This window comes from Lissotriton helveticus, chromosome 4_1 (genome assembly GCF_964261635.1).
Source record: "Lissotriton helveticus chromosome 4_1, aLisHel1.1, whole genome shotgun sequence".
Lineage (NCBI taxonomy): Eukaryota > Metazoa > Chordata > Amphibia > Caudata > Salamandridae > Lissotriton > Lissotriton helveticus.
Window position 1 is genome coordinate 1630971262 of NC_136063.1, and position 72089 is coordinate 1631043350.

The 72089-nt window shown below is 44.4% G+C and overlaps 1 pseudogene; it reads right to left on the reverse strand.

Annotated features, from left to right (window-relative positions):
* Positions 1-3827: 3827 nt before the first annotated feature.
* LOC144828191 (thioredoxin domain-containing protein 5-like) lies at positions 3828-55758 on the reverse strand (annotated as a pseudogene).
* Positions 55759-72089: the final 16331 nt, after the last annotated feature.

Below are 72089 nucleotides of genomic sequence, written 5' to 3' on the forward strand. Positions count from 1 at the left end.
ACACATATTTGGAAGCTAGTTCCTCAGTTTTACAAATATCTGAAATATTAGACAACAAAAATGTGATGTATATTTGTGTACAAAGAGGAACGGTGGAAGGGATCACCCTCATTTTAAATACGGATTTAGAATGAGAGGTCTTGTCGTACATATGGTAAAACATTTAGATGAAATCCAGCAAAATAAATGCATTACTTCCCTAATGATAAACTGGCAGATTTTTTGTGGCAGAAAATCCACCTGAAATTGAATTATGATATCCGGGTGCATTCCTTCAAATTTTCAAGTAGTGTAGATTTCCAAGACCTACTACTGAAAAACAAAATAAGCTTTGTGAATCAATCAAACATTAGAGATATGAAGCAAGAGTAAACTGCTTTCTACTCTCCATATAATAATGAATTGAACCCCTCTTGCCTACCTCACAAGAACATGTTTTAGCTGGTTATTATTAGTATATCAGCACCTATAGAATACATCAAGTCACCTTGTTATCAGACACAATACTTGCATGTAGACAGCAAAAGTGGAAAATGGCCCTTAGTAAATCCTGTGCTCATAGATACTTCAGATGTCTCAATTGGAAGCATTTACACACCTTTCATATAAAAATATAAATATGTCTCTTTCAACCCGACCTGAAAATGAAGGTGCATATCTTATTGTATACCTAATATATATGAATTACAATATGAAGACTGCATTTTTTGAATAGCAATAACTATTTACTATAAGTGAAGTCTTTAACTTGTTGCCTTGCTTATTACCATTACAAAGAATAGAGAACAAAATGTGACCACCCAAAACGTATTGGGAGTCGTAAACAGCCACAGGCTTTGTATCTCTACCACCACAATATCAGCATATAATAATAATAATAATAATACTTTAGTGTGCATGGTTATTTAAAACCTTTACAATATTGAAGAAAGGCGATTCAATTTATAAAACGTAGATCAGATTTAAACGTGTTAAAACAAAAGTTCCGTCCATAAAAAACAGGAAACAAGAATACGTGGTGAAATAGCAGCAACACAATTAAAGGAGGCTTAACATCTTGTTGAACGGTCTAATTATCTTAAAAACAATTTAAGAACTAGATTCTTCTTCACTGCCAGCCAAGGGGGGATAAAAAAGGCTAAAGTACAGAGAAAAATAGTTAAATTATAATAACAATACGTGATGTCCCTATTGTGTACTCAATACTAGTCAGTGTAAGGGAAAGTCAAAGGTGTCACTCTAGAGGTTGGTCTTCTGGGGTACCGTTGAACTCATCCATCGGACCGTTTATGGTACTACTCGATTTGTTTGGTTCTTTCAACGTTTTGAAGCGGGCCTCAGCTGTTTCAAGAAATTTTACCATGCGGCAGCTCAGTTGGATGTCATCCCCTTTGAAGCAAGCTAATACTGCTTGCCTGCAGGTCCGTATCTTGCAGAAATTAAAAAGTGGACGCAGGAAGACGCGTCGATCTTGGGTGAGCTCCGTACAGGTAGTGATCAAATGGGCTATGTTTTCCTTGCCATTCCCGCAAAGTCGGCATGTTGTTGGTGAGTGTGGCCGTAGCCATGGAGGTAGATGGGCCGCTGATGGCAGTTGCCCTAGGTGAAATTTCAGGAATTTCTCTTTTATTTTTTTACTAAAACCTGTCTGCAGATAGGTTTGAGGCGAGGGCATGATGTGGGATTGAACTGTAAGCCAGCCATGAGCCCGCTCTGTTAGGGTGGCTTTGTTCTGCAGCAATGATTCCTTCCGAACTGTCTTGTTGACCACCTTTTTAAAGGCTACTGTGGAGACTGGGAGTACCCAGAGTTGCTGTAAGCCAAGGTCCTCAATGGCTGCCTCCAAATACCTCCTTGCCGGGCATGTTTCTTTATTTTGAAGTTCCTTCCACAGGAGGGCATTTAGGGTATTCAGGTCTCCCCTGCTTAGTTTGTGCCAGGTTTTTATATAGGCTCCCTTGTGTGCCAGCTCTTCTTTTTGTAGCCAGAACTCTAGTCTCATTTGAGCAGGCGATGAATACCTTGGAAGGCCGAAGATCATGCGTAGTGCTTTTGCCACTGTTCTGTCTAATAGAAGAGCATCGCTCCCTCTCATAGCTTCACTGCCATAAGTGATGGCTGGGATTCGCTTTGCCTGTATTACCTTTATAAGTGGAGGTAAATTTGGGCCAGAAACTGTGTTTTTTAAGTTTCTGAGTGCCGCCGCAGCGGTTAATCCTCTCCTTTTTATGGCTTTGCGTTGCGGCAAGAAATTGCCCTTGCGGTCTATGATGACCCCCAAATATCGATATTCGCAAACCTTTTCTAGCTTTCTGGATGACAAGAGCCCGTTTCGTGAAGCTTTCTTTTTAGAAAGATTGATACACATAACTTTTGATTTTTCACGGTTGATGGTAAGTCTATTAGCAGCGGAATATCTTGAGGTAATATCCAACAGCCGCTGGAGGCCGACCAGGGTCCGGCTGATGAGTAACAAGTCATCTGCATAGAATAAGTTTGACATCTGTGAGCCCCCTAGCTTTGGAGCGTGCGAATTGCAATCATTCAACAGTGTGGATAGGTCTCCCATAAAGAGATTAAAAAGTATTGGGGCAAGTACACAGCCCTGTTTTACTCCTGTGTAAGTTGGAATCTTTCTTGAAAGATGATTGCCGGAGCCCAGCCTAACTTGCACCCATGTCTCGCTATGTAGGAGAATTAATTGATTTAAAAGCAGCGGGGGAATGTACAGCTTATGTAACTTTTCCCACAGAAGGTTTCTGTCGACATGGTCGAAAGCCGAGCTATAATCAATATAGCACAGGTAGAGTGGATGATTCGCTTCTTGGGCTGCATCAATTAGTAAAGAAAGTGCTAAGATATTAGAAGTTGTGCCCATACCTTTGCAGAAACCTGTTTGGTTGTATGGGATTGCTGAGACATCAGCTGCCCAGGATGACAGTTCCTCTAGAAGCAGACCCGCAAAGTATTTTGCCTTGTTATCGAGCAGAGTCACTAGCCGATAATTTTTTGGGTCGCTTTGGTCTCCCTTTTTGAAGATGGGCGAAATAATGGCTCCCCTCCATGATGATGGGATTAATGATGTCTGCAGAATCTTGACAAATATTGCTTTGAGGGCAGCTGCCCAAAACTCGGGATCTTGCTTGAACAGTATGGGTGGGATCCCATTTGGTCCCGGAGCCCCCTCGCGTCTTCCCTTTGAAATTGTGTTGCAGATCAGTGCACACTTAATTACAATTGTCTGGTCTTGCTGCCGGGGCTCATGGCAGTCACGGTTGAGTATTAAGTGGTCCTCGGTGCTGTTTGTGAGTTTGGAAATTCCTTGGATGTTAGTATCAGTGCCCTTGAAGTGCATGCTAAGGAAGGTTATCCAGGCATCTTCTGGGAAAAAGGAGTTAATGCCTTGACTCCTCTCCATGGACAAATTATTGATCTTTCTCCAAAATTGGGCTCTGTTGTTTGATTTGGCGTCATATAAGAGTTTGGCCCACAGGGACTCTTCTGATTCTCGCCTAAGTCACCAGACCAGCCTCCTGCGATCCCACTTTAACAACCTCAGTTCGTCCTTGGCGTCAGGGTCAGTCATTGCCCTTCGTAGCTTTTGGCCGATGAGAATTTTTTGATTTTTTAGGTGAACATTGTTTGTAAAAGCGTGATTATTATACCGCGTTTGATTGGCAGCATTGCCCCCTCCTTCATGCTGGTTTTTTCTGTGTTTTTCCCATATTTTTGCATAATATTTCTGTAAATTTCTCCCAGCTGGCGATTAGGTCCATTGTTTCATTTTGGGCTTCGCCAAGTACTTGCTTGGCATAGAGCAGGAGGCCCTAAGGATCATCTGTTCTGCACTTTAAACGCCTATCATTTGCTGTATGGACTAGTTCATGCCCAATGACGCGTACTGGTCTTAGTATTGTAAAGGCCTGTAGTGTCACTTCTTGTGGTAAGTGATCGCTGTAGTCGAGTAAACCGATGTGGAAATCAGTTATCGCTTGAAACAAATTACCCGAGAGGAAGGTAAAGTCAATTGTTGAGCTGGTCGTTGTACTATGAAATGTTGCTGCTTGGGGACGATCCCCTGGGAATCTCCCATTGAGCGCTCGAAGACCAAGTTCTTCAAGTGTTACTAAAAGTCGCTGTGCTACTTTTGTACCTCTTCCCCCTGAAGAATTGTCCTGAGAATATTGCTCCAATGCAAATGGGTCCTCAATAGTGCTGACTTCCGTTGCCGATTTATTGAGCATGTTCTGATTGAAGTCGCCGCTAACGATCAGGCTGTTTGTATTCTCTGTAGTTAATAGCTTTATGAGCTCTTCTTTCAATTGCAGGGCTCCTTGCTTCTTACCTCGAGATGTAGGTAAAGGTTTCTTAGAATTATCTCCTCCTTCTTTCCCTGGTCTTGAATGGAAATTCGTAATACTTGCATTGCATTCAGAGAGTCTAGATTGTATGGTAGCGGCACTACTGCACGCATGCTTTTTAATGAACAGTATGTGACAAGGCCTCCTTTTTTGTGGCCATATCTTGCAGACTGGGTTGGGGGAGTAACGTTCAGGGTAAAGCCTGCAAGTAGTGGAGGAGAGTCTGACCAAGTTTCTTGCAGGGCTATAATGTCGAAGCTATGCATGTAAAGTTTTAGTTTCGAGTCCGTAAGCTTATCCCCAATGCCGTTAATGTTCCGGGAGCAGATTTTAAAGCTTTTGAAAGGTTTCCCAGTTACGGGCTTGTCATGTCAATGTTTTTCCGGCTTGTTATTTATAGTCCTGCACAACCATGTCCAGTCTAAATTAGTTCGCTCTTTCACAGGGTTTTGCCTTCTAACGCCTAGTTCTTGTTGTTCTAAACTGACCGGGGTGGTGCTGCAAGCCCCTCGCAGTACAGAGAGCGAATGAGGGTCCTGGTTGGCCTGATTTTGTGCGTTCCGATGAAAGAAGTCGCATGCCAAGGGATCTGGATATCTAGGTTTTACAAAAGGGCGGAGTATTATGCCCCAGCTATTGAGCTTCGCTTGTTCATTGAGCACGCTCTCAGCCAACTCTGTTGTGGCCCATACTGTTTTGGTAACTTCCACCCCTGGATGTTCCGGTGATACTGTGAATTCCACTGAGTCCAGATCCTTGGTGGATATGTTTGTTAAGCTATCAATGGAGTTTAGCAAGCGTAGAATGTTGCCCCTGCTCAGGATATCAAAGGTGCCCCTTGATGTGTATTCCGGGATTAATAAAATTGTGGGATTGCCTGAATGCACCTTTATCCTGTTAGGACTGCTATGCGGGGTTGTGGGGGTGGTCTCAACCCTGATGGAATCCTCTGCTGGCGTTCTCTGGTCAGGGGCCTTTGGTTCATCAGCTCCTATTAAAGCCTGATTTGGAGGACATCCTGTTGATGTGGCTTCTGGGGGATGGTCTAATTGCGCCCCGTTGCCTACATTGGGGGATGTTTTTTTGCTTCTTGTGGCGCTCAGGTTAACAATGGCTTTTTCCTCACATTCGTTCGGACCCTCGCCGGTATTAGATTTTATAGCTTTTACGCTGCTCCTCAGGGCGGGGCCGTCAACTCTTTTTGGAGTTGTCGAGTTACAAGTCTTTATTTTCCAATTCTTTTTCCTTCGGATCGTGTGCCTCTGATCCTGATTGGGGAAGAGGCATGAGTCCAGTTCCATGTCTGTCTCAGGGCTCGTTAGAGCCGACTTGTCAAGCGTTAGGTCTGGAAGCAGAATTCTGACTTGGTTGTTCTTAACTTTGCCTTCCACCAGAGTGCCTAGCTTTAACTTGCGGCCCTTCCTCCTTTGTTTTCTACCCCGCTTTGGGGGGCACCCATGATCCGGCGGGCCTCCTTTTGGTTGGGTCCCCGAGTGGGAGCTGGGTCACTGTTTGCTGATAATAGGGTTTCTCCTTCCCTGGTATGTCCTTGTGCTCTTGATAGCGTTGCATTTTCCTTTTCCCTTGCCAACTTTTCTTTTTGAATTTGGGGGAAGAGCTCCTCAGATGGTGTCAGAGTTTCCCTGCTGTTTGTTTGCCATGCACTGTTTTTCCTCTCAAGTTGGCCCGTTGGTGAACTGTTTTTGACAGCCTCCCTGATACCTGTAAGGAGGTTATCCATTGCTCCAGGGAGTGTAGCCAACTTATCCACTATTGCTATGCCAGGACAGTTTGATTGTATGAATGCTGTCTCCTCTTGTGCTCTTTTAGCCAGATTATTCAGTTCAGCTAGCTTATTATCAATGTTGGAGACAAAGAGTGATAGTGAGTGTAGAACTGTTAACTTGAGGTCTATTTTATCCAATTGGTATTGGATGGCATTACCAGACAGTTGCATTGTATGCAAGAGCGATTCCCATATGTTTGCCTTAGCTTGCGGTGTTGGGATCATGGTGCTGAGGTGCGGGGCATTGCATTTTGGCTTATTGCAGCTTCTTTTCGGACCACATGAGGCGGTGAGGTGTAAAAGGCGACTAATTCTTCCCACTCTTCTTGCGTGGGATAGGAGGCCTCTGGATCCGAAGCTTTTGGTGGAATGGAGACTGAGCTGACCGGCACTGGAGGGTGACCTCGAGGAGGGGTTAGGGATTGCTCAAGCTGTGCCGGATGGTGGGCTTGTGCCTGAAGCTAGTGCGGCTCCGTTGCCGTGGAGAGGTTCCCGGCTAAACACTGCCCCTTTGTTTTATCATCTTGGTCTGCAATCGACCTTGTGCACTTGCTGAGTTCTGGTTGCACTTGCCTGAGATCTTGTGTTGAGGGTGTGTTTTTCCCTGACATAAGGTCCTGTGGTAGACCGGGGAAGCCTTGCCCTGCCTTTATTACAGGACCTCAGATTGCTTAATGTGCTGGGTACTGATGTCAGAGTAACTGGGGCTTCTGATATGTCAGGTATGCTAGGCACCTTAGGAGCCATTTGCATCCCTGAGTTTTCCTCAGAGTATCTGGCGATGTTGAGCCAGTCTTCTGGAGAGCGATTTCCTCCCGGTGGTTTGATGGTGTCCTTCTGGGTCCAGTTTAATGTAGAACCTATGCTCAGGGCACTCTGGGTAGGGTCTTGCTGTTTGCTCATGGATGCCTTTGTTTTTAATTCATGCACCTGGGCCGGGATTGAGCCCGGGTCTGAGTGGGGGTCCCGCTTCCTGATGGTCGTCATAAGAGTCACCCCTCTGTGGGGCTCGTTGTAGTTTCTGCTATGGTTTTCAGTCTGTGGAGTGTCTGGGCAATCCCTGTCATCGCTGTCTTCTTCTTCTTCTCCTCCTCCCCCCCTCCTTCTCCATCTTCGTCGTCCATCGCCTCTGGAGGGGGCTTTCTCTTCAACCCTCTCATTGGCTCTTTCATTTGCTCTGTCTGAATCCCTTGTTCCGATGCATAGGAAACCGGTAGTATCGGTAGTATCGGAGTTGGCAGGTTGTTGGGTTGCCGGGTGTTCAAACAAAGGACCAAACCAGCATCCTTTATGAATGAGAATTTTGTATACATTTTAGGTTGGAAGCTTGGCCCTTTTAAGTTTTCGTGAAAGGTCAGGGCTGAGATGACCTGGGAGAAAGGGGATCAGGGGGATGAGCCGCTCATTTCCTCCTCCTTCCTTTTCGCCTTCCACCGCCCCTTTCTTCAGTTCTTCTTTGCCAGCACTAATAGAGTCTGTGTTGGATTTCTTATTGCCCTTGTTTTCTCTCCTAGATCATTTGGTAGGGTTCAGGGGTACGTAAGGATCCCTAGATCTCCCGGATCTCATAGTGATCTTTTTTTTTTCTAATGGAGTCTTGCTGTGGAAGAGGCATAAGTCAGTTACCGTTGATTGATGGAGCTAGATCCTATACTAATTACTATGGTATTTGTGTGATTATGTTGATTATGTTGCTGCTTCCGTCTGTCACCGGGCATAAACCACTGGTGCGTGCCTCCGGTGTGTGTCTGTATATGCCTCTCGTGGTGCCTCCTCCTCTTGCTCTTGCTCTTGCTGCTTGCTTCTGTGGGTTGAGCCTCAGTCTTTGCCTCAGCCTTGGAGGTTGGCAAAAAACTCCTTCTTCCGGCTCTCTCCTGAATCAGCCGCTCCAACCCAACCAACCTCGCCAGGTAAAGGAGCAATCTCACTCCATTTTGCAGAAGGTCAGAATGGAGGGGGGAAGATGGGGGGAGATGCAGACTACTCTCACCCACTCCCCCACTCTCTACCCGCCGTGCACTGCTCACCGCACACCAAAGGTGGGAAAAATGCTTGCAGGGCCGCTTGCGGGGCCGCCCGCTGACAACGGCACCGCCGCTGCTCACTCGGCACCCTTTTTTTTTCCGCCGTAACACGGCTGCGGCTCACCTGCTTCTGGCTGCCGTCTGCTGCAGGGGCCTGAGTTGCAGAACTCTTTTCCGGGTGCGACACGAGGGGTTCTCCTCACCCCAGCTCCTGGATGTCTCCTCGGTGTCAGCTGCTATGGGGGGGGGGCCCTAGTGGTTGAGGAGCGGCATCCTCCTTGCTCACTCGCACAGAATCAATGTGCGAGTAATCCCGGCAAAAAAGGTAGCAGGGGAAGCAATGAGGGGTGAATGCTGCGGGTCAAGGCAGCCCTGCAAGGGCCTCCGCGTTTTTCTTCTCCTCCCTTTCCCCCTCTTCAGCTCGTCAGCCCAGCTCCTCGATGTCACGAAGCGAGTAGCGGAGGGGCCGTGAGACAGGGGCTGGAGGCTGTGAATCGGGGGCCAGAAGCAAAAGCAGCCCGGAAAGCAACCCGGGAGACTCGAGTCGCGCGTCCCTCTTCCTCCGTTTCTCTCTCCACGGCTGCTCAGGGATACAATATATCAGCATATAAGGCACTAATATGGCTTCAATACCGCGTTTTAGGCCGTGTGACAGCTCAACTGGCTACAGAGAGTAAAATCAAATCCAAAAATATGCAGGGCACTTTTTTATTGTCAATTTCTTCCATTTGTATGGATAGATTCATTTGTCTGTAAAAAAAACAGAAAAAAAGCTGGAATTCACTCCTTCTTATTTTGATGTGATTGAGTTCAAAACTATTGGCCGACAACGAGGCACCAATTTGTATTTATTTCTTTTTGTTAAACGTTTCTAATGCACAGACAGGCTGGAGGGCATTGTACAATAGTATGAAACGCAATACATCAAATAAAATATGTACATAATAATCCATGAAATATACAGCATTTTTCTTTTTTAAAAGAAGCCGTTACATCTAATGACAGTATAATAATACTAATAATATGGTGCTATCTGGTCAGTGTCCTGCTACTATCTGAAGTATGTATGTATGTATGTATTGCGACTTATATAGCGCACGTATCACCCGAAGGTATCAAGGCGCTTGCTTAGGGAACCCGTCCTGGTATTCCCCTGTGAGATACCCCGGCAGGGTATCCACAGGGTGAAATCCAGGCATCCCGCCGCGAGGGGCCAGAGTGGAGATTAAGCAAGCTATTGCCCAGAGTCGCAGAGTGTGACCCCGTGAGTCGAGTAGGCACCGGAGCGAGAATTGTCAAGTCCGTGGAATTTTTGAGCCCGAGACCCGCCCAGGTGGGGAATCGAACCCTGGTCCACGGCCGATCTCAGCTTCCGGGTCTGCCGCCTCTAACCACTGAGCCACGCTTCTCCAAGTACAAAGCAAAACCAAAGGGGATGATGGACGGAGTGTTGAACATTGTAAGCACTCACCCCCAGTCAACAGATCTGGGTTTAATCCATCATCATTCTTAAGCTCACTCGCTATCTGAAGAACCACTTCTTTGTGTCATTTATTCCCAGAAAACTATTGAGATCTGTTGACAATGGCCTGTTCATTGTTTCTAAATTTAAAATATATTAAAGCATTTTAGAATGCTTTTTGCATAAATCTTGGGTATGAAACCAATTTACACATATTTAGAAATAATATGGACATTTTCCTTTTTACAGAGCATTGTATTGTAGTAGGTTTCTTAAGAAACTGAGTGCTTGGATACCAGTCATAGGTTTAAGTAATATAGAAGATTAACTTGTAAACATAGTGTCAAGGAGTTAGAAATTGCCCTCAGCAGTGTTCCGTTCCATTTTGTGAGCTGCAGCTTCCCTATGCCGAAGATTGCTGTGAACCCAGCACCAGGAGGTGGTAAGAAGGCATACTTTGTGCTGTCTCTTTCCTGAAATTTAAAAGTGATTTCCTCTACCCGTGACAGCATCATTTTCCCATGTTTTGTTTAAAAATTGAAGTTTTTACCTGTCCTTCACTGTCTAATTTTTCCTGTTGCATTGTGGGTTTTGTGGTCTAAAATCTGTTGTTTTGCAATTGGATGTGACTACCTGAATTTCCCTCCTAATTCTCCCTTAGTCTGTGCTCTGACCTGTGTGTTAAGCAATCCACCCCGCTCCCTTTTTAGGTCTCAGCCTGGCGAAAGCAGCGCATGCGCTGCTCTTGTCATACAAGATGATTCAGAAAAGGGGGTGGTGATGAACAGAGTGCCTGAATTAAGCAGACCACTCTTACCCAGTCCAAAGATCAGGGCTTGATCCATCACCGTTTTTCAGCTCACTGCACCATCCCAGCTCAGAACTTGGCTATATGCAAATTAATCTGTTCCTGTCCCAGTGCATGATGGGAATAGGGCAAACCAAACTACCAAGCCAATTCTTATACTGGGAAGGAAACAAGCTTCCGGGGACCGGTTTCTGCCATTTCCGGCGTCGTCGGCCCGGCTTGCTTGAATCTTGATGGTGCAATGAGCAAGGGACTCACATCTGAGTATACCCTTCCACGCTTATGGTGGACAAAATGATTCAGAAAAGGGGGTGGTGATGAACAGAGTGCCTGAATTAAGCAGACCACTCTTACCCAGTCCAAAGATCAGGGCTTGATCCATCACCGTTTTTTAGCTCACTGCACCATCCCAGCTCAGAACTTGGCTATATGCAAATTAGTCTGTTCCTGTCCCAGTGCATGATGGGAACAGGGCAAACCAAACTACCAAGCCAATTCTTATACTGGGAAGGAAACAAGCTTCCGGGGACCGGTTTCTGCCATTTCAGGCGTCGTCGGCCCGGCTTGCTTGAATCCTGATGGTGCAATGAGCAAGGGACTCACATCTGAGTATACCCTTCCACGCTTATGGTGGACAAAATGATTCAGAAAAGGGGGTGGTGATGAACAGAGTGCCTGAATTAAGCAGACCACTCTTACCCAGTCCAAAGATCAGGGCTTGATCATGTCATACAAGGGCTTCTTGGAATCAATACAGATTCCGAAGCTCTCGGAGGTGGAGTTGAGGCCCCGCCCATCTTTCTCATTCGCTGGCGTCATCTTCCATGCAAAACGCTGGCTTCTGATTGTAAATGAGGCTTCTTAGTCCTTCCTTGTTGCCGCCTTATCTCGTTTTGGCCCCACCCACCAGTATTGGATTGTTTACTGGCGGCGTGCTACTATCTCCTTTAATTACAGGGTGAGGACGTTTTTTGTAATTCCGGCTGGAGCGAGGCGCACGGTGTGTACTTATTGTCATTCCAGCTTGTTTTTTTATGTTTCCGTCGCGCCGGTCCGGAGGTGCACTCGCTGTTCCCGTTGCACACAGTGCAAAGAGGCTCACTTACTTTGTTATAAAGCGTAACTAGCCCGAGAGCCCTAGCGTCTGGAGGTGCACTCGCTGTTCCCGTTGTTTACCAAAGTTGGCCGTCCTAGCCGTTAAGCCACTGTTCATCTTTTAAATGGGGTTTGAGTAACACCTCCGCCCCACCCACCTCACACACACTAGACCGGTGAGCAGTGTTATCAGCTGTTCCAACTGAAGTTGTCTCTTCGCTCATGTTATCTCTTGTCGTGTGAGCCACGAGTCTTCCGGCACAAGTGCCTCATAGTGGTACCAAGTGGCCAAAGGCACTGCCAGGGGCCACTTCTTGGCTCATCTCTTTCTCCTCACAGGCAGTAGGAGGTGACCCCCGGTGGTGAATGAGGGCAGAGTTCATTGGTCCCTGATCCTCATCCTGCCCTTGTATCCCTCTCTAGCTCCCGTCCTCCACAGCTGCGCCTGATCCACCCTTCGGGGTGAGAGCTGCAAGTTCAGTCTGAGGCGGAAGCAGAGCTGCCCTCAATGCTGGCAGCTGGCCAGGTGTGTCAGGAGAGCTGCTCCTCTGAAGTGAGGTGGAGTTGTGTGGCTCACTGGTTAGAGGCGGCAGACCCGGAAAGCAGAGAACGGCCCGGGACCAGGGTTCAATTCCCGACGCGGCAGGGTCGTGGACCAGGGTCAGCGGACTCGACAATTCTCGCCTCGGTACCTACTCTAACCAGGGATCACACTCGGCAACTCTGGGCATTAAGCTTGCCTCATCTCTACAACGGCCCCCCACAGACGCCGGGGATGCCTGGTTTCACCTTGGAGATACCTAGAAGGGACCATCTCACAGGGAAAGCCAGGACGGGTTCCCCAGCGGTCTCCAGCGCCGGGACGCTTACGGGCAGCTGTACGCTTTACAAGTCCAATACAAGTCCAACACATTTACATTTACGCAGCGAGCCACTGGGTGATGAGAGAGAGAGTGTGTCAGGGGACAAGAGAGCGACTTGCTGAGTTACTAGGAGAGTGGTCGGGATACTCTTCAGTGGGCAGGAAAGTGACAACTAGTGAGTAACTAGTGAGTGAGTGAACGCTGGGTACCTGATGCTGCTGAATGTGCAAGTCAGACAGTGGACTCTAGTGTGAATGTGTCTTCGGGTCCCGGAAATGACAGGGCATGGCTTGAACAGAGCTTTATAAACTTTAAGGAAGATTTCACAAACATACTTTATCGGGCACCAAGGTCATGTGTGTAATGACCTGGGGCCTCACAAATCATGAGGATTTTAGCAATATTCTATAGTGTCTGCTTCAAGGTGGCTTTAGTTTAAACCACATATTGTTGTCATAGTAGGCGCATATCTCAACACATTTCTCTCGGAGACGGATGTGAAAAAAAGGAAAAGCAAAAATGTTTCCAAACAATTAAAAAGTAAAGTCGCGTGGGTGTCTCCTTCTCTCTCCGTGCTGGGGGCACACCTCTGGAAGGTGGGTTTTGAGGCAGCCCTGTGTAACAGTAGATAACAGGAGAAAAAACATTGAAATATTCCGGGTTGTAAATCGAAAGTTTGATTCCGACGTGTCAGTATTTGGTGTGAGGAAGGATGGGGCGATGGGCCTGAATAAAGTCACATGTGCCAAAACTGAAGGGAAAATCATATACATCTTGAAAATCACATTATATTCATTGCCCCAATCTGGGAAGATATGCAATGCAGATTTGTGTAGTATGAAAATATGTGCGAGTTAAAAAAAATAAAAAATAAATACGGCCTAAGGTACTATTAAAATCTATAGACACGTCCCGTGAGCACTGCAGGGGTCTCAGCAAAGAAAGGCCCCCCCCAGGTCAAGCTCCAGGAGGCATTTGTTGAGTATTACCTGTACAAGGGAGAGGATGTGGAGCTAACTTTGATACTGGGGAACCTGGTGCTAGTCATGGCGTTTGCTCAACAGCCTGTAATTCTGTGCCCAAAAAATAGAAAAATAGAAAAATAAAGAAATGTGACCTTGTGTAATGCAACTGTTATGTAAAGCATTACAAATGCAATAGGTCTTGCCTTTGAGTAATTTAAAGCCATTTGCTTTGCTATACAATAAAATTAGCAGAGCAAATGGCCTTAACTTAATCAAAGGCAAGACCTATTGCATTTTCAATGCTTGTTGTCCTAGCAAGTGAGTGAAACCAGATTAAACACCCCACCCCCCAAAGAAACAGAGCTATTATACCTAAGAGACAGAGCAGAGGGTGCTTTGAGACTGCAGTAGTCTGCTGTTAGTTGTTTAAGCTATGTTTGTAAAGGGATTGTAACACCCGATTTTTAGCTAGCAGATTGAGTTGTTTAAGTGTTGGAAAAGCAGTACTGTTGAAGGGCAAAGTTTAGGGCCTTATCTGCAGAACTCTATAGTGTGGATTGAGCCTGTCTGTCTCTTAGGAGAATCTGAGTTGAGGGGCAGCTTCCAGCCCCCTACCCACTCTTCCCCCTCCACCTCCCGTTTACTCATCCAAACCCCCCGCCCCTACTGCTATGAATTCCCAAAACCAAAAAACGTTCTAGACCCTTTTCTATCCCTCCACTATTCCTTTTCAATCCAATTAACAGAATAACATGTCACCACTCAAATTAATTTCAGATTTCCCTACACTAATTTTCCACTAATCCTGTTTGTGTTCCGAAGTAACATGATACCCACCAAAAATTGCTTCAACGCCTCCTTAGGGATAGCAAGCACTATTTAAATGAAAACCCTTCCCTCACCCATGCCTCCACTATCCTTTTCAATCCAAATAACAGACTAGCATGTCCACCGCTCAAATTAATTTCATATTTCCTCAGACTAATTCACCACTAATCGTTTTTTAGCTCCGAAGTAGCGTGCTACTCACTAAAAAGCGCTTCAACACCTCAACAGGGGTAGCAAGGGCTGTATAAATGCTAACCTTTTCCCTCTTCTATCCCTACACTATCCTTCACTATCCAAATAACAGACTAACAAATCCACCACTGAAATTAATTTTATATTTTACTATGCTAATTCACCACTAATGCTTTATGGTTCCGGAGTAGCATGCTACTCACTGAAAAAGCACTTTGACGCCTCATCGGGGGTACTAAGCGCTATATAAATGCAACTACAATACAAAAGGGAAAATCCCATCAGCCCCATGGTACTCACAAGAACTAAAAGCCTTCCAACTGAAATGGAGGCGCCTAGATCGCAGGTGGAGAAATTAATATTGCCCGGGAGAAACAATTAAGTATAAAAAATTACTTGTGAAGTTCAAGCAACTAATTAAAACAGCTAAGTCTAAATGCTTCGCTGAAAAGATAAGCGTGGCCGAAAATACAACCTGAGAGCTATTCAAAACAATTAAGTCTTTGTCAAACTGGAGCAACAGCAGTACATTTATACTTTCAAGACCAAATTTAATTATATCTTTCAAGATTTCAATCTTACCTAGAACACTTTGGGTATAGGAGGGGCTCCAATCCTTGTAGAGGAGCTGGATTCACAACAATTCCACAGGGACACAGACACCACGGAAAAAGTGATTAGCCTTAGTAATTCCAACAAAACAGGGGCTCCTTCAGTCCCCTCCCCCTCCCCCCCCCCCAACTTTAATCTGATCTCCAGCTCGGTTGCTGGCCCACTTATGGAATTACTAAATGAAATACTGACCACAGGGTAGTTCCCAGCCAAATGGATAAAGGCCTCCATTCTCCCTCTGGTGAAAAAACTCTCTCTGGACCCAAAAGATGTGAAAAGCTGTTGGCCTATATCTCGCCTTCCCTTTTCAGCCAAGATATTAGAGAAGGTAATGAATGAGGAAATATTATCATTCGCAGTTGGCAACCAGCTTCTTAACTCCTCACAGTACGGTTTCAGAGCAAACCACTGTACCGAATCAGCTCTGGTAGCAGCCTCTGAGGAACTGAAAATGGTGAGCGACAAGGGCGGCAAAGTCGCATTGATTTTATTAGCCCGATCTTCCGCTTTTTTTACGGTCCACCATTCACTCCTCATAAAACCGGCTCCAATCACTGGATTTTAGTAACTCTGCAGTGGCTCTGCTGTGCTCATCCTAAAGTAATAGGCAACAGAAAGTGGAGATGGGAGATTCCAGTTCCTCTTCCTTCTCCCTCCTTTGTGGGGTGCCTCAGGGGTCCTCCCTCAGCCCCACTGTTTTTAATATCCATGTTACCCCCTTGATGATACACAAATTGTGGTGTCCATATTATCAGACGTTAAAGAAGAGGCAAAACAATTCTGTACCTGCATGTCTCAAATTGCAAACTGGATGCAAAGAAATTGTCTGCAGTTAAATTCTGAAAAAATTGAGGTCCAGCTTTTTGGAAATAAGACCACTTTTGGAACTTGTCATGGTGGATTTAGGCCCCCCTACCCTTGCTGGCTCAAAAAGGAAAAAGCCTGGGTGTCATCTTTGACACCAAATGTTGCTTCTCTGAACAAATAAATCAGACCAACTCATCTCACTTTTTTGTGCTCAGGGTCCTTAAGAAGATTTTCCTGTTCATTCCCCTGGAACTGCAAAAGACAGTGATGATGGCACTTATCTTCTTGAAGATGGACTGTATTTGGGCACTCCTAAGCATCTGATGAAAACACTTCAAACTCTACAGAATGCAGCTGCCGGATTGCTATTAAAAATTCCCAAGAGTGCCTCTATATCCCAATCATAGCATGGTTTGCACTGGCTCCCAGTCAGAAAGGGGATCTTTTTCAGGGCACTATGCCTGGTCCATGAAGCCATTCATGGGACCGGTCTAGTATACTTTCAGGAACTGCTCTTTTGGTACACTCCCAGTAGGCATCTTAGATCCACCTCAGCTCAAATGGTAACTATCCCCAGAATAAACAAAGCAAGATGGTGTGGAAGAACATTTTCCTTCTGTGCGGGAAAACTCTGGAATTCACTGCCACTAACTCTACATTCCCAACCCATCCTGCTGCAATTTAGGAAGCAGTTGATGACCTGGATCTTTACTGAATCCTTCAGTCAAGTTTAGTGCCCCTTTCCAGTTTTGCATTTTTTTTTGCGTCTAATCACTGGCGCTAAGACACCCCTGTGTTTTTGCGCACTATATAAAACAATTTTACATTACATTACAACAACCAGTGATTAAACAAGAAGTACGCAGCACCTTAATGGACATATTTGGCTAAGATTGAACTAGAGTAAGTAGACATTAACTTGAACAAAACCAAGAGAAATTCCCCTATGACCTTATACTTGCATATCCGACATAGTTCAAAGTATATTTCACAGTAAAATAATTATTCTAATCACCACAGATAACATAGATTTATATCAATTTCATTATTTTTTTTTTTTTTTACATTAACTTGAACGACTAACAGTTTATTTTGAAGAACCTCCGTGAATCTGTTGTGAATAGAAGAAAATCTAAATTTTATAATTTTTGATGGCAGGCTGAAATTGTAAGTTACAATTTTTGAATTTTTAAAGTGCTTATTTTGTATTTCTTAGCCAGAGTCTGATTCCTTGCATCTAAAGAAGATAATATTTTGTAGCTTAGCTATGCAGTCAAATATAGCAGGTTTCTCACTTAAACTGAAACATATTAACTTTTGAAGACTGTGAATTTTGGATTTTTTTGTACTATAATAGTTCAGATTTAGTTTGAAAGGGTTTTTCTAGAAGGAGTATGGTCATAATTGAACATCTTTATCTAGCATTAAGAATATTTTTTTACAAATTTCCTCTTAATTTTAGTGAGCCTTCACACCTCAGTCGGATATGATTCTCTAAAATGTGAAATTGAGTTCCATAACATCAACAAGGTGCAGAGGGATAAAAGGTTTGATCATAGAGATAGTTGTAAAATGATTACATTACATGAACTTGTTTGTTAAATGAGTACTTTGTCATAGTGAATGTGACAAATAGTCAAGTCAAGTCAGGGCTACTTGTATAGCGCGCAAATCACATCCTAGGGAGTCTCATGGCGCTTGTAGTTATGTGTATACAAACCTGCCAACTTCTGTTTCAGAGGGGGCAACCTACAGTCAACTTTCCCTCTTCTACGGCTAGTTGTGTAGTATTTTCATGTTGATTCTCTATGGTCAAGATTTCTTAGAGATAAATGATGTAAATATTGATCTTCCTTTGGAGAATCCACTTATAAATTGAGAAATTTAGTTGTAATACAGAGCATATTAGACCAATTAGATAAACTAACTAGTGAATATAGATTGACTGATGTAGAACAGCACTTTATTGGAGAATTTACTGAGAGAAGAGTAAAATTTAGTAGAAGTAGGGTGAAGCAAAAGTGATTGAGTTGCAAGAGAAGCTGAATTAAAATTCAGGAATTTGATAATACATCCTAGACTTGGAATTGAACAAGTGAAGAAAGAACCTCTGTGTATGATGTGTGAGAAATCTGAAAATTCAGAAACATTTGAAAGGATTTTATAAAGTGAATGTAGTGTAGTAGTGTAGTGTAGTTTTATGATTGATGATCAAAATATGAAGGGTGAAGAGGATATTTATAGAGAAATTTATAATATCTGTTTTCTGTTGTATTATTGTATCTTCTGACATATTATTGTTTCACACCTTGCTGACAGTGTGGTTCCTCTGGATGAAAAACGTATATAACGTGCTATATTTGGGAAGTGAGCAAGACTCTTTTTACTTTCCCTAGAGAGCAGACTCCTTGTTAGTCTGTCTTTTGACTCAATACTTGGAGATTTTCAGGATTTGCCCTTGACTTTAAACTGAACAGACTTTGTTTGTCTTCTTCCTAATGCATTATTTTGCCTGTTATAAACCATATTTGGTCTGGCTGTTTAATTACAATAGAGCCTCTGCAAATTTCTATTTATTTGCATTTTAAAAAGTATTTGCGTTTTGAATTGAACTAACTACTGCTTTTGCTTCTGTAATGATTCTAAATTTTAACTAAACCTCCAAGTTTTTGAAAGTTGTGTAGTGTAAGATTAATTTGACTTGGTTTATTTCTATTCCGGGGTCAACATCCTTTGGGGTCTAGACAAGACCCCTGATCAGCTCTTAAAATAATAATTTAGGATCAACAATTTTTAGGAAATGAATGTTGAGGTTATCACTCTAGCAAAAATTGCTGGACGCTGCATCCCTTACACAGTTGGTAACACAATATAGTTAATAGAAAATAGGGAACAAGGCGGGGAAGATACTGTATTGGTTAGCAAACAAGGAGCTGGAGACCCATATCATCCATAGCATAGCCATATCAGCTGGCGACTTGCTAACAGATTCAGTCCACATTGCCCGCGAGTTTGCAACCTATTACACTCGCCTCTACATGGAGCTGCTCCAGACTGAACGCACACATTGTCAATGACCTCATAATACCAGCGCTGTCCGATACAGACAGAAAGGGGCTGGAGGGCCTACTGATTGAAGATGAGCTCAGAACAGCAATTCATTCCCTCCGGGCATGAAAGACCCCCGGTCCGAATGGGTACCCGCTTGAATTTTTTAAGAAGTGCATGTCCCATCTGACACCGATGCTGATGGGCATGTACACCGAGGCCCTCCACTCAGGTGAACTGCCATACAACATACAAAGTAATCCTAAGCCCAGGAAACCAGCACCCAATGCTTGTCTTACCGACGCATCTTCCTGATTAACCTGGAGACAAAACTCCTTGCAAAAATCTTGGCAAATAGGCTATTGAGGATCAGCAGGACCCTGGTACACCTGGACCAGAATGGAGTAATGCCACATTGTGGTACCCATCACTGCCTGCGACACCTTCATACTATGATAGCCGGGGAGCAGGACCGTAGAGCCCTGGTATCTATAGACTTTGAGAAAGCGTTCAATTCATTCAGATGGGACTTTATGTTCCGGGTACTGGAAAGCAGGAATGTTGGCCTGCGCTTTTGATACTACGTAGCGATACTCCATGCTAAACCATAGGCGAGAGTCAAGGTTAAAAGCGAATTAGCCCCTGTGTGTGCTATTGCATTCAAGCACTCTTCCACTTCTGTTGCCGCTGATTGTAAGAAACCCCTGGCCGAGTATATCAGATGCGGTGCCTACCTCAGCGGCGTTCAGTGGCCTGGGGGTGTGGAAGATGGGATCTCGCTTTACGCAGATGACACCCTAGTATGTATGAGCAATCCTGAGACGACCTTGCCCCAGCTGATGCAAATGCTCCCTCTATGCCCACACATCTGGCCTCACTGTGAACTGGTCCAAGTCTATATACATACCTCTGACTGGCACACAATGTGACATCAGACTAACCACCACCCTTCAGTGGGAAGACCAACATTTCACATATCTTGGCATACTCTTCACTCACACTAGGTAGAGGGCATGGGAAAAGAATATTGTGCCCCTGATCGCCTGAGTGAAGCAGGATATAGATAAACGGTAAACCCTCCTCCTCAATGTAGCAGGTAGGGAGCCCTATTTAAGATGGTCTCCTTTCCCCGATTACTCTACACTCTCCAAAGTCATCCCCATACTTTGCCTTCCCAGTTCTTCTCATTTCTGCAAACAGCAATAGTGAAATTTCTATGGAAGGGAGGGCAACCGAGGATGCTTTTTGCAAATGTTTACTGAGACCATTTGATGGGGGACTGGGGATCGGAGACATACAACTATGCTATTGGGCCAGCCACATCAGTCCAATTAATGATTGGCTATTCGCAGACCGCACAGACCCTGCGATAGGTATGGAACTTCAGAACCCTGAGCAATACAAAGTATTGGATCTCTTATATAGGTACACTTGATACTCTTCCCCCAGCAACTGTGACATCAATAATTAGGTGGCATCACACGCTGATACCAACTCGGGAAGCACCCCTGTATTTGGGAACATGGCTACATCACACAGCAACTCTAAAAGGCTCCCAAATCTATAGGTATTTCCAAGCTAGGGGACATTTAGGAAGGCAATACAATACGCTCCTTTCAGTACCTTTAAAGACACATGACATGAACAGCTGACATTTTTCGTTACCTTCAGTTGCGGCATGCCCTAAAGCAGCACTGTGATGCCCTGCTGCCCATCCCGGATCATAACACCATTATTTGAGACCCATGCTACAATGGACCCCCTGGGGAACAAAGGGATTTTGAAGATGTATAGAACATCTCCTGACCCCATGATAGCTCTCTAGGAATGATGGGAGGATGATGTGGGTACTTAAGAAGAGGAGAGGTGGACGAAGGTGAGAATGGCCCCAGGGTTATCGCGGTGTCCATGTAATGGAGGCTGATTCAACTCAAATACCTACACTGGGTGTACTACAGCCCTTCACGATTGAGCAAAATGAACAGTAAACTTGAACCAGGATGCCTGCGATGTGGGGTCGCACTGGGGTCTTTCTTTCATATGATCTGCGAATGCCCAGTGATACAAAGATATTGGTGTAAGATATGTAATATATTGTCCGAGGTAGCGGAAAGGCTGGTGATACCTGAGCCCAAAATGATTCTACTGGGACTGATGGATAAGTGGGGGAGGGGTAGATGTAAGAGACCTTTGCTTGCTACGCAAGAGTTTGGAAAAAAACTTTCTTTTTTTTTAAAAGCAAAATAGAACCAATGGTACCAAACGATATTGTATCAATCATGCTCTTTTTACATACTGAGGGTAATCCAATCTGTAGTATTTGTCAGTTATTCTCTTGGGCGATCACAACAACAGTAGCCCTTGGGCTTGCCTTGTCCTTTGCCCCATCCCCTGCCTAACTGCTGGTCTAAAAGAAGGGGCCTTGACTGGCCTCCTATATATAGCATTTCCTGCTCCAGGCCCCCCTAGGGTCTAATTCCTCCTTTGAGCTAGCAGAGGTTCCTGAAATGTTATGATTTTCCCTCAGTCATCTTTTGGAAACAATGGGCCTTATTTATGAAGGCCTTGCGCCGCCGGTGCGCCACTTTTAAAATGGGAAAAAGTGACGCACCGGCGGCGCAAGGCCTTCATAAATAAGGCCCAATGCTTCTTCAGGTTAAACTAGCAGACTCTCCATTTATAGCACACCGCTGAAAGTAATGGATGGTGCAAGCACAATTACTTGTGCATTTGGCTTCTATCTGGTAAGTGCTGGGGTAGGCTAGGTACGATTGCCTGTATATTTAATGCAAAGAGATGCATGAAAGGTCCTTTTATAGTGCCAAAGCTAATCACTTTGACTTTTTTTTTAATCGTGAAACGTTGTTCACCAAACTTCAGTGACCTACAACACAGGACCAACAGGAGAAGCGCAGAGTACGGTTCCCTAAGAACAGTCACGGAACCGCTGGCAGCGGTGTGAGCTTCCACGTAGACACAGAAAAAACGCAACACACTCCATGTGTGAGAAATAAGACTGCACGACTACCTCGTGTGTCACGTCTTCACCTTGTTTATACCGAAAGGACAGCAGATAAGCGTTGCTAACGCTTCTCTCCTCTTAGTTGAATGTGGCACGTCTCCTGAATACATTATTGTGGAGGCATCCAGCCCTGGTCAGCATGGTGTTAAAAAATCTTTCAAACACGTGCATGCAACGATCTATCAGCAAACTGGGCTCTGCTGAATTGGGGGGGTCTCCCTCCGGAAAATCCTTTCGACTGGGACCACCCAGTGTGGCTGTCAATGAAAGGCACTATTAGTGTCACCTTGGCTCGAACTTTTGTCTGGCCGTAAAATACCACCAGAAAAAAACATGTCTATAATTCGTTAAGCAGCAATGACGTTTTTTGCGCCAGGTTCCTTCCTTCAAAACTACGTTGGAAAACTCCCTTAATTCTTGAATATTGGTGCGGGTGCATAGAAAAACAGAGAGGGATAGGGAGCTCTCAGTACCTTGCTAACAAAAACGTTTGGTTAGTACTTTTTACAAGCTAAATATTTTTTCATTCATATATTAACAATAATATAAGGTAAGTTGGAGAGCATGGCCTTAAGATAAGTGTTTGCCTAATGCTAGACTTTTTCCAGTTTGAATTTGTTTCTTGATATTTTCAGGCTCCAATGTCCATGCAAACTCCCAAAATTTTTACTGGCAGAATTTATTTGACCAATTAACGCCAGGCTCGCGCTCTGCATCGCCTGCACTGCACAACACACAAGAAAGGCAAGGGTCCAATTGGATATATTGCACGAGTGCCGGTGAAATCTTTATATATATATATTTTTTTTCACCAGGCATTGGATCGAGATGCCAATGCAAAATTTCACCCAAAGCACAGCAACTTTGCCTGGTAACTCATTTGTATTTTCATTGCGTGTGTTCAGGTTTGAAGCTTACATATGTCATTTGTTAAGACTTTTAAAATAGACTAGTACTATTATAAAATGTTGTTTTCTCTTTTTGACTAAATGGTTGTGAAGTTGTCTTCTGTGTAAAACGTAATATAATAATACAACTTTTACCTGAAGAACATCAAATTCAACCAAAAACATATTTTTGTTACGTTGTTTCAGCTCTAGAAAAATCAATATTTTGTTACGTATCCGCTGGAAAAAAAGCATTTTGGGAATACTAGGAAATAATCTGAGCAATATTAATTTGCATAATTGGATCATTAAAGGAATTGAAAGTTAAGTGGCAAATTCATATTTTTGATTATTTTATTCAAAAGTTTTCACATTAAGGATCCGATTATGATGTCGTGTGGAAAGGCTCCGACTGACAGTCGGATTCTCCCAGACCGTGTCGGAACCCATCCGCCCGACTCGTTTGGAACCAATTACGATGCTCGCGGTCGGAAGGGGAACAGTTTGGTCATTCCAAATTTGTTCCAACCGGCAATCAGAGAACCCGAGTCGGTCAGAGGCAATTCGTACAGCTCTACGGACAGCGTTTCCGCCCGACTGATTACGATGTCGGATTCTGACAGCCTTTCCGACTCTGTTTGTCTGACATGAAAAGGCTATCTGAAAACTGACTTTGGGGGGGTCCCTAGCTGGCCCCCTTCATCCTGAGGCCTCCGGTTGTGACCGGTTGGGATACCAAAGGGAACCACGTGTAAGACCATGCACTGTGTGGCAGGCACCATGTGGTGCCCACCACACGTTGCAAGGTTTTCCGCAGACACCCCTTTTCCCCATAGGAGCCTGCCTTGCAGGTAGGAACACAGGCTCCCATAGAACTCAATGGGAGTTCTTCCAAACGGTGGTTGGAAACATTTCAATCAGTCGGGAGGAACTGCCGATCGCGAGTAGGTCGGAACCAAATGCTTAGGGCCTCATTACGATGTCGGGCGAAAAACATTCTGCCCGACTCCTTGCCGGATTCGATTCCAACTGACTCGCAATCAGCGGTTCCTCCCGACCTATTTTGATGCTTCCGAACACCGTTTGGAAGGACTCCCCTTAACTTCTATCTGAGCCTGTGTTCTGACCAACAACACAGGCTTCTATGTGGAAAAGGGGTGTCTATGGAAAACTTTGCACCCTGTGGCAGGCACCCCATGGTTCCCTCCACACAAGCATGGTCTTACAGAGGTGTCCCTTGGGTACCCCCACAATCCCCAACCGGAGGCCTCAGAAAGAAGGAGGGCCTGCAAGGGGCTCCCAAAGTCAGTTTCCAACAGCCTTTTTGTGTCAGACAGACCGAGTTGGAATGGCTGTCAGAATCCGCCATCATAATCAGTCGGTTGGAAACGCTGTCAGTAGAGCTGTACAAATGGCCTCCGACTGACTCGAATTCTCCGATTGCCGGTCGGAACCTCCCAAACATTCCCCAAACTGAAAATCCGTGCTTATTTGTTCTGTATTTTTGATGTCGTGGAAGATGTCATTCTTGATTCCATATAGTTTATAGCACCAATTTCTGACTTTTAAAAAATAAAATCCCCAATCTCAGAACATGCATCTGAACCACCGCCCACCCCCAGACATTACACCATGCTTAAAATCTTTTATGAACGGGTCACAAGTTTGATTGTCTCCCACTTAACATAAGACAAATGTGCAGAATCTGCCTTGGTTAAGCTTTTGAGATCGGTTCCTATACTGGCACGAAGAAGTTGGCACTCTTGTACTTGTATATTTCTCAACAATGGTTAACACTGCTAACCAATGGTCCAGGCTAGATTATGCTGCATTTGGCAGCAGTGGGCAGCTTTCTATTCTTTCATATATGCTAATGGAACCTTATGTACCAGACCTCCACCTTGGAGCTCCTTTGAAGATAACTTGTGGAGTCCCACTGGGGTCGGTCCTTTTGCCAGTTATTTTAATGGGTACTGCTCACTGCTGCACTGATTCAGTCAAAACACATGATTTTTTTTAAATTAAGCTGGCAACAGCACACAAATGACCTTGCCACTTATAACCCTTGAACCCAAGGTGACAGCACAAATGCAAGCTTCACAGTCGCTTCTGAAATCCAGTTAAATAGACTTTTCTTCCACTCAGGCCAAACGAGACAGAGGTCTTGCTGGTTAGGAATATTTGTAGATCAATTAGATATCTATAGCCTCCAAGCTTAGGCACCAATCTTACAGCTGCAACATTCATCATTCATTAGGAATTTAAGGGGCATGTTTAAGATGGGCCTCAGACTGGTATCTCAAGTGGTCCCGACTGTAAAGACTGCTTTCTATAATCTACCTCTGCATAAGAAAATATTTGTCTACCTGTATTATACGCACTGGATTCAGGCAGTAATCATGCAGGTGTTGGCCAAATTACACTACACTGAAAGGCTTCCACTTGGAGATTACATCCTATTTATGGAGCAAACCTGCAGGGATTGAAAAATGCTGCAACTGGTTTATTAATTAGAACAAAAGTACTCACACACTTTTTCCCCGAGGGTGAAAAATATGGCCTGTCGTGTCACAGAGGGCTGCATTAATGATAGCAAGGTGGGGGTTGTGTGGTGGGGGTAAGTGATGTAAGGTGGGCATAGTTCGAGCAAAGCTTGTACATTGTGGACTGTGAGTCATGGTGCTATATCTAGAACTTCCTTCTATACTGCCCTCTACATTAAGTCCCTAATCTCTAGAAGAGTTACAGATTTGACAACACTGTAATATGTGGTATCAGAGTTGCTGTCCCTCTACCGCACCCTAAAGTAATCCTTCTTTGCTTGCTATAACTACCTTTGGTGAGTAAACATTAAGAGTACCTACAAGCAGGTTCTGTTAAAGTGCTGAGAGCCCTAAAAAAATCTGTGTCAAGGCCCCCTAACAAGGGCCCTCATTTCGATGTCAGGCGGTCGGACCACCGACAGACATCACTCTGGTCAGCAGACCGCCCAATTATGTTAGGACCACTATGGTGACAGTCATAATAGTGCTATTTTTCATTGCAGCTTGTGCTGCGGCCCAGGAAAATGGCCGCAGCACAAGCTGCAGTGTGAAAAAGCACTATGTGCACATTCATGCACTGTGTGCCAGCCACCATGTGGTGCTTGGCACACGGTGCATGAATGTGCCTAGGGGCACTACATGTGGCCCATGTAGGACAGGGCCCTGCTTGGGATCCCCAAAAGTCAGTTTCCAACAGCCTTTTCATGGCAGTCAGACTGCCATGAAAAGGCTGTCGGAAAGAGACATAGTAATCCCTACAGTGGTGCCTGTGCAGGCATCGCCTCCATGTTGAGGGATACGATTCCGACTGTCGCCCCAATGGGATCCGAGACCCTGACGGAGGCGGCGGTCTTTCACCCCGACCTCTGCGGTTCAACCGCCTGCATCCTAATGCAGTGGTCAGACTGAAAGCCTGTCTGTCGCTGGGTCCACCACTAACAGCCTTGCGGTGGCAGTCCCAATGACATCGTAATTAGACCCAAGGCATGGTTCACTAAGGTGGGCAGACAGTAGAAGCCGAGATCGGGGGCGATTGAGGCTGAGATGAGAGGGAAAAAAGTGAGGCAGAGATGAGAGGGAGAATGAGATAGAGGTATGAGGCACTTATGCGCTATGTGATTGAGGAAGAAGAAAGTGAATCTACATAAAAGAGAAGTGAGGCAGCAGCATACGCTTTGTGAATGTGAAGGGTGGTGCAGTGGAGAGGGGTAGGAAGGGATGAGACAAAGGTACGATGGGGTGAGGTGTGTAACACAGAGCCGTCAGCGAAGATCTGTTTCATTCTTTCATGTAGCAGTAGCACTATGGGGTGGGCTGGGGTAGGGGGGTCAGTTTGCCAGTATATTCTTGTTTTAAAAGTAGCTGGTGCCGAGTTCCGGGGCTCCAGTAATATTCAGGCAAAAAGTAAAATGTCAAGATTACTCTGGTGATTAATCGTCTACCTGGAGAGAGCCAGCCAGGAGCTTTGTCTAGGGGAAGCTGTGACTGCTTGAAAGGTAGTACAGGCCAGGGAGGGTTATATACCAGGCTGCTCAAAAAGTGATCAAAAAGTGGATATAATGTAAAATAGATCATTGTGTTACTGCTTCTGTCGGAGAGATCCTTTTGTTACTTGCAGTTTGTAAGTTAAAATGCTATCATAGAACAGCAAGCTATTAACTAGTCTGTCCGTCATCAAAGAGCTGCATGCAAACGGCAAGTTATATATTACAGCTATATGTTTTTTGGGCTAATCTTTCATTATCCTAATCTTGCAAAAAGGGTCTAATGTGGGAACTCAATTCTTATTGAAGAGAACCCCTAACAATGCTGGTATGTTTTGAATTCTGCATTTGCGCTTTTTCAGACTTTGAACTCCTAAACTATATTGCCTACAATGACAATCATGGATGACATGTGACTCCTATACCTTGTAGTCCTGTCTGATGTAACATTCCCTCTATACTGAGTTACACACATAGGATCAGCCAGATATATATTACCTCTGACTTTTAGCAGTGCCAGTTGAAAATGTGGGTGGAGCTAATATAGTAAGTGGGTGGAGCCAGTGGATGAAGTGGGTGGAGCCAGATAAAAGTAGGTGTGGCCTCCGACAAACATTTGAGCACCTGCACTTCATATTTTACAAATTAAGCACTGGCAGACACAAACACCCAACCTCCGCCGCTAGAAGTGGTAAAGTTATATCCATGGCACTAGTAGACTTGAAGTTTAATCCTAGCTTTATCACTTTACCAAAATATGACGGTCAGGAAATATCTCATTAAAATCTGCACAGGTTCTATAATCCAGGGGCATTGCTTTGTTGAGAGTAGTCACCAAGTTTCACTATCGGAACCACTCTTACCCCAGTTAGTGTGCAATGAGCAAGATGGAAAGTGTGGTTTCAGAAGACACAGTTTTTATGAATCCCAGCTTTTACTAGTGACAAATTATGCTCTCTTAGAAATCGCTATGTGAACATATGTTCTGGTTCCTTTTGAAATGGATAGGAAGTACTTAATTCAAACTAAACCCTGGTAGTTAGTATGTGAAACACAGCTGTAATCCAACAATTATTAGATTTTTACTCATGGCAACAAAAAAAACTGTCTCATAGTCCAATCAATAAAATGTAGTGCAGTGAGAAAGTAATCGGCCTTGAAACAAGGAGTTCTGCACTGTGGTCTTGCTTCACTAGCTCCTGGCAAAATAGGCTCTGATCTACTCCAGTCAAACCTTGGAGAAAGTCAAGCATCACACATGGCCAATCACTGGCCCTCTAACAAGCTCTCATAGAAGTAGATGAAGGGAAGGAATAACACTACTGCATACTGAAGCATAGGAAAATAAATGGAAAAATATATTTGAAAGACTACATTTTAAAAAATTTATTTTTATTTTTAATTAAACTTTTAAAATAAAATACACCTTTTTTATAGGGATAAATCATAAAATACATTTTGTGTCAAGGCTTTAATCACATTCAATACACTTGCAATTATATGGGGACTCCAGTCAGGACTCCACTACACATATCAACTTGTGAAACTCATTCTACAGCAGCCAATCACACACAGCCTGCACATTATAGAAAGCAATACAGACAAAAAACAGTGGTTTCCCCATGTCAACAAATGTCTTTGTTGGCTTTCCTTTATTTTGAGGAACAGTTTTTGAGGAGAATAAGAATTTATAAGGAGAGGCTCAACATCTTTGGAATGCCCAGTTACAGTAGCTCTTCTGAACTGATGTGATTCCAACCCAATATATATATTTTCTTCTGGGTTCGTGGGATTAGCATTAGAATTGTAATTATAATACTTCTCCAACACAATTGTAAACATTTTGTCCAATGTTTGTGGGTTTTGCGTTAAAAAGCAAATCTGCCCACCAGGTGCAATATATGCTCTTTCCATAGTAAATAAGAACTATAATGTTAATAATTTTTTTAAAAATATTTATGGTATTGATCTTAGATTAGTCAACTTAAAACTTCAAGAATGTATGATTTTTTAAAATGTTTTAGAAATTCTTTGAAGATGTTTTCAATATTTATTATTTTTCATTATTTTGTAACTGTGTAGTGCAAAATATTTTACGCTTGTATTTTAATATTTGTAATTATGAAAACATTTCAACATTAATTTTAATTTTATTCTAAACAAAATGTATTTGAAATATTTAAATATATTTTATAATTTAGCTATCGTCAATTTGTAAATGTAAAGACTGTTTTAAAATTGTGTTTACTATTTACATATAAATAACTTTATATATTGTATATACTATAGATTGTTCATTTTGAAAATGTGTTATTTGTTGCATGGAAAATATAGAAAACAATAAATATTGCCATCACAACTAAATTACTTAGTTAAATTAATGTGATACCAAATAGATGTTGAACATTTTAAAAAATGCAATATTTTTGTAAATTATATATTTTAATATTGACATTATGGTTAAATATATTTTTAATAAATCTATACTATTTTAGTTTTTATAATTGTAGTTCATAGTTTTCTAAGTGCATTCTTTTACTGATATTATTTTTGGTTGTTGACTTTTTGTCATCTACATTATAAGTATAGAAGATCACTTTTCAGTTAGCTATAATTTTGACTCAATATATTTGTCTCACAGTATTTTTGTAGTTGATATTCCCACATAAAAACTGCCGTTTAATCTGAATCTGAAATTTCTCTTCATTTCTTAATAATGTCCATTCTTCAACTGATGAGAAGGATTGGCCTTTATTGGATATTTCCTTGGTAGTTTAGATATACCTGTCACCATCAGTGGACTACCAACTATGTTTAAGTCCGAGGTTAATATGTTTTCTTTACTATATAATATGACATCGGCCAGAACAAGAGGACCGATTCATAGCAAATGTATATTTATAAATAACAAGAAAATTCTAAAAATAAAACATTAATCATGCAATTGTGCTTTGATAGCAGTGTAGAAAACAGAAATAGGATAATTTTTTAATTAGAGAAGGTGAAATGAGAAAGAGAAGAGAACAATATAGGGAAAATAGAGTGAGACATGGAGGTATCAAGAAAATAAGGTATATCAGGACACAGCTCTACAATGAAATCATGTCTTTATCTTCAAACCTTTTATGAGTACTATTGACCTTGTTATAACATAAACAAGTGGTAAATGGAGAGTACATAATCTTGCTGTTGTTGAAAGGGTTCCATTTGTGTCATTTAAGGTGGTACATTTTACGGCTGAAACAAATACCATTTGGCCATGCAACAGAAGAAAGGTTTGTGTTATCTTTCCAAGGACAAGTATTCTGATGAGTTACAATTGCAATAAATAAATCCAAAAGGTTAGCTCCTTTGATTAACATACTACCTAGTAGCACATTTCTGTAACAAAAATATTATATGCTATGATCGGGCTAATTTTCACTAACATTACATTTGCATATTTTAAAAAATAATAAATACCATTAATATTTTGGCATGACTAATGTAACTAATTGGGTGAGAAATTTAATGTAAGCAGTAATGAAGGTGTAATAAAAATTCTATTAAAATATATATATATATATATATATATTACCTACTGGCGGTCGCCAGTAGGTATATATAGTTAGGATTTTTTCTCTATGGGATTTTTGAAAATTCTATGTCTAATAACTTTGGCGTTTGTGGACGGAATTGGCTGAAATTTTCAGGAAAATGGAACATTTTGTTTCTGAGCAGCCCCTGAAAATTGGGGGGGGGTTCGTCCAGGGGGGGTTGAGAAAAAAGGGGGGTCCCAAAACGTGTTTTTAACATTGAGTTTTCCATAGGGCGGTTGGCCTCACTTTTAGCCCGAACGGCTGAATGGATTTGCACGAAACTTGGCAAAATTGTAGGGACTGTTAGCCCGATGTGCCTTTTGTAGGTCTCAATATATGTGCTCCAGTGGATTTTGAGTAATTTAGGTTCAAAAAAAGATATATATCTGGGCGGAGCCTAACCACACATCTGATCTGATTGGCTGTCAGCACTTCATCCAAGAAGTGTTGGCAGCCATCTTGGGACCAATATACATGATAGCACCTCATTAAAAAGCATTGTAGTTAATAGAGGGTTTTAGGACTTTAGTTACATTATAAATCATTTGTTGATGGTACCATACTCGTTTTAGGAATTGTGGTGGGTTCTAAGGTGATTTTACCATGTGAAAAAACCTTCTGCTGTGATATCATGAATATTGTTTGAAAGAAAACTAATATCTCATGATTTTCCCACAGTGGTTTGGAAGGGGATCTATAAGCTAAACTGAAAGCATATTTTCTGTAAATTCACATTATCTTTCTCAGTCATGTGAAAATGAAGTCTGACATTCTCAGTAAAACATGTACATCCAACAAGGACAGAGACTGTCAGTTGATTCCTTTGTGTTCTACTGCAGCCTCCTAGAGTGTTCTAAAGAACAACTAGAGCGCTAACAGTCCTACTTATTACAAAGGTATGGCACACCTGGAGCCATCGTGATGGGAATAAAGTGGTAACTCTTAAAACATTTAATTTAAAAAGGAACAAAATGAGGGGGTATATTATGCAATAGAAGGTATTATTAGTGCTGCAGAAAGAAAAATTAGGGCACATTTTGAGTGACTTTTCAAATCCTCTTCTATTTCATTAAAAAATTCTGACATGCAGTCTCCCAAAATGGCCACCAGAGACAAAAGAGCCCAAATGTAGCCCAAATATCACCCAGATGTAGCCCAAGTATAGCCCAATGACAGAATGTCCCAGAGAGTTCTAAAGAACAACTAGAGCGCTAACAGTCCTACTTATTACAAAGGTATGGCACACCTGAAGCCATCTTGATTGGAATAAAGTGGTAACTCTTAAAACATTTAATTTAAAAAGGAACAAAATGAGGGGGTATATTTTGCCATATGAATTATGATTAGTGCTGCAGAAAGAAAAATTAGGGCACATTTTGAGTGACTTCTCAAACCCTCTTCAATTTCATTAAAAAAATTCTGACATGCAGACTGAAACATGCACTTTGAATACCAGCAGCAGACGTCCCTGGTGAGCAGTAGCTTTACTACAGTGATCTAATGTGCAACTAGAGTGCTAACATTCAGAATTTATGGCAAATGTGTGACACATCTGAATGCCTTCTTGATGGAACCAAAGTAAACAAGCATTGAAAATGCAATAGATCTCGCCCTCGTTTAAGTTAAAGCCATTCTGTTTGTAATGAGGTGGCTTTTTAGCTTTGCTTTTATTAGTGTTTTTTCAACTTTCATGTAAATAACATGCATCTGTATGCATATAAGTATATGTATGCATGCATTTATGTTTGTATTTATATAGATATACAGATGATATATGTTTATATATGTATGTATATATATATATTCACTGAAAAAACCATAGGTTATAGACCATATATAGTTAGGAATTAGCATTTACAAAACCTTGAAAATTCACTGAAAAAACCATAGGTTATAGACCATATATAGTTAGGAATTAGCATTTACAAAACCTTGAAAATTCACTGAAAAAACCATAGGTTATAAACCATATATAGTTGGGAATTAGCATTTAAAAAACCTTACTTTACTCACACAAAACCATTGAAATTCCATATATAGTTAGTTGTACTAACTATATATCGCGCACCCGCAATCCACTGCTGATCATGTCACATATTACATCATTCATGACATGGTCAGTGACATCACTGATGACATCACTGATGACATCTCAAATGACATCACTGATGACATCACTGATGACATCTCAAATGACATCACTGATGACATCACTGATGACAACATCCAGTGACTGTATGTTTCTGTAAAGTTAAAATATGTCTTACATATTGAAGAATGAGTGGATGTAGAAGTGTCTGAACAAAGGATTTAGTAGGTGCATGACTGACTGTATGAGTGAGTGATTAAATGTGTCTCACTGAGTGCATGGGTTAGTGACTAAACTGTCTTAATTTGTGCATCATTATGTCTGTTGTTCTGTAAACTGCTGCATGTGTTGATCAGTAGCTATATGATTAACTATATGGGTTATTGATTGGTTGCCCAAGTATTTGTATGGGAGACTGAGAGTGTGTATGGGTGGCTGGGAGGTGTATGACTCTCTGCATAGATGTATGGGTTCAAAAGTGCATGTGGAAACAGCTGTATGGGCGGTTGACTGTGTGCATGACTGTATTGGTGAGTGAATAGATATATCAGTGCTACATGTCAAAGTAAGTACATATGTAAAATACAGTACATGTGAGAGTTGACATATATAAATAACTGTGCATAAGAGCCAGTGAATGTGTGAGTGGCTGTATGGATCATTGTGAACTTGTATCCAGGATTGTATAAGTGAGTAAATATGTTTTAGTATATGTTTGAATAAGTAAGGTGTGTTTAACTGTATAGTTAAGGAAATGGAGGTGTGATTGATTGTTTGCATGACTGACTAGGTGTGTGTGTAACTTCATGGATGAGTGACAATCTGTGAGTCTGTGTTTACACTGAGTGTATCTAAGGTTATATTAGAGTCTGAAGAGGTTCATCGTATTATCACATGAATGATGTCATCAGTGATGTGATCAGTGATGTCAAATGAGATGTCATCAGTGATGTCATCAGTGATGTCATTTGAGATGTCATCAGTGATGTCATCAGTGATGTCATTTGAGATGTCATCAGTGATGTCATCAGTGATGTCACTGACCATGTCATGAATGATGTAATATGTGACATGATCAGCAGTGGATTGCGGGTGCGCGATATATAGTTAGTACAACTAACTATATATGGAATTTCAATGGTTTTGTGTGAGTAAAGTAAGGTTTTTTAAATGCTAATTCCCAACTATATATGGTTTATAACCTATGGTTTTTTCAGTGAATTTTCAAGGTTTTGTAAATGCTAATTCCTAACTATATATGGTCTATAACCTATGGTTTTTTCAGTGAATATATATATATATATATATATATATATATATATATATATATATATATATATATATATTATTTTATTCATTATGATTAATACAGCACTTGGTTAAATTCACTATATATTTTTTCTTCACATACCACCCTTATCTCTTTTCCGTTGGTTAAGAGTTTTTTGGGTGGGTTCGGCCTTCTTGGAAAGTCAGCAAATTGATTACTGTGCATGCCCGCATGGGCTTTATTATATTATATATATTTTCTTGGGAATTTTGTTGCCACAATCAAATTCCAATTTTAGACAGACATTGCTTTGCGACATTTGTATTGGTTTTTTTAGCATGTGACTAGGTATTAGTGAGAATACCTGGGGTTATGTTAATTGGAAGCTTTCCACTTTGAACCTTCCGTTTGGGCACCTCTTACTATAGTATGTAGATATTTGAGAGATTAGCCCTGTGGACATCACCCTGTTGATTGCACTTTATATTACATGTTATACGGTGTATATATATGATTATTTAATTATTTATATATTTATATATTTTTAACGGGTTTTGTACTTATGTCCATGCAGCAACTATTTATGCATTTATGCAGTTAGTTATTGCTAAATTTATGTTGCACCTTAAAATTTGATGAATTCTGGCATTTATGCCTCTATTTACGAACATTTATAGTCTGTCTACAGTGTTAACTATTGCACAGCACAGCTGAATTGAATTACCATTGCACTTGCACTTTAAAAGCGTCTTTCCCCAAGTGCAACGCGTCATGTGATCAAGGCCCAGGTGGGGCTGAAACGCGTCATGGCGGCATTGATGCAGGGTGTTTAAATAAACTTTTGGCACAAAGAACTTTTCTGGGTCCGCGATTCATCTTTCCTGTGTTCATTGGAATCTTTGGATGAAAACTGCAATATATATATATATATATACATACATACATACATACATACATACATACATACATACATACATACATACATACATATATATATATATATATATATATATATATATATATATATATTACCTACTGGCGGTCGCCAGTAGGTATATATAGTTAGGATTTTTTCCCTATGGGATTTTTGAAAATTCTATGTCTAATAACTTTGGCGTTTGTGGACGGAATTGGCTGAAATTTTCTGGAAAATGGAACATTTTGTTTCTGAGCAGCCCCTGGAAATTTGGGGGGGGGGTTCGTCAAGGGGGGGCCGAGAAAAAAGGGGGGTCCCAAAACGTGTTTTTAACATTGAGTTTTCCATAGGGCGGTTGGCCTCACTTTTAGCCCGAACGGCTGAATGGATTTCCACAAAACTTGGCAAAATTGTAGGGACTGGTAGCCCGATGTGCCTTTGCTAGGTCTCAATATATGTGCTTCAGTGGATTTTGAGAAATTAACGTTCAAAAAAAGATATATATCTGTAACAGCGGACCGGGCAGCGCTCCGGTTCGCGGACTTTACGCGTAACGGAACTTCGCGTAGCGAAGCTGATTGGCTCTCCGGTGTCTGTCAACATTCTAAACAGTCCGGAGCGGCCGCCATCTTGTCTCTCGGTAGGATTGAGAGACAAGAGGAGGCCAAAACAAAGGGGGAAATGACCATAAGGGGGCATAGTAGATCCTCCCTGACCCCCTAGGTTTAATGTGGAGGCTTTAAAAGGGCCCCGCGGGTCAAAAAAAAAAAAAAATTTTATTGTTTTTTTGCGTGGGTAGCGCCCGGTTCGCGAACCGGGAAGCGTTCTGGGCAGCGTACTATAAGGAAAAAAGAATGATAGACTTTTCAAATACTGTATGTTAATTGATTGTTGGTTTTGATGATTATTTTTTTGCGATTTTTCGCCATAGAGGCGCGTCCCGGTACGCGAACCGGGCAGCTAACTGGCAGCGTAACGGGAGTCCGCCATCTTGTGTTTTTGGAGCGTCCAGGTTCGCGTACCGGGTAGCGTCCCGGTAAGCGTAACAAGAGAAACAGTAAAAAAAAAAATTTATGGAATAGATTATCAAGAAAACTTTGAAAAGTTGTAGGGACTGTTTGTTTGATGTGCCTTTGCAAGGCCTCAAGATATGTGCACGTGTGGATTTTGTCTAATTAAGGTTACAAAATATATATATATCTATAAGCGTGCTCCGGCGCGCTTACGTTACGGGTTTTGTTTGCGCTGCAGAGCCGATACGTCACGGTTATGCAACGCGTCATGAGGCGTCTCACGTGGCTACGTGATACGTCACGTAATAAAGAATATATTTTACAGATATAGATATTAGCTTTTAAAAAACCATTAAAATTCACTGAAAAAACCATAGGTTATAGACCATATATAGTTAGGAATTAGCATTTACAAAACCTTGAATATTCACTGAAAAAACCATAGGTTATAGACCATATATAGTTAGGAATTAGCATTTACAAAACCTTATTTTACTCACACAAAACCATTGAAATTCCATATATAGTTAGTTGCACTAACTATATATCGCGCACCCGCAATCCACTGCTGATGATGTCACATATTACATCATTCATGACATGGTCAGTGACATCACTGATGACATCACTGATGACATCTCAAATGACATCACTGCTGGCATCACTGATAACAACATCCAGTGACTGTATGTTTCTGTAAAGTTAAAATATGTCTTACATATTGAAGAATGAGTGGATTTATAAGTGTCTGGATGAAGGATTTAATAGGTGCATGACTGACTGTATGAGTGAGTGATTAAATGTGTCTTACTGAGTGCATGGGTTAGTGACTAAACTGTCTTAATTTGTGCATCATTATATCTATTGTTCTGTAAACTGCTGCATGTGTTGATCAGTAGCTATATGAGTAACTATATGGGTTATTGATTGGTTGCCCATGTATTTGTATAGGAGACTGAGTGTGTGTGTGGGTGTCTGGGAGGTGTATGACTCTGTGCATAGATGTGTGAGCGGTTGATTCACTAGATGTATGGGTTCAAAAGTGCATGTGGAAACAGCTGTATGGGCGGTTGACTGTGTGCATGAGTGTATTGGTGAGTGAATGGATATCTCAGTGCTACATGTCAAAGTAAGTACATATGTAAAAAACAGTACATGTGAGAGTTGACATATATAAATAACTGCGCATAAGAGCCAGTAAATGTGTGAGTGGCTGTATGGATCATTGTGAACTTGTATCCGGGATTGTATAAGAGAGTAAAAATGTGTTAGTATGTGTTTGAATAAGTAAGGTGTGTATAACTGTATAGTTGAGAAAATGGAGGTGTGATTGATTCTTTGCATGACTGACTAGGTGTGTGTGTAACTTCATGGATGAGTGACAGTCTGTGAGTGTCTGTTTACACTGAGTGTATCTAAGGTTATATTAGAGTCTGAAGAAGTTCATCGTATTATCACATGAATGATGTCATCAGTGATGTGATCAGTAATGTCAAATGAGATGTCATCAGTGATGTCATCAGTGATGTCATTTGAGATGTCATCAGTGATGTCATCAGTGATGTCATTTGAGATGTCATCAGTGATGTCATCAGTGATGTCACTGACCATGTCATGAATGATGTAATATGTGACATCATCAGCAGTGGATTGCGGGTGCGCGATATATAGTTAGTGCAACTAACTATATATGGAATTTCAATGGTTTTGTGTGAGTAAAATAAGGTTTTGTAAATGCTAATTCCTAACTATATATGGTCTATAACCTATGTTTTTTTCAGTGAATATATATATATATATATAAAACTGTATCCTTAACATTGTTGGTAAGCCATAAAGCCATAGACCTACATATACTTTAACACAAAATTTGTTAAATGGTAGAATTTATGATTAGTTCAATTCCAACTTCTATATTTCTATACCCTTGAAAACAAACTCACTGCTTGAAAAAATAGGGCTAGTAATCTTTTGGCTAGTGTACCACAAATAAATTGTAGCTTTGAGTTTAGAAATATAACCAGAAGCCCTATCAGTTGTACATTTATTGCACTCCAAATTTAGCAAGATTTAGTATCTGAAGAGAGTCTTGTGATCTTGTGAACTTTGGAACTGATGTTCTAAAGTTTTGATATTTTGGAGAATTTCTTGAGATTTTTTACCAGCCACTTTCCTCTTCTTTGGAAAAAAAACAATCATACTAGCCTTAAAAGCAGCTTTAAATCATTGCCAATTATTATGAAAAGATATCTCATACGAGATGTTAAGGGAATAGAATTATCAGCAAAATCTTTAAATAATGAGATACATTTAGGGTCATTTAAGAAATCTAGAGAAAACCTTCCTCTGCTCCCTCTCACCCTGTTGAGAAAAATATTAGAATCAGATCATATAGGGGTATAGCCCTAGATTAAAATGGAGCTGATCTCCGCATGTTGGAGGTTATTTGATAGGGGCTTCCTTGGCAAAATATAGGGCCTTATTACGAGTTCGGTGGTCCATAGGACCGCCGAACTTGCGGTGGCAGTCGACCACGTCACACTGCGGGACCGCCCACAGTATTACGATTGCAGCACATGCCACATCGTGCAGGAAGGTGCATTCAGTGCTCTGATAGTGGTGGTCTGCCTGGTAGGCTCTTTAATGAGCCTGACAGACTGCTGCTCTCAGACTGCTGCAAGACCACCCACCAGATGAGGAAAAAACTCTCGATCTGGCGGGCGGTTGCACTACAGGTTTGGTGGATTACACACACTCCATGAATCAACCATTTTTCTCTGCTCAATCATTTTTATAAACTGCTTTTGTGAATTAAGGTGGGCACATCTAAAAGAAGAAACTCTAGATATAAAAAGATGAAATAGCTGAATAACACCAACACTAACAACAATGTTATAATCTATAAAAAAAGCATTAATTTGTCATTTATTTCATTTTAAATGTTCAATTTCACCATGTTTGGACCATATATTTTCATAATCATTACGGTTTGTCATCCAGCATTATATGAAGAAATACTCATCTATCCTCAGAATCATATCTTTGATATTTAGGGCCCGATTCTGATGCGGGCTGGAAAGCTTCCCAACCGAATCGGTTTGGTAATGGTTTCCAACCCACTCGGATCGGGAGAATCCGACCGACGGAGTACGATGCACCCGGTGCTTCCCGATCCGATTTGGTTGGACTCCCATTGACTTCAATGGGAGCATATGTTCTAAACGCATCATAATTGGGCCATCGGTCGGTAAGACATTTTCCCGATCCGATTCGGAAGGAGCCAATGCCGTTTGGAGGCCTTCCTAACCGCATCAGAATCTGGCCCTAGGTGGGAATGCTTTCCTAACTGCTTCAAAATCAGGCCCTAATATCAACTCGAAGGGATTTGTAAAGTAAGAAATTAGCCTTGTTTTTCCTATACATTGCAGGTGAAATACAACTTTATCCACCCATAACCTTTGCATTTCCTGAAGCAAAGCAAAATTAGCAGGTAAGCAAGATAAATGTTTTAAGACTCTTTTTCTTTTGATAAGGTTATTGAGACCCTTGGCATTCCATGAGATCTTTCTTGTCATGTTAGAAATAAAAAGACATGTATAAAGTGACATGTAATACATAAACCAATAATAAAAATATTAAAAGACTCATAAAACATAGATACGCCAGAAAGTTTAAAAAAAGAGTTGAAAAGGGAAATAAGAAATTTTTAAGAAGTCCTGAAATTTCCCATTTGTTTTTGTTGCCAGTTTTCTTTGGATTCAAAACCCATTTTTTGTTTTGGTTTTATTTGACTGTGCCACCAGTGGAACGTTTATGGATAAGAAATAAGAAGTGTTCTGAAAAGAACAATTTTCTCACTCAAGCAAAGGCTTAGTTGGGCATTGTGCAGACGGTGGATGGTACGTCACTTGTATCGGGACCAGTCACTCAGTGTTCAGAGCTAGTACAGGTTATCCTATTTAACCATCAGCAACTTTGGGGTTGGATTTGATAATTTCATCTAATCATCCTGTCATCTTGGTGTGCCTCAGTTTGTTCTCCATAACTCACATGTCAATTGTTCCACCAGGATTCTGTCTCAGTTCTGAATATTGTGTCCAGAATTATCACCACAAAAAGCAGACTGAAGATCAAAAGGAGTTGGCATCTTCTGAAAGGCTCCAGACAGTTGTGGCCAATATTTTTACAGTTCCTGTACTTCCTCATTAATGTCATGATGTGTTTGGGAACCTCAAGGTTAAACATTTACCACCACATCAATAATGTTACTTTGCTATTAATCTGGTACCTGGCTCCGAAATGCCTTATGAACGTATTTACTTTCTGGGTCAGAAAAGAAAGGATCACATCAGTATCTTTACAAAAACTTGGAAAATGGTCTCATTGCTCCATCTACATTGCCTGCTGGGGCTCCTTTCTTTATTCCCAAAAAGTCAAACAAATTGAGACCCAAATGAATATAGGGGCCTGAATAGGTTGTGATCAAGGACCTATATTCTTTATGATTGATCAAGGATGTACTGGAGTCAGTGAGGGGGCTCAGCTATTCCAAACTTGATCTCAGAAGGGTGTACTTTTTGTGGAGAGTTAAGGCTGGGGGCAAGTGAAAAACAGCTTTTCGAACCACATATAGACGCTTCGGGGATCCATGCGGCGTCAGGTGACGACCCTGACGTGAGTAGTACTCCGCAAGCCATCAGAAAAAACACTACTGGCCTTTGACCTGCTGCCCGGGGCGGCAACGATTTGCCGGAGACCGGGCCTTGCGTCTTACCTGACCCTAAGATTGCGGCCAGGCTGTGACTCTCCCCGAGGGTGCTCTTCAGCCTCCAACTGGTCTCTCACCAGGCACGAACCAAAGCTCCGAGTGGCGAGATCAATACCTTGAAATGCTAATTATGCCCGACCTGGCTCTCTGGACTGTCTGCCACCCTTGAGGCCTCACGCCCTGTGGAGCCCCACCGGCTCCCCTAGGAATGCAACAGAACTGGCGACTGCACCGACAACGGCTCATCCGGTGAGTGCAGCTGCGCTTGCTCCTGTGCTCCCCCTCTCCAACTGGAGGCCTTGCTGCTCCCTATCATGTCACCCCCAGTTTGACTTCTTTTACCTCAACCCTCGTAGCCTATGTATCATATCTGTTTTTACCGAACGTTGAGACCTGAGCAACATGGTTAATGCCCGGTGGAGGTGCTTGACAACTAATGAGGAGATTGGCCCTGGTTTCCCCTCGACCATCACCTACCCATCCGGACATTGGAAGCAGTTATTCCTCGTCTCTCTGTTATGGCTCCTTCTTCCCCTCCTTTCCTACAAATTCTCTCAACCTCGCTGTTTATTTACTGTACCTTACTACGCTATTGTAACTGATGTAATTGGTAACTCAATGTTCCTCTGTTATAGCGCTCTGATACCTCCGGGTCTAGCCATCGCTATATAATCCATTTTTATGTACCCTATAATGCAACAATCCTCTGGTTAAGAGCTCTGATACCTCCAGGTCTAGTCAGCGCTATATAACCTTCACAAATCAAATAAACAAAAAATTGGTTTTCCTGAACGCTGAGACCTGAGCAACATGGATGATGACCGGTGGAGCTGCTAGACAGCTAATGAGGAGATTGGCCTTGATTATCCCCTTGACCGTCACCTACCCAGCTGGACATTGGGCACAGTTCCTCCTCGTCTCCCCGCTATCGCACCTTCCTCCCCTCCCTCCTACGAATTCTTTAAACATTGTTTATGTGTACTGTATCTTACTATGCTCTTGTATCTGATGTAAATTTTAACGCAACGATCCTCAATGTAAAGCGCTCTGATACCCTCTTTGGTCAAGTTCGCGCTATATAAAACTTTATAAATAAATGGATAGCATCTTTACACATCTAATTCATTTATCTGTAATAGTCTACCTGAACAACATTTTTATCTTTTCCAGGTCCCAAGAAGAACACTAGAATAATGTGTGTAAAGTTCTACAATGTCTAAGGATCAATTCTCTAACTGGCAAGCCTAAAAAATGTTTATTCACGTACAGGGTAGACCGTTTGACATTTGGAAACAATAGGTACTTGACGGAGCTCTATTGGAAGGGGAGGGGTAATCCACTTCTCCCGGTACTTACCCGAACAGTGTGGGAAGTCTGGCGTAAGGCAACTAAAATGACTGGGAGGACAAACAAACTTACAGAACAAACTCCTCTTTGGGAGGGTGGTCAACTGGGTGAACAGACACGACTAACGGGCTTCCGGAAATGGAGCCTGATGGGGAGTGACTGTCTGGGGGACATCTGGATGGCCGGTAAAATGTTGGACTTCGGCACATTGCAGAGCCAGTTTCAATTGGGGAGGGAGAAGTATCTGCGATACCAACAGCTGGGCCATGCACTTCATGGCCATCTACATGAAGGTACCCGGCTACCTGAATACTCGCCACTCGAGGACCGTCTACTCTTAGATCCCATGATTGATAAGGCCATTTCCCTGACTTAACAGAAATTGATTAACAACACCCCAGACTGTTTGGGTCCACTGCGGGAGACTTGGGAGCCCGATGTGCGTCTCTTAGAGGACGATGATTAGGCTGAGGCGTTACAGACCCCACGGGAAATAGCTATAAGAGTAAGATTCCGGCTGATTCAGCTCTGTATTCTCCATAGATCCTACGCCTCTCGAAAAATTTACATCCAAATGGGCACTTGCGAGACTGACGAATGCGTGCTGGGGTGCAGAGAGACAGGGTCCTTCTTTCATATACTGTGGTCATGTCCTAGGATCCAAACATACTGGGAAGGTATAACTCGAGTAATGATGAACTTGGTGGGTTAGGACGTCCCGCTTGAGCCAAGGTGGCTCATCTTGGGTATGACTGGCAAAACGACGTGGCCGCAATGACTAAGGAACAATTCTCTAACCTGCAAGCCTAAAAAATGTTTATTCACGTACAGGGTAGACCACTTGGCATTCGGAAACAATAGCTACTTGACGGAGCTCTATTGGAAGGGGAGTGGTAATACGCTTCTCCCAGCACAAACCCGAACAGTGTCGGAAGGCTGGCGTAAGGCAACCAAAATGACTGGGTGGACAAACAAACTTACAGAACAAACTCCTCTTTGAGAGGGTGGTCAACTGGGTGAGAGTGTTCCAACACCTGGCTAGCTCTGGTGGGAGGGGTGGCCAAGAGGAACATCGCCCGAGCTTGAGGAGCAGGGACACCCCCCAAACTCGCTGCCTGGAAGAAAGACCCCGACTGGTGCTACGGGGCAGACCGGGTGATATACCAGGGATGCCCACGGAAATGTGAAAAAATATGGGGTGCCTGGGCCAAGTATAGAGGATATAGTTGAAGACCAGAGGGAGCAGGGTGCACTGATGTGGGAAAATTGATGCTGCGAACTATGTCAAGGGAAGGTTGTTGTTGCACAGTGGGCGCTCGTACGAGGGGGTGTATGTCGTGCATTGTGAATCCTGAATTACATGTCTTTCCAAATCTGCTATTATGAACCGACTATGTACTGAAGCTTGCTTATGTTCAATAAAAAGATCTTTAAAAAAAATGTTTATTCAAACAGACTGAGGTGGAATACCTTGGGTTATTATGTCACCCAAGGGTCCGTTGATATATCCTAGGAAAATACAAGCTGTTTTGAAATGGCCGACCCCTTCGTCAGTCAAAGTGCCCCAAAGTTTCTTAGGGTTTGCCAATTTCTACAGGCATAATTTTCTGAGCATTTCTTTAGCACCTCCCAGGTGATGAAAAAGGATGATGTGAACTCTGAATTTCATTGGATAAATGTGCGAAGGTGGTCTTCCAAGCCCTAAGGAAAGCCTTCACCACAGCTCCACTACTTAGACATCCAAATTCTGCAAAGGAATATGCAGAGATGACAGATGCCCTACAAGCAGTGCTACTTGAGCAGCAAGAGGATGACAATGTTGTCACAATTCGCTCAATGCACTCTAATGCCCACCAACAGAGGGCCGAATTGTGGGATTCTCCAGTGTTCTAATAAGCTTTTGGACCTTTCCATGTATGCATATACTAACTTCCAGCCAATTTGACGCTATTTAGAAATTGCAATCAATTCCCAATCCATGCAGGTTTTTTGGAAGGCAGTCTGCTCATGCTTGAAACTCCCTGCCTTCTTTCCCATTTCCCTTATTCCAGTTTCTAGTTTGATACCTTCCTATTCCTGTTGTCATACTTCTAGTTTCCTTGTCGGGTTGTTACTTGCTTTCTGTCAAGTGTGCCTTTTGCTTTCCCTTCTTTCCTGTTAAGCTCTCCTCCATGCTTGCACCTTGTCTATTGTGTCTGTGTATTTAGTTTTACCCCCTTGGTGTTACTGCCTTGCGTGTTCCTGTTTGATCTCCAGAATCCGTGGGCTTAGCTGACAACCTGGGTGGTGTGTCTTGTCCACTGTGAGTATTGTGTTTGAGTTACTTATATAACATCACCATTGGCAGCATCCCCACAGACCCTGCCTTTTCATATATAGCCCACATATGGGTATTTGAAGTCAGTATCTGTAACATCAGTTGTGGACGTGGACCTTACTAAAAGTCCGTCCTACCCTGTGGAGCTCCCAAGGGCTTTACCTCACATTGACTTTACTGTTAATGTTGTTATATATGTCTTGCATGTCCATACTGGATGTTAGTCTGAATGCCAAATTGTCTCTTGAGTGACCATCCTTTCTGAGCCTTAACTCTCTTGTTCTCTTGTGCAAAGCCTCCTCTTTGGACACCCTTTCTCCTCTGGCTCTCTGTGTGAGCTTGGACAGCTCAGGAACCAATATTCTGCCTACTTTGTCTTCCCTGCCATCAGTCCTTGCCAGACTCCCTGACAAATTTAGAGCACTCTGTTTTCTACTATTCAACGACTTTCTTATAGTCTGAAGAAAACTATTCCATTATAGAACAGGAACTGTTACCCATGATGGAGCCCTGCATAGACTGAAGCATATGCTTCAAGGCTCCCATTATCCATTTGAGATCAGGACTGATCATCGTAACCCTTCAGGTCTCGCAAGAGTTCCAATGTCAAAACAGTCAACAGGTCTGATGGGCCTATTTTTTCTCCCAGTTTGACTTTGGGTTACCTTTAATCCTGGTTCCAGAAATGTTTTGGCCAATGCTCTCTCTCTCGCCAAAATTCCTCTTAACTAGAGGTTCAACCACAAACCATGTTGGCATTGGAATGAATAATTTATCTTGCCACTTCTTTCTTTGGTAACCTCAAGAAGGCCTATCTGTCCTTTCGGTCACAAAGATTTGTGGATATTATGTAAGAACTTTAAAATTAAAGAACAGATTGAATTATATTTCTTAAAAAAGGCCCTCTTTGTTCCTACACAGGAGCTGCAAAAGTCAGTTTTTATGCTGTTATGCAATGCTGCATATAGCTGAGCCTCTTTGTTGATTTATGTGATTTTGTCTACAAGAAGGGCGCACATATTGCTGCTGGAGTTTTACCTTGTTTTGTCTCCAAGGTCTTCACTCGAGAATGAGTCATGACATAGTTCCTACTGATTCTTTAGTACCCGCAGCCTCCGAGGTTTTAGAACACCTAATTTTTGTATGAGATAATGTTAGGGAAAGCTTCTCAGCTTCCCAAGGAAGGATGTAGTAATAGGCAGACAAACATTGTTGCACTGTTCCTGCTCCTGAATATTCTGTAGGGGATAAGGTTTAGCTATCCTCTCGTTTCTTACCCCTTCAGTATAAAAATCCTGAACTTGGTCCTTGTTTCCCTGCACCACTTACTGTTAGTTAAGGTAATTAATCCAGTGACAATCCAGATTCAACTCCTACCTTCCTGGCAAGTGTATCTAGTGTTCAATGTTTCCCAAATGGAACTTGATATTCCTGATCATTTTTCTTTTATAAAGCCAACTTCTGCTTCAGTCTTAGTGCACGGTGGTCATGAGTGTGAGGTTTTGGATATTTGTGGCTCTCGTTTTGCTCATGGGAAATTGCAGTTTTTGGTCGGTTGGAAGAGTTAGCCTATCTGTGATCAATCTTAGGAACCAGCCTCTGTCTGACATGCCTTCACCTTAATACAAAGATTCTTCTGATTACATCCTGTCAAGCCTAGAGGCTGAGGAGAGAGCTATATTCTTAAACACGCCCATGGGACATTCCATCTAAGAACACGTCTCTTACTACTAGCAGGCTGATGCCATTGCAGATGTCTTCTGGCACCTCAGCAGTGTGTCCTTGGGGCAGCACAGCTCCAGAAAAATGGGAGCACCTGGTGTTCTCAGGAGTTGCACAGTGCACGATGGGACAGTAACAGGCAGTTGCGTTGCCATGATGGGGTGGGACCTCCGAGTCCTTTAACCCAATCCATCATGGGTACTGTTTCTCGGGCAGAATTAGAGTGATTCCAACCCATCTTTTAGAATCTACTTCCTATGAATGCAAGTTCTCCTTCCAGGTCATGAGCCTGCAGAGACTTTGCTCTCTGTGTCGCAATGCTACCTATTTGGCAGGACACTCTTTTGTGTCCCTGATAGCTTGCCTTTTCATTACTCCTAGTGGTTCTTTTTGTGCTGTTGTTGTTGTTGGCAAATATCTGGACGTTTTTTGCCCCAGCTTTTTCCTCCTTGACGATTTCTTTAGAGGGCACATTCCAGCCTCATGTTGCACATCACTGTCGGTTTCTGCAGGAGCTTGCCCCTGATAGCTTGCCTTTTCCTTACTCCTAGTGGATCTTGTAGTGCAGCTGTTGTTGTTGGCAATTGTCTGGAGGTTTTTTACCCTGGCTTGTTCCTGCTTGACAAGTTCTGTAGAGGGCACATTACAGCCTTTTATCCACATAACTGGCTGCTTCTGCAGGATCTTGCCCCCACCTTCAAACCATGGACCTTGAACAAAACAGCCAATAAGGGATGGTGAATTTACATGACACATAACCTAGTACGAGCATCCCTAAAAATGGGAGAGAATAGAATATGTTAAACAGTAAAAGAAAAAGTAGCATCTGTCAAAATCATGTTTCAAATAAAACAAACTCTGCCCAAATCTACAAAAGAATAAGAATAGCAATATAGCACAACAAATGAGTTATTTTTACAGCATTTTGACACGTCCATATCCTCCTTCTTTTGATTGCAATTATTGGCTTCCAATCTCAAAGGATCAGTGAAGAAATTGTTTTGCATTTGTGTATGTAACCATAAAAGCACAAGAATGAGCCAAGTCATATCTTACATTTACGTCTTTAAACGCCAGCTTTATGGTTAAAAAAATGCAAAGATTTAGGGCCTTATTACGAGTCTGGTGGTACATGGACCTCCAGACTCGCAGGGGTGCGGCAGTGGCAGTCTTTTGACTGCCCTATTACGAGCAGGGTGGCCATGCTGCCCTGGGACCACTGCAACCGCCAAGGATCAGAGATCCCTGGTGGTGGCATGGCAGTGTTGAAGACGCAATATGCCTGGTGGGGCCACTGCAGCCCCACCGAGAATGTTACGGGTTTCCTCACCACCACACTTTACATGGTAGTGCGACTGCAATGAAAAGTGTAGCATGAGGAAACAAAGGGGGGGCCTACAGGGCCCCCTTGTGCCTCTGCACCGTGGGGTGCATGCAGGGGGCACATGTTGTGCACCCTGTGTGCATGCACCCCAATACCGGCATGGACAAAAGCAGTCCAAGCCGTGCAGGTACTGATTTTGACATTACATTTGCAGTGCCTATTTCATAGGCACTGCCATGGGAATGCCAAAGAACAGCCCGTCAGACAGGAGAAAACTCCTAATTTGGCAGTCAGTTCAAACATGGGTTTGGCTGTGCAAGAGGGGGGTGGTCCTGCTCCAGCACCACCAACTTCATAATAAGGCCCTTAGCCACATTCTATGAAATGTTGATTGTGCTCCCCTTCTAATAAGGTGCTTCTTTGTCTTAGTAAACTGATTTGTAAGAGAAAAGTTCCATGAAAAGGATTATAATACCACTAGGTGTAGAGTTCATTGGACAGCTTTACATTTTTCTGCCAAGCCTGTAAGCCCTTTGAATATTGAGGGAAAAGAGATCTGAGCCATCAAAGTATTTTGGGAACCAAGATTTCAAAAGGACAATGATATCTTCCCCTTCTGTGCTCTCAGAAATGCCATAAATATAAACATTATTTGATCCGGTCCTATTGTCTTGTTCTTTTGTAATCACAGAGTGATACATCACATGTTGTTACTGACTTGTACTGAGCTTTCTGACAGAAAAGAGTAAAGTACTTTGCCCTTCACTTACTCCTTCCCGTCTGCTGTTGCACTTTATATTATTTGGCTTTGAGCTAGTTAACTGTCAATCCCAGAACTAAAAATAAAAATCAAATGATTAGAGAATACAGGTTATAGTACTGCAGTGGATAGCAATTCAGTAAAATCAATTAACCCAGCTATAACAATACAAGTAACAAATTATGCCCTAAAAAACAAATATACATCATTAAATTTACATTTTATAACAGTGGTAAAAGGGAAATTTTGTCTATGGAAAAAAGTAGAAATGTCTGTCTACTCTGCCTTTAAGTAGAGTCATGCTTCCTTGTGGTTCAACAAGAAGACTGATTTGTATTTAGAGAACTGTGAACCACCCCCACATGCCTCCAATGTGATTTAGCACTTTCACATTGTGAAAAAAACATATTGAGGCATAGATTGTCAAGTAGTTTCAAAGTATTTTTTGCCAATACACTGAAGTATCAGAAAAAAACAAACACATGAGCGGTGATAAATGTGAAGTCTTTTGATTTGATTTTCCAACATGCTAACAAATAACAAATGTATTCCCTTAAAAAAAGATTTCAAATGTAATGCTCCCATCAAGCATGGCTCTCGACAGTATTTTGGAATGTTCATAATTTTGGCATTCAAGCACTTGGAGATTAATACCTACACAGTACAAATGAACATACATGTTTACGATTCATGGTGACTTCAAAATTAAAGAATCTTACAGAGCCCAATACCCCAGTTCATGCATTTTCGTAATAAAATTGTGTGTGCAAAGTAATTAAGAAGAAAAATAATCTCAATTCCAACTCCTACCTGGTAGTGACGCCATCTGCACCACCTCAAAGTTCAACACATTAAGTTTTCCCAATGACTTCCATTTAGTAACATTTTCACATGATCGAGGAAAATACACGAAAGATTTGACAGGGTTGGGAGGAGTCTATTTTTTTTTTTTTTTTCTTTTTTTTCTGTACATCCCTGGCATTACAATGCTGAGTAACTTTTCCAAGTCTCTAGTATCGTTGTACTCTTCCAGTTTTTCTCCTGCACAGAATAGCAACAGCAACTGGTATCCTCGCACAGAGAATTTGTTGCACAGGGTGCACTCTGCAGTGCAGTCCACTTTTCCAATCTTAAAATCAATTAAATCGGGAACATTTTTTGGGGAAGATCCTCCCACATGGGAGCTAGATACTTTTAATGACCACACCATGAGCCATAAAATTATATGAAACTAAGACCTGTAGCAACTGTCTGGTCATGGTCAGCTTCAGAAAGAGTCAGCACCTTGGACTTGTTTTTCACAGGTTCTGTCTCCTGTTTTGGCTCGTCGGCAGGGGAACTAATGTATTCTTTAACAGAATCTAAATCCCTCTTGCCTTTGTACTGATCCACCTTTTCTCCATTCTTGGACCAGAGGAGGGTTGAATAGTCACGGGCCGGGCTCCCAAGCAGAGTTTGTAGCGTTATGTACAGTCCACCTTGCCAATCTTTACAGTCTCAGAATTTTTAAACCAAGCAGCAAGCTGTTCCTAGATAGGTGCCAAAGCCTTGCAGTGGCCACTCTATGGTGCAGAGAATTTGATTAGATGCTGACTTCTGCAGTGTGCATCTTGAAGTTGGCTGCCGTTTGATCATCCAAGCCTTATTTTGCTTCAGGAGCCTTGGTTTGTTCCAATTCAGGCTCTGGGTGAGTTGTTTCTTCATCCAACTTTCCAGTGGCTGGATACCCTAGATCCTCATACTTCACAGTTTCTTGGCTAGGTTTAAAGAACTTCAATGTAGGGTATGCTTCCAGCAACTATTGTACTTGTCGCCCATTTTGTACCATGTTCGCTACATACTCTGACGTCCCCACCAGGGTGCGATAAACATGATGAAATGTGGCGCCCCCGCAGCAGTGGTTCCTCTGCTAAAGTGGAGGGGCGTCGCCCCACTGCTCACTGAGCAGTTCAAAAGGGAAAAATAAAATGAAAATATCGAATTGTTAGTATCATTTTTTTCCGTGGCTCAGCTGGTTAGGGGTGGGGCAGGACTGGGCCGTTACAAAGGAGCAGGGGGAGGAGTGGTGAGCACTCTCTTAAGCGCGCATGACAGTTTGGCTGACTGTCTTGGGCCGGCCGGTCATGTGTACTTAGTATGTTCTCCACCAGGCTGTATTGTACAGCTTGGGTGGAGAGCATGCACATCCTCCCAGCCCCTGTCTGAACGCCAAACCACGGCACTCAAACCAATCACAAAGCTGCTGTAATGCCGCATCATGATTGGTTAGGGGATTCTGGGAGGATGTGTGCTTCCTGCTTCCGGAGAAGAAAAGAGGACGTAGGAGAGGTGATGGCCTGCGGTGTCAAGGTAAGTGCTTTTCTTATTTTGTATTCCCCCTCTATTCCTTCCCCTCTGCCCCACCACCCCCGTTTAATAGCAGCCGCTACTGTACCTCAATAATGAGGCGAGTGAATGTATCAGCTCTGTAGAGGTGCTTTCCATGTATATCCTCCTCCTCCTACAGCAAGTACACATCAGGCTCCCCACTGGTTGGCAGGAGCTCCAGGCTGAGACTGAGCAGGAGTAGCAGACAACCATGGGGGAAGATATGCAGCCGGAGGTGAGGGTCGAGGTCACAGAGGACAGCAGAGGGGTAGAGAGGCAGGAGGTACTCAGCTGGACAGGCAGGGTGGCGGCTGAAGGTGGGCCTGTCTGCTGTCCTTGCTGGCTGACAGATGTACTCCTCATGCAGTCAGAGGTGCTGAGGTGAAGTAATTCTGTTTGTTCTTCCCATACGCAACAATATACAATTAACGCTTAAAGAACATGTTAAACATCTATGGCCAGGACTTGTTTCCAAAGTAGGCCTCGAGTTAAATGAGCCTTTATCAATTAATGATATTGATAATTCCCATAGGCAACCAAAGAGCATTCTAGAATTGGAAAACAAATATTATCTTTGTTAATCACTAACGCTTAAATAGAAAAAGTGCCCGATTTCTGACCTCATATATTAATTCAGTAAAAAGCAAGACTAACTTACATGACTGAGGGGCATATTAGCGAGGGCTTTATCGCCGCTTTAGCTGCACTTTTTGCCGCTAAAGCGGCAATTTCCTTATCGCCCTATCAGCAAGCTATCGCTAACAGGCGTTAGCGACACCTTTCTGGCGATAGCAGCCGGTTTTTCTATCGCCTTGCATGCCAGCGATGATTATCGCTAATGACATGCAAGATAGGTGTTCCCAACTAAAAGCGACTGAAAACAGTCGCTAACATTACTTCCCCCTATTACCAACGTAGGCGAAGCGATAAAAAAAGTTGCACTAAGCGCGATTATCGCTAGTATTTAACACCTGCTGAAAACCTGACTAACCTGTATTCCTCAATGGTAGGTGGATTTTCAGGATAAGTCCACCATGGCGTTAATGCGTGATTATCGCTGGATTTCCAGCGATATTCAGGCATTTCACCACTAACGATGGATATTTTATCAAAGTGGAGATAAACGTTGCTAATAGCATGTTTTCTCCGCTAAAATATCCAGCGATAGGCAGCGATAAAAATAAACGCGCTCAGCGCATTTTGCGATAAATATCAAAAGTTCTTGCTAATTTGCCCCTGAATTTTTTATTAAAATAAATAACATTCTTCAGGAGCTGAGTAAATATTGCAGGCAAAGAGTGTATCTTTAAGGAATAATCTAATTGAGCCTGAGATTTAGAAAAATGTTGCATCTCCTGCTAAACAAAATGGCTGCCAGCTTGAAGTGAAAATGCGTCTGAGCATTTATCTGACATGACTCGGCAAAGTACTCAAGATATAAAACAAAGACTCAAGCCGCAGTCCAGTCTGTTCCAGAGTCTAAAAATGTAGGGGCTATTTGCAGGTGTTTTGATGCAGGGCAGTGCAGCAAGTCACTTGCATCAAAGGAAAGGGCAGCAATGCACTGTATCAATGAGATACAGCATATTCCTGTCCCATTCCATTGTGCCAGCGCACAATTGGCTGCCTTGCGACAACGCCGGCACCCTTGCACAATGGTTCGAGGCTATGTGCGTTGTAGGAATTATTGTTTTTATGCAGGAAGGGATACCTTCCTGCAGAAAAACAATAAATGGAGGCATTTTCCTCCTTCTATGTTTGCTACATAATGCAGCACACATAGAACGAGGAAAGAATTAGGCAATTTATCCTTGTTACACGTCCCCTGGAGAGGTGTTTACTTTTGATACATTCCCAGGTGTACAAGTGCTTGTAAATCTGGGAACGCGTCAATATCCATGGGTGTTGCATGGGAACACCCACCGCAACGCCCATGGAATGCCTCTTTGACGCAAAGTAAGGCAATGCAGCGACTTGCACCGCTTTGCCTTACTCCATAGCTATGAGGCCATGAAAAGCCACGCAAAGTGGCTTTGCATGGCTTCGTAGATGTGGGTGGTAGATGCGCCACCAGTGCATCAAAATAAGTGATGAACAGGCGGTGCAATGGGTTTGCAAATTAGCCCCTTAGTTTTTATAGGAGGAAAATCAGGCTCAGTATATGTCAATAGCTGCCACCGAGTCCAGAGCTTTAACGCGTCACCTCCATCTTAACCAGCATCAAGCCATGCCTTCCGACTTTCGGCCAGTCATTTTGTTAACGTTGGTCCTTTCAGGAAGACACTGAAGGGTACTTCTCAAGATAGTGGTGACTTTTGCTTATGCCTCCTATAAGTCTTCTTTGCCAAGATTAATTCAGATACGCTGTATCTATGGAATGGCTGCCTACTGGGCTAAGGCACCATGAGCATACATCCAGGACAGATTGCAACTTGGCCAGCGCCTTCTACTTTATCTCTCATTACAGATTGGATGTGGGGTATCAATGATCACTAGACTTTGATAACAAGGTGCTTGCTGCTTCTTCTTCTGGAGTTATTAATCTCCTATGTCTGGCATTACTCTAGAGCGGGAAACATCCTTTACAACGCAACTTTTACCACACAGTGCTTTTACATCGCAACTTTTACAACGCAAACCATTACAACGCATTGCGCTGGGGGGCGCTCTAGGATAGGGAATAGATTTAATTTACTATCCAACACCTTCCCTACTATCCACGGGGACTGGAGTTGGAATAGTAAATTAAACTATTCCCTATCCAGCACCCCAAAGCGCAATGCGTTGTAATGGCATGCGTTGTAAAGGCATGCGTGGTAAAAGCATGCGTTGTAATGTCATACATCCCTCTAGAGCATGTGTCTTGTTATAAGGGAATAACGTTGCATGTTTTCGAGGTTTGGTATATTCTCACACAAGTAAGGCCTGGGATAAGGTAGGACTGAGAAGGTAATGGTCGGTTACTAGCCAGTAATCACCATTAGTCTGATTATTCTTCCTTGTTCCCCTGTGTACATTACTCCCTCCCTCCTGTGTCAGTGACCTCAAGTCCAGATACTTTGGCATGACATGAGCTTTGGGGGTTTGCTCCCCTTTTAAGATAGGAGGAGCCTAGAGGGAGGGTTGGACTTAGCAAGTGAGCACCAGGATTTGTCTAATTTTAAGCTAGATCACATGATGCCTGTGGGTCACTTCACTCAAGTAAGTATGGGGACAAGAAAGGATAATCAGAGTAATGAATATTGCAAGTAATCAGCACATCATCAAGTAGCTGAGATTCTAAAACAAAATGATGATGGCTAAAAAAGATTATTTGGATGCTGCCGGAGCTCACCCAGAGAACAGTAGTCCAGGCGCTTGTCACCTCTAGACTGGACTACGGCAACATTCTTTATCTGGGGACCAATAAGGAGGTGACTCGTAGGCTGCAGATGGTTCAGAACTCTGCTGCAAGATTACTTTGCCGGGTTCCTAGAGCTATCTCCGTTTCCGGTCACCCGCGGGACCTGCACTGGATCAGGGTGGAGAACCGAATTAAGTTAAAAGCCCTGAGCTACATGTTCAAAATCAAAATAGGTGTGGCTCCTCAGTATCTGCAGTCTTTGGTCTGTCCCTATGTGCCTCCTCGTTGTCTTCGCTCATCTAGCCAAGGGAACTTTTCTGTGCCTAGTGTCAAACTATTCGGGATGGGTGGTCAATCGTTTGCATATCTTGGTCCTTCCCTATGGAACTCCCTCAGTACACCAATTCGGAATGAAACGGTGTATGTCCAATTCCACAAATTCTTTTAAAACCTGGCTATTCAACCAATAATCATTAAGTTGTTATCTATTCCTTGGCCTGGTCGCGACGGGAAACCCTTTTTGGGTAGCTGTTGCACCTTATAAATTAAATTATTAATAATAATAATAATAATAATAATATCAAGTCATGGACTGTGGGCGGAAATGTTCCACCACAATCGAGCCTTACAGCACAGCGATAAAAATGGAGAAAACTTTGTGGCAGCTCTGCAGTTTCTAGGTTCGAGTATATTAAATGGAAGGTCGTCAGATAATAATCCTTTGAATTTCACCCATCATGGTCCAAACTCCTGGTCCATTATTGACTATACAATCATTTCATTACCACTTATTCCTTTCCTCCAACAATATAAAATTCAATTTACCACGGATAGTGACCATTCCTACAAATGTTCTCATTGGGACTAAGCCCCTTAGTTCACCCGGCAGCTTAGGCAGCCATGGGCACAATAAACTTGAAAAAAGTAAAGCGTCTGAGATGGAGCACCAAATACAATTACTGATCTTGGCCTCCTGGCCATTGACCTTTTGGTCCAATTACAAGTATTATAAGTAACCAACTAACGGCAGGGACGGACTTCAGTATTAACCTGCTAACTTATGCCACCCAAGTTAAAAGTGGATCACAGCCTAAACAATATGGATAAACGCGTCTCTCATTCAAAAACAGTGGTGCCCCAAGGATAGAACGGAGAAAAACCATCAGAGCCTTGAAGATGGCTGGGAAGCAGCCCTTCCCATAGAAAAAATTAAAAGCGCTAAGGAAAGTGTGTGAAAAACAACTTTGGGAAGATAAGAGATCCAGTAAAGAGGCCTTTTGGATAAGGCTGATACATAATGCCAGACAGACTAACTCTTTAAATTCTGAGGGATTATAAATTGCCTCAGTAGCCCAATAAATGCCATAATCAATTCAAACATTCCGGAGGCAGTATGGGTTGCTCAGTTCGCCAATAAATATGCAACGGCCAACAGCTGCTCAGGAGTTACACCTACAAATTGTATCAAAAGTAGAAATAAGTCCAAATATATTGAAATAGCTAGGCTACATGGCACAAACCTACTTATGGCTCCAAAGCAGGAGATGACAAGCAATCGCATCTTCTCATTCATAACTGGGACACACTTTCCCCATCTGAAGATGTAAAAGCGTCCAATACAATAGATGAAAACCAACCATACCTCCGTAGGATGAGGGCAATCCATACTCTTCATCTGAAGTAAAAAAAAAAAGTCATAAAAGGAGGACATAGTGATGGAGCGCCAGGGCGAAATGGGATTCCACGCCCATCTTCTGAGAGGATTCTCAGTTCTGGGCGAATATGCTATCGCGCTACATAGAGAGGTGTATCTAACAGGCTTCATTCCTGCGGTTGGCTCGAATCCATCATCAATCTAGTCTTCAAAGGAGGGACAGGCCCAACCTGGACAATTACAGGCTTATAGCGCTCCTGGATGTGGAGGTTAACATTATGTCTCTCTAATCCTGACCGACAAGAATCCATTAAGTTTTGCTGTGAGCTATTGAACAGCTACTTATTAGAACATGGATCCAAGTCAAAATCAGGGACGGTACAAGAGTGTCAAGTAGGGTACCTACCTACCATGGCTTCAAATAGGGCTGTGTGTTGGTGCCCCACCTTTTCAATATATTGATGGCTGACTTGACGCCAGAGTTCGACCAGGTCAACTCGCATCCTGCTCACTTGGTCCCTCTATGCTTGTCTCACCTGTCCTATGAAGGTATCTTACTCTTCAGCTTGGGGCTCCAAAGATTCGTTCACACATTAAAATCTTATAGAAAAAATAAAAAACTCAAGAAGAATATACCAAAAGCAAGAACCATGACAATTTCCAACTTTCCTGGGCGGCAATTTAAGAACCTTCTTAATGATGTAATGTTGGAAGAGGTCAGCAGCTACAATACAGATATGTGGAGCTATACCTGGACAGTAGAGTCAGTTTTACCCGCCAAAAGTAGTATATGCTGAAGAAAGGGAACATTTTAATTTACAAGAAGCTGGACGGCCCCTCATTTCAGCAAAAATTTCCTAAAAAACTACTTCTGACTGTGGCGTATGCCAGTTGAGCCATGAGAGGCCAGGATGCAGCCCTTCTTGACAGGCTGCAGTCCAGAGCCTTCAGACGGGCTTTCTCCTTCTACCACAATTCATCCCCAGCTCAAATACGTTGTAGTTTGGGCTTACAAAGGAATACCTTGGCAGAATGCCTGCTTAGATAAAATGCTGGCACAAAATTTGGAAATGTCACAAAAATCTATTTAAAAGAACACTATGATCCGCACTGGACAAGGATCTACAATCGGCTTATCACAAGTATCTCTTCAGTTCTATAAAACTGCTGTACTTAACAGACATTTGGGATAAGAACTTACCTTTTCCAACTTTCAATTGTCTACTGAATAAGATGGTGAAGGTGCAGTCATACTTGGATGATACAAATCCGATTTAGATCTTAATCTTACTCCTGGATGGTGATCAAACACTGCAATGATTTAAAACCTTCTCCATACTTAAATACTGCTTCCCAGCTTACATTAAGAGAAGATTGATGCCAACTACCAGCACTGGCCAGTCTTCCACCCTTGAAACAGAGCAGCCAAGCTACTTGCAGGTTCTGCAATGCCAAAAAGTAGGACTTCTTACATCTGGTCTGCATATGACTCCATCTTTACAAGCTTTGCAGCAGTCTACTAAAAAGTAGTCTCAATGTCAGTGCAGTTAGAAAATGCAGAGAAGCAATAATAGCGAGATTCAATCCAGCAGACCCTTAGTCTAACTGCAGATTGATGAAAGTTCTGATGTCAGCCTCACTTTTGCCCAGTTAAACTAACATTAACACGTCAAACGCTGGACATGAGCTAAGGTCAGTCGGTCTTGATGCTCCGTCAGTGTTAAAAAGCTAGCCTGCCCATGGGTTGACGAAAGTCCCTTTTAAAAAGAACATCGCACATTGTTGGTTAGTGTTAATACGCTAATAAGCTTGTATTTGTAACTGGGTATTGATCTTAGTGTTGTGAAGTTAGCAGACTAGTGGTTGTGGGTGGAGACAGGGGGAGGGCAGGAAGAGGAGGAGCAGGAGTGAGGGAAGTTAGTTAGAGTAGGGACAGGAGACAGGCAGGGAGCACAGTAATAAAGCTCCATTGAAAGTCCATACATGTGTCTGTGGTTATTGTAGCAGGATGCTACAACTGGCGACGAGGGTGGGATCTAGTTAAACCCACCGCCTGCAGAAGTCTAGAGAGACACCCTGTCCCCAGCAGTGCAAAGAAAAGAAGACGCTGCCGAAAATCGTGAGTTGCGGATGCCCCAGGAGAAGAGGCTAGCAGCAGGAAATCTGCGCCCCCCCCCCCTCGTGAGGGAGCTGTGAGGAGCTGTGCATACGAGCGCGGAAAGGCTCGAAGAAGAAGAAGAAGCGGAGCGCGCCGACACGCGACCCCGCCAGAAGCGTGAGCATTGGCAGTGCAGAGATCGGGAGCCTACTCCGACCCTGCTGTGCGCCCCAGAGTGAGGGAGAAGTAACCCCAGCGTCGAAGACGACGTCCGCTACGACCGCCCAGCGAGAGCGACTGAGCGCCGGGAAGTCCGGGCCTGAGATCCCGCCGACGGTAAAATCCTCACGCTTGATGCCAAACTAAAGTCACTGCAGGCACGCCGTGAGGGCAACGGCCATACCACTCACCTGACTCCGCCGTGAGGGCAACGGCACGGGTGGACACCGCACCTTGGGGCACACGCCGAATCCAGCAGCAGCTGAGGGAGAACTACAGCTCCCAGCTGCCCCGGCGCAACAGGGTCACCGCGGACGCGCCCGGAGGCGCTAGAAAACACCGGAGCGCCGAGCGCTCGTTGGGGGGCCAAACTAAAGTCACTGCAGGCACGCCGTGAGGGCAACGGCCATACCACTCACCTGACTCCGCCGTGAGGGCAACGGCACGGGTGGACACCGCATCTTGGGGCACACGCTGGATCCAGCAGCAGCTGAGGGAGAACTACAGCTCCCAGCTGCCCCGGCGCAACAGGGTCACCGCGGACGCGCCCGGAGGCGCTAGAAAACACCGGAGCGCCGAGCGCTCGTTGGGGGGCCAAACTAAAGTCACTGCAGGCACGCCGTGAGGGCAACGGCCATACCACTCACCTGACTCCGCCGTGAGGGCAACGGCACGGGTGGACACCGCATCTTGGGGCACACGCCGGATCCAGCAGCAGCTGAGGGAGAACTACAGCTCCCAGCTGCCCCGGCGCAACAGGGTCACCGCGGACGCGCCCGGAGGCGCTAGAAAACACCGGAGCGCCGAGCGCTCGTTGGGGGGCCAAACTAAAGTCACTGCAGGCACGCCGTGAGGGCAACGGCCATACCACTCACCTGACTCCGCCGTGAGGGCAACGGCACGGGTGGACACCGCATCTTGGGGCACACGCCGGATCCAGCAGCAGCTGAGGGAGAACTACAGCTCCCAGCTGCCCCGGCGCAACAGGGTCACCGCGGACGCGCCCGGAGGCGCTAGAAAACACCGGAACGCCTCCCGCCCCGCGAGTCGCGCGCGGGAGCTCGCCGGGAGAAGCCCGGGACAAGGGCGGGACCATCTAAGGCCATCATAGGCCAGAGGAGGCCGGGACGGGCCACCCCCCCTGGCCGTGCATCTAAAATAGGTAAGACATCTTGTGTTAAGTCATTCCAAGTCCCTGTAGGTACCTGCTGCTACTTACAACATGTCTTCTAAGGGGGCCCCGAAAATTCGTACTGGGTCTAGGGAGCTGGTCAAGGGGTCGATGGTCCATTACTTAACCAAGACAACACCGTCCACTGTCCAACAACCTGTAAGATTACCACGAGAGCAATTGTCTACTGACTGTTCCTATAGTGACATCATTCCCCCTCAGTCTGCCGTCGCATCACCAAACCTATCATTCCTGGAGGAACTTAACAGCTTATGCAAATCGAAGTACGCGGCCGTTAAGTCGACATCTGAGCACACTAATGCCTCTTTTTGCCCTATAGTCATCACAAGCCCCCACCCCAGTTCATCATCCTCACCCTATGGAAACCTCTTGGCTACACCCCTCTGCCCACCCGAAACAGGTAACACGAACTCCACAATATTCTTCCAGGACCTTCCTGGTGAAAGAAATCGACCAGCGGACAATCATACAGGCATTCAAGTCATGGACAATAAATTGCTAGCACCCCCAATTTCATCAACATTTTTGGCTCAGATACAATCTATGTTTAACGCCGCATTACACCCCTTAATAGAAAGAATGACCGATCTTGGGGAAAGGATCACGTCAATAGAGGAGATGACCATGACAAACTCGTTACTCCTAAAAAACATGGCAGACCCTAATCAATCACAAACTTTAAACGACATTGTAAAGCCTTTACCAACTCCACAAAGTAGTGTTCTTCAACTCCGACGGGTAACACCAGGCATGCTAACCCAACCTAGCGAGAAAGCTCCCACCAAATTAAAACCTACACACAGTTGTTCCTTTAAATCGGGGCTGAACAAAGTAACCACACCTCCTAAAGGGCCACTCCCCAAGAGAATGAACACGCAAAGAAAAACAAATCACATCCATTTACCACCGGAGGCTGCCCCGTTTGTGGGTGTCCTTTCTGGGGTGCCCGAACTCATAAAGGGAAAAACGGAAAGTGAACAGGAGCTGAGAAATAAGGCACTATTTTGGCTAACAAAGAATAGACCCCTACCCCCAGACATCGACGGTAGAATACAATGTGTCAGAAGGGTGGGTTGGTTGGGTCTGCTTCAAAAAGAGAGATCCGGTGATCTGGTGCTGATAAAGTTCATAAACAGCAATGTTGTCCCCTACCTCCAGTCTTGGAAACCACAGATAGGAGACGGACTCATACACACCTGGGGCTTATCTGACTTCTATCCCAGAGAATCACTTCACCCCCATACAGGATCATCGAAGAGACTAACCTTTGGGTGGGCCAAAACTGCTCCGGGGTGAGGGGTTTTCAATAACCAGTCTCTGATGTGATATACTATTGATTTGATTTGATTTTAAAGATTTTATTTTATGAGGTTATTTACTCTGATATGATTTGAAATGTAATTGTGCATACATTTTGTAATGTGCTTTTATGATTTTATACTTGAAATCGAATAAAGCTACAGTTCAGTTCAGTTCAGATGCGTGTAAGTCGGCAGGCTGCCGCGAAGAAAAAGCGGGAACGTGCAGAGCAAGGCGGGAGCCCACACCAACCTCACCTGGTCGATGTGGTGGCCAAAGAAGAGTGATAACTGGAGCGCGCTGCCCTGTGAGTGCCTGAGACCAGAGAGAGAAAAACCTTGTGTGTGCAGTGACGGCGGCCATCTTTAAGTCAGGCAAGTTTCAAGACAAACCCCTTGACTGTTACACGGCGGCCATTTTGAAGTCAGGCACTGATGACAGAAACAAGTAGTGGCAAATAAACAAGCATTGGTCCCTGAAAACAAACAAACATTGGCAAAGAAACAAGCATTGGTACCCGAAAATAAACAAGCATTGGTGAGACCAAGTAAGGGTGACAAAGACACCGGCAAACACTGCCAAGATGTCCGGTGATGAGAGAAATCAGCCTAAGGCTCTAGGTGGGTCGCACCTGCGAGCGCCTGAACCCCTAAAAGTGACCACTGGGGGAACCATGGGTCCCAAATGGCAGGAATGGTTCGAAGAATTCGAGGATTATATCGAAGGGTCAGAAGTGACTGAGGACAAAAAGAAGTTGATTGCCCTGCGTAACCTGGCAGGGCGAGAGATTGTTAAAATAATTAAGGACCTTCCTGCCACAGAGGCAGATACTTACGACAAAGTGCGTGACGCTCTGAATAAAAGGTTCCTTCACATAAAGAACGTCGACTATGAACGACACACCTTCCACTCAGCTCGTCAAGGGAAGGAGGAACCAATGAGCGCTTTCATGATGCGACTGAGGAGACTAGCCAGGCACTGTGCATTTGACAACTTCTCCACGGATGCCGCAGTAAAATCACAAATAATTGATGGATGTCACTCCGATCAACTGCGGAGACGGTTGCTGAGGAAAGAACACACACTAGATGAGATCGAGGAGATGACACGGATCTTTGATCAAGCGGAGGAGCATGCAGCTGCCATTGAAACAGGGCACAAAGGGAGTCGCGAGTTAGTGCAACGTGTGCACGCCAGAAGTGACCGGCGAAGAAGCTCGAGAGACAAGCAGTGGAGGTCACGCCCGTCATCTCGTCGAGAACAATCGTGACATCAGCGGCGAGAACCATGGAGGAAAGAAAGAAGATCTGAAAATATAAGGAAGTGTTTCCGGTGTGGGTATGACTACCCCCATGTGGATAGCTGCCCTGCCATGGGCCAGAAATGCCGGAAATGTGGCAGAACCAATCATTTTGAAGCAATGTGTGGAGAGTACCACCAAGAGAGAAGAGGCGGAACCAACAAGACAGTTCAGCCTGAGCCACGAGGAGGTACCTCAAGAATGTCCCGATCTGACGGCCGAAGACACCATGCACGAGCGGTTCAAGATCAAACTGAACTGTCGTCAGGGTCGTCCCACTCCAGCAGGGAGTCACGTCGGTCCAGGTGGGACCGGAGATCACCGTCCAGGCAGTCCAGGCCGTCATCCAGAGACTCTGTATACACCATTGAATATTTGAACTTAGCTGCGGATCCTGATCAGCTCAAAACATACCCAAGGCTGGACATCAAGGTTGGCAATCATGACACCAAATTTGTACTGGACTCAGGTGCGTCTCTGAACTATATTCCAGTCACTGAATACGAAAGAATGAGCCCGCGTCCCCCTCTGTCGTTCGCACCCGTCAGAGTCTTCACCTGGATGGCCAAGAAGCCACTTCCTTGCCTGGGGAAATTCTCGACAACCCTTACACGCGAAGACACAACCATCTCGGCAGTCATCCACGTTATCAAAGGCCCTGAAGCAGACTGTCTATTGAGCTTACCAACAGCAGAACGCCTTCACCTGGTAGAAATTCTTTTCAAGGTCAGTGGAAACCGAGACGTGACCAGTCAATTCCCCAGGCTATTTCAAGGACTAGGCAAGTTGAAGGGCTGTCAAGTGCGGCTGCACATCAACGAACAAGTCAGGCCAGTTGCTCAGCATCCACGAAGGGTGCCATTCCATTTACAGACCGCAGTGGAAGAAGAACTCCAGGACCTGCTAGCCGCTGACATCATTGAGCGCACTGAAGGCCCAACTCCATGGGTATCTCCAGTAGTCATTGTCCCTAAAAAGGGCACCGCCAACAAAGTCAGACTCTGTGTGGACATGCGGTTGCCCAACACTGCAATTGAAAGAGAGAGACACCCAGGACCACACTTGAGCGCCATGATCTCAGCTCTCAACGGGGCTAAGGTGTTCTCCAAATTGGACTTAAATAAGGGGTACCATCAACTGGAACTAGAGGCAAAATCCAGATACATCACCACATTTGCTATCATCTTGGGTTGTTTAGATATAAGAGGCTCAGCTTTGGAGTTTCCTCAGCAGCTGAAATATTTCAAGAGGCTATTAGACAAGTCATCCAGAACATTCCTAATACGCTCAACTATAGCGATGACATTCTTGTGTATGGCTCTGATCTACGAGAACATGACATTGCACTCAATCGTGTCTGTCACGCACTACTGGAAGCAAACCTGACCCTGAACAAGGACAAATGTGAATTTCATCAGGACACATTAAAATTCTTTGGTCATATCTTCTCCGGTGCTGGCATGAAGCCTGACCCCGACAAAATTGGGACTCTGAACAACACCAAGAGTCCTCAAGACGTTAATGAGCTCCGGTCATTCCTCGGGATGGCCAGTTACTGTGCCCGGTATATCCAGGACTATGCAACGATCAGCCACCCCCTCCGAATCCTGACCAAACAGGGTCAACCATTTGAATGGACTCCCCAATGTGAGACAGCATTCAAAGACATCAAGAAGGCGGTGGCAACTGCAGATCACCTGTCATACTTCAATCCACAACGAAAAACGGAAATAACTGTGGACGCCAGCCCCGTTGGGCTTGGAGCCATCCTGGCCCAGTATGACAACGATTCAGATCAACGTCGAATCATTGCTTATGCGAGTCGCAGTCTAACTGACCCAGAGAGGGCATACTCGCAGCCCGAGAAAGAAAGTCTTGCCGTAGTGTGGGCATGTGAACATTTTCATGTTTTCATATATGGTAAGCACTTCACTCTAATTACAGGCCACCAAGCCCTTGTCACTATCTACGGAAATCCCCGGTCCAAGATGCCCCCAAGAATCGAGAGGTGGGGTCTAAGGTTACAAGAATACACATTTACAATAGTTCACAAGCCGGGGAAGTCAGAAAACCCGGCTGACTACATGTCCAGACATCCACTCACATCGTCAGCCTCCAATCCTTCTATTGCGGAAGAATATATACACTTTGTGACAGATCAAGCTCTCCCTCCTGCAATTCCAATGGACACCATCCGTGAATGTACGTCCTAAGATGTTGTCATGCAGAAGGTCTTGCGCCGCCTTCGACACAACAGGTGGAGACACGATCCTACGGACACAGAGACTGATCCACTTCTCAAACAGGAAATGCAAGCTTTCCAACATGTAAGTGGTGAACTGTCTGCCACCACTGATGGCATACTGCTGAGAGACCAGCGAATCGTGATCCCTACCAAGCTGAGACAAGGAGTAGTTGCACTTGCTCATGAAGGTCATCGGGGTATTGTATCAACCAAGCGTGCACTGAGAGAGCGAGTATGGTTTCCATACCTTGACCAAATGGTGGAAGCCACATTGAAGGATTGTCACCTCTGTCAGCTCACAAGCAAAAATGACCCTCCAGCACCATTGAACATGACCCCCCTTCCACCGGGAGTGTGGCAAGAGATTGCCATTGATTTCTATGGACCCCTGTCATCGGGCAAATACGTGTTGGCCATCATTGATGAACACTCCAGATATCCATTTGCACACTTTGTACCGTCAACCAATGCCGCGAGCACTCTCAAGGTGCTTGATGAAGTCTTTGCGGCTTGGGGAGTTCCCTCTCAAGTGAAGACAGACAATGGGCCCCCATTCAATGGACAAGACTTTGCAACATTTGCGAAACACTTAGATTTCCACCACCGTAAGATCACGCCCCTCTGGCCACAGGCCAATGGAACAATCGAAAGATTCATGGCCACGCTCAAAAAGACTTTTCAGCATGCAACGGCAGAGGGAAAGGACTTACAAGTAGCCCTCAATGAGGTCCTCCGAGCCTATCGGGCAACCCCTCATGCAACCACAGGGCAATGCCCGGCGACTCTCATGCTGGGACGTCCCATGCGGAACCGCATTCCGACGTGGGAAGGGGCCTTACGACCATCAGTGTCACCTGCTCGAGAACATCGAGAGATGATGATGACTGACAAACATCGGAAAGACAAGATGAAGACATACGCAGATCGACGGAGGAGAGCAAGGTCACTCTCGTTACATGAAGGGGACCAGGTACTGGTCAGACAAGAGCAGCAGAGGAAGACTGACTGCCCTTTCAAGGATGAACCGTTAGTAATCACAAAACGGAAAGGAACTATGTTGACTGCTGAGTCTGAGCAGCAACGCATCACCAGAAACATTTCACACTTCAAGAAACTATCGCAGGACACCACCGAAACTGCATCCAGTGAAATAGCCATTCCTGGTTCGGCTGAACCACGGACAGATGGTTGTGAGAACATTAGTCCTGCCGATGAAACACCGAACAGCATTGGTCCGAGTGTCAAATCGCCGCGACCTCAGCGGAATACCCGTCCACCAAGAAGACTTATTGCAGAAATGGACTAAGAAGTCAGAGTTTCATTTGTTTTGTTACAAAGGGGGGAGATGTTGTGAAGTTAGCAGACTAGTGGTTGTGGGTGGAGACAGGGGGAGGGCAGGAAGAGGAGGAGCAGGAGTGAGGGAAGTTAGTTAGAGTAGGGACAGGAGACAGGCAGGGAGCACAGTAATAAAGCTCCATTGAAAGTCCATACATGTGTCTGTGGTTATTGTAGCAGGATGCTACACTTAGTAGACATGGTTTTAACTTAGTTAAATAATTCGATCCTGTAACTGATTTTAAAAGCCACATTTTTACGTTAATTAAACCAATCAGTCTTCTAATTGATATATTACCTTTCTTGAGTTGAACTTTTACCATATGATACAGTATAAGGACAATTGATTGTAATCAAGTTTTACTAAGCACACACCCACTTTAAACACACTTCCGTCAGCAGACAGTGTTATTCTTATGGTAGCATTGTTATGGTGTTATTTTAATTGCAACATTGTTATGGATTTATTTAAGTGAAACAATAGCATTTGCATCACTCAAGGACTGGGTCTGTGTTCTGCATGCCAATAGTGGTGCAATCCTAGTCAAGTGACTACATGTCATAAATGCTAGTCTATACAAATGTCTCCAACGATTAGCTCGTGAGCTACTGGTAGCTCTCCAGTTACCTGTAATTTACTCTCCTGTGTGCAGCCCAGTCTACTAATATGGAATCTTTTGCTTGGTTGAATCAATATATGTATACCAATTTTTTTTTTAATGTGTATACAATATGAAAATTGGTATATTTAGAGAACACATCAGCTGATGTTTGATGAAAAATGGCTGAATTTCCAAAATGTGTTTATGGGTATTATTTCAGTGATAAATCAAGTACCCTTAGAAAGAAGTATTACTCATATTATTACCTTGGTGCCAGGGGCACTGCACATATGGCTGTTATGTATTATCCATGCAGTGCCATTCCAAATTGATGACGATTTTTATTTTACTTATGGCAACCTTCCTGATACACTGTTGTGATCACTGCTGACAATCTTGGATGGTGGTCCCTACTACATAACTAGTATTAGTTGCTCGGGGTCATTTTCATTAAACATAAGTAGCTCTTAGTACTGAAGATCCCTGGTAATCATACTTGGTGAAATATCCACTTCCGCCTGACTTCCCGGTTTCCCTTTTTTCTTGAATCTTATTCTGATGAGGTCACAAGTTCAACTAAAATCCAAATACTGGCCAGAGTTCGGAGGTCAGTCAAATGGTAAGCGAGACAGCTGGCTAGAATGTTTTTTACAAACACTCGTATCATCAGTCGCTGGGGAAAAGGCAACATTAATAAAGATAACAAGTGAACGATCGAATTCAGGGCGAAGGCGTGAAAAACAATGTTTTTGAATCAAGAAGCGGTTAAAATACGATCTCTCCGAGTTTTGCGAGGCTCACAGATCTGCTGTGGTGTTGTCGACGCCCCGCACCTCTCAGTGTGCGCACAGTGGGTCTGCACTGCTTGTGTTAAAGGTTCACATTCCAGCGGTGCTCACAAGCAGCGAGCAAGGAATGTGCGGCCCATCTGCTTTGCATCAGGCCGCCCGTCCGTGTTTATTTCTCCACGTGTTAACCATCATACAATACTTGTGTGAACAGTTCGGAAGAACAATAACGCTATTTATCAAGTCTAAAAATCTGTGGCTCTCTTAATAAAAAGGGGTTTACACTTTTGCGGCGCTTTCGCTTGCAGAGGGCTCGATTCCTAAACAGTCGGCGTGCACGTGAGGTGCATGAAAACTAAACAGCTTGCTGTGCGCCGGGTGCGCGAGGGGCCTTTGATTCCCGGAAAGCAGTAGAAATGGAGGCCTGGTGGGTGGGACTGCTGTTGGTATTTTATGCACTGTGCAGGGACCGTGAAACCGTATGCATCGTCAGCTGCAGGGCACAGGAGAGCTTTTGTCCTTGTGTAAATAAATGTATGTGGTATAAATACTGACAATGACTGAAATCCTTGCACCTCGCATGTAATATATTTCAGTCCACAGTGTCAGTGTTTTCTGTAAAGTAAAACAAGGGCCATCTCAGTGTTTAATTTGCAACAAAAAATAAAAGAGTAATTAGTGGTACAAAGCTTACCTTAGGAGCCCCAGCCGGAGCTGCCGAATAGCGGGGATGCCAAAAACGAAAGCTACATAGACTTGGTTTCACCTCTTGCCTCATTCCTCCAGCACCCTACTCTTCAGTCTTTATCTTACTCCTGCATGTTATTTCACATCCCTTTTGATATTTTTTTCTTCTTTTTTTCTCTCTTTGACTTCTTTCTCCATTTTTTACGCCTTACATTTTGTATCTTGCTCTGTAATTGGTTCAAAAAATGAGTGTGAATATTGTAGTGTCCTGCCAGGACACAGTCTAGTTGTTCCTAAGTGTAATCCTACAATAAACACCCACCCACCACAGACGTCACTGGGTCAGGTGACTCTGTTAATAAAAGAGGCCGAGCGCACGTGCTCGAGGCCAGAATTACTATCCCCTAACTGGTGTCCCGTGTCGCACTTATTTCATCATGCGGGCCTAGGGCCCCATCTTTACAATGGCGACGAGGCGGTAACGCGATGCCATGTGTGCCACAGCTCAACGAAAAACAAGGGGGGAAAAGGAGGAGAACGCTGCCCGTGCCATGAGCACTCCCCCTGCAGCAAGTGACAATTAGCGGAGGCCCGCGGGGCGTGTGCTGAGCCCCGGACCGAGAACACGAAGCAGGAGGTGACCGGGAGCTCACCCCGCACCTCCCGTGCCCAGCGTGTGTGCCCCCCCTGCCTGGGGCGAAGAGAGAGCCGTGCGGAGCCCACCCGCATCGACTGCCACCGAGCCGGACCCGAATGCCCCCACTGATGCGGCAACCAACGCGGAGCCACCCGCGACGGAGTGCAAGGCCCTTTGGACGAAGGTGAGCCTACAGTCAAGCACCGAAAGCGGAGCCCACCTGCTATAAGCTGCGAACATTGACCGTGCCCCCAGCAGTGCGAGCGACGCCAGCGATTGGCCTTTGATAACGCAGGACTCGCGGAGCCCACCCGCGGCCTGCCTGCAGCTACCCCTGACCCCTGCCGCGCAGCATGTGACTAAAGCTGCTGCAGCGGTGGGGTAAATGAGCCCGGGCACTGTGAGAGGCTGGAGGGGCCGCGTGAGCCTGCAGCGACCTCACCAGATGACTATTCGTGAAAGCGGAGCCCACCCGCGCAAAAGTGTGCCATAACTGAAGCAGGTGAAAAATGTGGCCGAGGCCGCTAGAAGAGCCGTTGACACACACCTCCTCTGCGCAGCCTAACCAGCCGGCCCATCGGAGCTTCACCCCGCATCTGGGAAAGAAGGCGAGCTGCTTCCCACTCCTCCTGATGCCCCCAAGAACGTAACCAGCCCCCTGATGCAGCACAAACCTCCCCCACCCCGCGTGGTGTGTGAGGAGAGAGCCAGCGGCAACAAGGAACAGGAGAGAAGCGGACCGGCGCAAACCCCCCCGCGCAGGCCAAGTGCTTAGAGCCTGCGGCGAGGGGTGGGAAAAAGCCAGGAAAATCGGTGTACAGCCAGTGCCGCGAGGTCAAGAGATAAAGGCACAACATTACACCCGCAGTGGGAGGAAGCAAGAAGGGAGCTGTAAAAAAAAATTGGACTTCTTTCCGGTCATTACAGGAGCACAACTCACCGGAGGGGAGACAAAGTTGTCCTGTGGCCCCCGGCCACCCACGTGTGTCCCGGGAGGACGACTAGGCAATGAGGCCTCAGGGGAAAGTCAAGCCTGAGCACAAAGCCAAAAGGAGTACAAAGGCTGCTGCCAGAAGAGACACTGCCATCTAGTGGCCCTTTGGTGCCACTGCAGTGAAAGGGAAAAAGCAGCTTCCAGTTAAGCCTGCAACAAGGCGTGTGATCACTGCAGCGTTGCTCTAGCAGATCCAAGTGTGCCAGAAGACAGCAGACTCCCCGCAGAAGACACCCGGCGGCGAAGCGCCCATACAGCCATGCAAGTCAGCAACACAGTGCCTTCAGAGTGCAGCTCCATGAGCGTGTTGGTGAGGAAGGCAACAAACACTGACAGTGACAGCTTTGCATATAAGCAAAGTGCAAGCCAGTGCTACCAGATGTGCCAGGGGTGCAGCGCCAGCACCACAGGGCACACACTGTAACGCTAGATGGGCGCAGGAACGCCACATAGCGACAAAGAAGCCTGACCAAAGGCGCAACACAACACTGTGCATGGAGGCACAAGGAGTGAAGGAACTCCACGCCCAAGAAGGTCAACGAAGCAGTGGCACAGTCCACCAGAAGCACAGAACCGCGCCACGAGCCGCGAGGGACGCGACAGGAGTGCCAGAACTCCACATCCGCATGACAGGACCGCGCAGCACTGCGCCGGAACGTGCCAGGAGCGCCAGGAATCAAGAGCGCCAGAGTGATGCTGCACAGCGACACGCCAACGCCACGGGACAGCGCACAAAGGTCCCCAAGAGAGACAGCGACGTCTCGCAGCAACCAGAGCGCCATCGTCAGCACGCATGGCGGCATGCACCAGAGATGCACCAGGAGTGGTGACACAACCCTCCTCCGCGCAGACAAAGCGCGCCAATGCCAAAACACCGTGACGGTGAATAGCGGCCACGAAGAAGATAGCACAGCATGACGACTCATGCCGAAGATGAAAGCCGACCACCCAGTCTGGTCGCCAAGGAAAGAAAAGAAGCAACAGAGAAGATCGCGACAAACGGTCCAGTCAAAGAAGAGAAGAACACCATGCCGGAGAGCTATGCCCAGACCAGAGAGAAACAGGTGGAGTGCACGCTGCCTGGGGAAGACTGGTCGGGAAGGCCAACGACAGCAAGAGGACCAGACCACGTCGCAAGAAGGAACATGGAAAGGAAGGGCACGACGCCATAAAGAAAAGGTAGAAGGAACAGTAGAGCCAAAGGAACCCGACGAGACAGGAGAGTCATGATGGGAATGACCAAGGAAGGGTTTCCTGATTAAGGGCTATAGAAGTGATCAAGTAACAGGAAGATACGACGACAGGTCTAGTCACCAAGACAAGTGAAGACAGTGTCCTACCACATGGACAAGACCAAGGGGACGGCATGTAGAGGGCCCGCTACATGGAGAAGCCTGGTTAGCATGAGTAAGCAAGAAAGAAGACCGGGCCGCGTCGAGGAAGAGAACGAAGAGGAAGAATGGAGTATCACAACATCACTCCACAGAGGAAGAGAGAGAACCACAGTCAGCTTGCAGGAACATCGGTGCTGTCCAAGGAGCATCGCAACAGTCAGCACACAGGAACATCGGTGCTGTCCAAGGAACATCGCAACATCCATGTGGATCCCAGTAATCCCTACAACCTGCATTCGAGGAGACCAACCACTGAAGAACCGTATGGGTGCCCCGTGAACCTGAAGCTTGCCGAAGCAGAGCATACCCGAGCACTAGACAATCCACCCTTGTGGACTACACAAGACTCGACTGTGGCCATGTCCGAAGTTCCGCAGCGACCCGCACAGCCCAGGCGATCAAGTGGCAGTCCAGGGGACAAGGGCCTCGGCCACATGTCCTGTGAGAGAGGAATCCGGATGGGAGAGGTGCAGCAGAGCAGCTCCACGACAGGCAACAGGAAGCACGAAGGCCCCAGGTGAACACCTGGCACCGAGAAACGGTCTGGTGAAAACACTGAACCCATGTCCTAACGGCAAGACCAACCTGGCGGATGACATCAACACCCCGAGGACATCATGAGAGACTTGGCGGTGAGTCCGTTGGCAGTTCCTCAGCAACGTTTTTGCGCGGCTCATGCGAAGCCCTGCACGGTCCACCCGGTCCCATCGTGTCCGGCAAGAGGGTCCTCCCAGCGTCTCTAGTGAGAGAAGAGTCCAAGCAGGAGAGGCCAGTCTTCGAACTTTCCTTCTACACCCCCTCCGGCCGACTACGATCGTCCAACCAAGCCCTCGCCGCAATTCCGCGCATCCACAAATCCCCCATGGGGGGAAGATCATTCTCCTACTTAGCGCCCAAAACCTGGAATTCCCTCCCCACCCACCTCCGCCTTACACAGAACCACTTCTCCTTCAGAAAACAACTAAAAACATGGATATTCGATAAGTAAAAAGCACCTCCCTCCCTCAAGCGCCTTGAGACCCTCTGGATGAGTAGTGCGCTATACAAATTTTGGAACTTGAACTTGAACTTCGAGGCTCCAGTGAGAGAGGAGTCCGGCAAGAAAGGCAAGTCGGAAGTTACTTGGCCGGACGGAGGTGTGAAGGCATCAAGATCAGTAAATCCAAGGAAAGACCCCTCGTGCCATAGTCGTCTCCAACAACCAACAAGCGTTGTCATCCACTGGACTAGGAACACCTGCGAGACCCCTCAAGGGTCACACCCATTCTGCTCCCGATGCTCCAAGTGATGAACACTGTATATAAGCGTCAACACAGCAAGACAAGGATGATCTGAAGTACACCGCTGAGGTGAAGCTCATCTGATTGACTTTGCAGTCCAGAACTTTTGACATCTCCCCGCCGGCCGCCTGAAGGGAATCCGTTGGGGGCTGTAAATTTCTGGTATTCTGTTTTCTTGCAGGTTGGACATTCGCTTTTCCTTTCATTACATTTTGGGAGGGATGTAGTGTCCTGCCAGGACACAGTCTAGTTGTTCCTAAGTGTAATCCTACACTGAACACCCACCCACCCCAGACGTCACTGGGTCAGGTGACTCTGTTAATAAAAGAGGCAGAGCGCACGTGCTCGAGGCCAGAATTACAATCCCCTAACTGGTGTCCCTTGTCGCACTTATTTCATCATGCGGGCCTAGGGCCCCATCTTTACAAATATGGTCTTCGTAATATGCGTGAAGTGTGGAGGGTGAAATTCACACTTGCCAAAATCCGCAAAGCGGCCAGAAAGTTGCTGACACTGGACGAAAAGGATGACAAGCGTCTTTTTGAAGGTATAGTGCTTGGAAAATGCTTGTTTCATGTTTTCTTGCCTCGCTACAATTGTACAAACCTCTTTGATTATTATCTTTGCAAATTAGATCTGTATAAAATCTGCCTGACAAATAGGTATTTCCACGTTTTGTGAGTGGGTGTGGGGTAGAGCAAGAGTAACTGGTCACTGTACGGATTAGTTTGTCTATACTACATATGCAGTAGACAAAGGGGTTG